Source organism: Hordeum vulgare, chromosome 4H (assembly GCF_904849725.1).
Source record: "Hordeum vulgare subsp. vulgare chromosome 4H, MorexV3_pseudomolecules_assembly, whole genome shotgun sequence".
Lineage (NCBI taxonomy): Eukaryota > Viridiplantae > Streptophyta > Magnoliopsida > Poales > Poaceae > Hordeum > Hordeum vulgare.
The window spans coordinates 297,454,008-297,526,096 of NC_058521.1; the positions used below are offsets into that span (position 1 = coordinate 297,454,008).

At 46.2% G+C, this 72,089-nt stretch overlaps 1 protein-coding gene across 3 annotated transcripts; it reads right to left on the minus strand.

Moving 5' to 3' along the window:
- Positions 1–9,718: 9,718 nt before the first annotated feature.
- Positions 9,719–51,770, minus strand: LOC123448529 (O-fucosyltransferase 1-like). Of its 3 annotated transcripts, XR_006631812.1 has the most exons (10): positions 51,619–51,770; positions 51,405–51,540; positions 50,475–50,556; positions 50,297–50,373; positions 49,912–50,000; positions 25,496–25,619; positions 25,139–25,422; positions 18,439–18,568; positions 10,983–11,730; positions 9,719–10,084 (listed from the first exon to the last, which is right to left on the minus strand). XR_006631812.1 is itself a non-coding variant. In XM_045125459.1 (9 exons), the coding sequence occupies exons 1-9, from the start codon at positions 51,624–51,626 to the stop codon at positions 11,110–11,112; spliced, it is 1,551 nt and encodes a 516-aa protein (XP_044981394.1). In that variant the 5' UTR covers positions 51,627–51,770; the 3' UTR covers positions 10,802–11,109. The 3 variants fall into 3 exon arrangements, 2 of the variants coding, with proteins under 2 accessions (XP_044981394.1, XP_044981395.1); XM_045125459.1 differs by lacking the exon at positions 9,719–10,084 and having other exon boundaries at positions 10,802–11,730; XM_045125460.1 differs by lacking the exons at positions 9,719–10,084; positions 51,619–51,770 and adding an exon at positions 51,026–51,096 and having other exon boundaries at positions 10,802–11,730; positions 51,405–51,475.
- Positions 51,771–72,089: the final 20,319 nt, after the last annotated feature.

A 72,089-nucleotide genomic window follows, 5' to 3' on the forward strand; every position in this document is an offset into this window, starting at 1 on the left:
ATTACACTCCCCTTGACACCAGGAACATTTCCCCAGCCTTCCCGAGCGAATCTGTGCTCCTAGCCACCAGTTCAAGACCAACACGAAACCCTTCTACCACGGTCACCTCGTCGCCGATAACCCAGACCACCTCCGGTGACGTCCCGACCACGAGCAGGTAGGCGGAAGCACGAGGGACCCGTTCCCATTCCTAGATTGGCCTGAGGACAACGGCAGCCACGCCAGCGTCCGTCTCCACCTCTCTGGCTGGAAGTAGGAGAAGGACCCGATAGGTGGAGCCCAACTGTCGGTGTCCTGGGGCAGCCAGCGCGCGCAGCCGCTGACGCTGACCCCAGGGTCCCGCAGGTCAGGTTTGAACCTGGCCCGCGCGCGCCTGGTGGCCAGGCCTGCTGGCTGGGCCGACTGGATCCAACCCCCTGGCCTTTTTTCCTTTTGTTTTAATCCAGTAACTTAAATGATTTTTATAAAAATATTTAACCAGTAGAAAAATATGATTCTTCCACCAGTAATTTTCTAAAAATGAGTAGTATTTTATTCTGTATTGTTTGACATTTATCAAAAACAGAAACTATTTTGATATACTAAAATGATATTAAAAAGCACTTGTTGCTTCTCTTTGCTTTTAAATAAATATGCTTAGCTAATAAAAACTATAGGAAACATTTTCCAAAATAATAAACTGAATTTATTCAAACTTTGCAACATTTTTTTAAAAGCACTTTGTGATCTGTTTTTAGTGAGAGCTATTATTTATTTACTCCTTTCTCGACGGTAGAGTTACCGAGTGACGGAGGACCCGGAGCGGAAGACCTCGAAGACCCCGGATACCTAGCTGACCAAGGCAAGCAGCCTTTGACCATGACTTAAGCATATGAAATGATGCATGCTAGAATAGCAAGTACTTTTCGTTGCATGTGATCACGATGTCGGTTCATCCTTGTGGTGATGGTACCGAAGGCTTCTTCGAAGCACTTGCATGGAAGTGATGTTATTCATATGGCTCCTCGGAGCACAAGCATGATGAGCTTGACCCTACCATCTACGAGGATCATGCTACTGTCATGCTGACTAGTAGAATTATTGAATCATTGCATTGAGCTTGACCCTACCCCGTGAGGGTCAAGTTATTACCATGTTGACAAGTAAAGATAGAGCATTTATCATGAGCATAATGATGAGTTAAATAAAGAGTTTATGAAAACCCCGTCGGGTGCCACTAATGCCCGAGGGTGATGATGAGTTGGTGATCACTTTTGGTGAAGTGATGCACCGGTGATTTTGTGTGAGTATGGTTTTGGAAATGGGATTAGATTTATGATGTGTCGACCGTCCCAATCTTACCAGTACGACCACGATACCCCTTTATGGGACGGGGCTTTGTTGATTACTCTGGTCGGTACTAGCAAAGAGCCACATTACTAGTGGCGGGAGTGATCGGTGTCACTCTCGTGATGGGGTCGTGCCAGGTAGGACGACTATGCCATTATTATGAGTTCCAGGCACACCGTTGGTCCCTGCATGGTTGATACAGTCCAGAGTCGGTGCTCATAAGACGTACAACATGTGGGCTGGGTACCAATCGAGTGGACCTCTTTGTCTAGTATCGTCAGGGGAAAGATGATGATCGGGTACTTACCTCGGGTATATGTGATATACCGCGAGTCGTGGATGACACGGAAGTTTCCCGTTTCTCGTGGGTCCAACGTACTACCTCTGCAGAGTGTAAACTATTCGAATAGCCGTGTCCACAGTCAAGGACAGTTCGGTGGTGCTGCTTAAACTACGTCCAGTGTTTCCGCATAAACCAAGTGTGTGTGTGTGTGGTGTTAAAAAGATGTTGTTATGATAATCACAATAATATGATCAAGTTCGGTGACTTGACATATAGGGTAAACCCGGATGGTTTAGCCCTCATTAATACATTGAGATTATGACAAGTTAGATGACTTGGCATATAGGGTGAACCCGAATGGTTCAGCCCTTAGCAAATATGTTGATATCTGTAACCTGTTCTTCAAGAGTAATTCTTTAACTTGTTGCATATACCTGATCATTCCACCAAATTGCACTCCACTAAAGATGCATGTTACTGTTATTTTTCACTATAAATGTTCATATCATGGGCTGTTTGCGAGTACATTCAAAGTACTCATTGGCTTGCCACTGGTTATATTATTGACCAGACATGGAAGGACCGGAGTTTGGCAATGAGTACGCCGTCGGAGACGAACCTGCGATCTAGGACGCTTCCAAGTCAGAATGCATGTCGGTGTAGGCTTGGTGGCATGGGCACCGCTTAGCCCTTACGAGTTTCCGCTACTCGATGTATCTGTTTAATTTGGCCTTAGGCCTCGCTCTTGAACCCGACCTTCTGGTCGTTTGATGTAATAATTTCGGTACTTGGATGTAAGACTCTATTATTCAGTATCTGTGTTCAGTGAACATTGATCTTTGGGGTCACTGGGCACGGCGAACTCGACTTGCTAGTCGGGGTCCCCACAATTTTGCAAGCATAGAACTTATCGGAGGTTTCATACCTCTCGATCTTGGCATTCTTATCAAAGTTAAACTTCAACTCCTGGAACATCTCATATGCTCCATGACGTTCAAAACGTCTTTGAAGTCCCGGTTCTAAGCCATACAAAATTGCACATTGAACTACTGAGTAGTCATCCAGATGTGACTGCACGCGTTCATAATGACTTGGGTTGCCGGTTGGGGTGGCATGTCACCTAACGGTGGATCAAGGACATGCTGCTTTTGGGAAACCGTGAGCATAAACCTCAGATTATGAGCCCAGTCAACAAAGTTACTTCCATCATCTTTCAGCTTAGCTTTCTCTAGAAACGCATTAAAATTCAAGGGTGCTACTGCGCGAGCCATTGATCTACAACATAAAATTTGCAAAGATTACTTAGACTATGTTCAAGATAAATGAGTTTAGTTAATCATATTACTAATAAACTCCCACTCAAATTGACATCCCTGTAGTCATTCGAGTGTCACATGATCCAAATTCACTAACTCAAGTCCGATCATCATGTGAGTTGAGTTAGCTTCAATGGTGAACATCTCTATGTTGATCATATCTACTATAGGACTCATGTTCGACCTTTCGGTCTCTTGTGTTCCGAGACCATGTGTGTACATGCTAGGCTCGTCAAGTTTAACCCGAGTTTTCCGTGTGTGCAACTGTTTTTGCACCCGTTGTATGTGAACAAGAGTCTATCACAGCCGATCATCACATGGTGTCTCGAAACGACTAACTTCCGCAATGGTGCACACTCGGGGAGAACACAATTTTATCTTGAAATTTTAGTGAGGGATCACCTTATAATGCTACCGACTCCTAAGCAAAATAAGGTGCGTAAAAGGATTAACATCACATGCAAATCATAAGTGACATGATATGGCCATGAACTTGTGCTTTTGATCTCCATCATCAAAGCACCGGCATGATCTCCATCGTCTCCGGCGCCACACCATGATCTCCACATCATCATGATCTTCGTCATTGTGCTGCCATCGAGGTTGTCGCGCTAACTATGCTATTGCTACTAAAGCTACTGAACTAGCGATAAAGCAAAGCATCACCAAGTGCAAAATAATTAAAATCAACCCTATGGATCCTACCGGTTGTCGTCGTAGCATCGACATGCAAGTCGATATTTTACTATTACAACATGATCATCTCATACATCAAATATATCATATCATGCCTTTGGCCATATCATATCACATCATACCCTGCAAAAACAAGTTAGACGTCCTTTAATTTGTTGTTCAATGTTTTACGTGGCTGCTATGGGTATCTAGCATGATCACATCTTACTTACGCAAAACCACGACGGTGATATACAAGTTGCTATTTAACCTTCTCCAAGGACCGCCTCTGTCAAATACGATTCAACTAAAGTAGGAGAAACAAACACCCGCCAGCCATATTTATGCAACAAGTTTCATGTTAGTCGATGGAACCGGTCTCTCGTAAGCGTGCGAGTAATGTTGGTCTCGGCCGCTTCATCCAACAATACCGCCGAATCAAGAAAAGACTAAGGAGGGAAGCGATCTGGATATCAACGCCCACAAACTCCTTTGTGTTGTACTCGAGATGTCATCTACGCTTAGACCTAGCTCTGATACCACTGTTGGGGAACGTTGCATGGGAAACAAAAAAAATTCATGCCCACACATAAGATCTATCCATGGTGATGACCATCTACGAGAAGAGTGATCAGACCCACATACCCTTGTAGATCGCTAAGCGGGGAGCGTTAAGAAACGCGGTTGATGTAGTCGAACGTCTTTGTGATCCAAATCGCAAGCCATCTCGCGATCAAATCACGATCTAGTGTCGAACGGAAGGCACCTCTGCGTTCAGCACACGTGCAGCTCGATGAATATCTCTGCCTTCTTGATCCAACAAGAGAGACGTAGAGGTAGCTCAATTTTCTGGCACCACGATGGCGTGACGGTGATGATGGTGGAGCTACTACGAGGTGTCACGAAGTAGTGGAGGGAGAGGGGATGCGCCGTGGCTTGAGGTCTCTACCTTCCACTGTATATAGGAGGGAGGGAGGGGTGGCGCCCTAAGGAAAACCCTAGGGGGTCGGCCGGCGCACCAAGGAGGAGGGAGGAGTCCTCCTCCAATTCGGTTTGGTGGAGGAGTCCTCCTCCTAGTAGGTTTGCCCCCACCTCCTCTCTCTTTCCACTTCGGTCGAAATAGGCCCACTTGGGCTGGCCGCCCAGCCCACCAAGGGCTGGTGCACCACCCTTGGTCCTATTTGGTCCCTCTCCGGGTGGGTGGACCCTCCTGGTGCAACCCCGGAACACATTCGTCACTCCCGGTACTTTACCGGTAATGCCCGAAATCCTTCCGGAATCCAAATGCACTCTTCCTATATATCAATCTTCGTCTCTAGACCATTCCGGAAGTCCTCGTGATGTCCGAGATCTCATCCGGGAATCCGAACAACATTCAGTTACCAACATACATTATTCAACTATACCGAAACGTCACTGAACCTTAAATGTGCAGACCCTGCCGGTTCGAGAACTATGTAGACATGACCGAGACACTCTCCGGTCAATAACCAATAGCGGGACCTGGATGTCCATATTGGTTCCTACATATTCTATGAAGATCTTTTATCAGCTGAACCTCTATGTCAAGGATTCAGTTAATCTCGTATAACAATCCCTTTGTCCTTCGGTATGTTACTTGCCCGAGATTCGATCGTCGATATCTCTATACCTATTTAAATCTCGTTACCGGAAAGTGTCTTTACTCGTTTCATAATACAAAATCCCATGGCTGAGTATTTAGTCAGATTGCTTGCAAGGCTCGTTGTGATGTTGTATTACCGAGTGGGCCCCGAGATACATCTCCCTCATACGGAGTGACAAATCTCAGTCTTGATCCATGCTAACTCAACAGACACCTTCGGAGATACCTGTAGATCACCTTTATAGTCACCTAATTACATTGCGACGTTTGATACACACAAGGTATTCTTCGGTGTCAATGAGTTACATTATCTCATGGTCATTGGAACATATACTTGACATGGAGAAAAACAGTAGTAATAAAACGACACGATCACATGCTACGTTCATAGTTTGGGTCATGTCCATCACATCATTCTCCTAATGATGTGGTCCCGTTATCAAGTGACAACACTTGTCTATGGCTAGGAAACCTTAACCATCTTTGAACAACGAGCCACTCAACTAGAGGCTTACTAGGGATAGTGTGTTGTCTATGTATCCACACATGTATGTGAGTTTCCATTCCATGGATAATAAACTATTATCTTGAACAAGGAAATATAATAATAACTATTTTATTATTGCCTCTAGGGCATATTTCCGACACCTCTGCACGTGTTGCCCTAGGTGTCCTTGCCGTCTGACCCCTCGGGGCTGGTCATGTCAACCAACTCCGATGTCGGGCCAGCCGAGCGGAATACTGCCTCCCAGGCCTAGGCCGCTTCCTCGTCGGCTACATAGTTGGCTGGACTGCTTCGCCGCCATGGGCACTACACTCCTCCTTCTCCTGGCACTTCTCCTCCTCCTCGCGCTTGATCTACATGAGGCGCTCGCCCTCAACGCGCTTGGCCGGCAGCTTGCGCTGCCTCCAGTGCTCGAGGTACGCCACCTCCTCCACCAGTGTCGCATTGAGCCACGCGGGTGGGAGGGAAGCTCGCCCATTCGCACAGCCCTACGGTCCACTTGTAGCTCTCCACTACGGGCTCCGTCAACGTTGGCTCGTACTTGGGAGCGGGGAGCCTCGACGGCGACGACGAAAGCACGTAGTCCTCGGCCATAGAGAGGGCGAGGGCCTCCTCTAGCCTCGCCTGGTACTCTGCCTCCTCCTCATCCCCTTGCATCGCTCCTCCTCGATGGAGGTAAGCAGGATCATGCTCCTCCTCTGGCTTGACGACGAGGGCGGGGGTGGTGTGGTGGTGTTGGACACTGCGACGGAGTTGCGCCTCGTGCTGGAGGCCAAACCGGAGCTCCTAATTGGGAGAGTCTGACACGTACGCAGGAAGCGAGCGCTCCTTTGAGGTGAGGAGGTCCTCGCACCTTCGCACCTCCTCCACGTGAGCCCACCTTGACCACGACACCGCCGGCACCGGAATGTGTTGTGGATCGAGGTACCAATCGTGCAGCAGCATCACATCTAGGTACAGTAGCGTCACATGTGGGTACATCAGCGGATGTGTGTACTGTCACCGCGCCTGGTGCACCGGGATGTGCAGGCGCTCCCTCACGGGGCGTGTAGGTACCGACAGAGGAGAAGGGGTGTGGGATGAGCTGGCGTCAAAGGTGGGCTTTCCCTTGCCGTTGAAGAAACCCATGACGTTAGGGTTTGCTGTCGTCGGCAAGGGAGCGCATGGGATAGATGTGGACACCCCCCCCCACACACACACACACATGGATTAAAAAAGAATGGCGTTCCGTAGCTTCCACACACTAAAGAGTAGGCCCGCATTAGGTGGCAACAATTAATATGACTATGCTGACGTAACCCAACATAAATTTGAGCATCAAATGCATCGGGGCGGACGATTGGCGGATGCTTTTTGGTATTGGGGCGGCGCGTTCGGCCGATATTTTTGTCCGCTTCGATCAAAAAGGATATGCGCACACAAAATTGGTCGGCTGGTTGGAGATGCTCTTATGACCTCAATCAAAGATACTTGTGGAACATTTGAGTGTGAAAGGATTAATAGCACAACCCGTTTGACATAACTGTGGAACATTTGATAGTGTGAAAGTATTAACTGGATTAATAGCACAGATCGTTGGATTCCAAATTTCTACTCCCTGTGTCTCATAATAGTTTTATAGTATAAAAACATTTTGTACACAATATATTACGAGACAAAGGAGGTACATTCCAAACAACAAGATTACATTATATTTGTGCAACAAATATGCACAATCATTTTCAAGATAGGGGAAGTGAAAAAATATATGGAGATATTTGTGAAATATTTGATCGCCGATTGCTCGTGTGTGTCTTCATTTGTTGCGTGAGTCACGAGGAGTATAGCAAATAAAGGTGATTGGAAGATTTATATTATTATTTTTTTGAAAAATATAAAATGTAAATACTCTATAATCTATTATTACTATTTTGAAATTGGATTTATTAATTCTCATCTAGATGATAATTAACAAAGTCTAATTTAACTCTCACACATCATTAAAATAAAAACATGTACGAATCTTCATGAATATCAAGTGAAATATGAGTTAGATGTGATTTGGTTAAGTCCCATCTAGATAAATGCTAGACACATCTTTTTGGAAATGGCGAGACTAGGCTATGTGCTGCATCCACAATATAAAGAGTTTCGTCGTCAAATGGGTCGTGCCTAATTGGTCGTGCCTTTGTTTAGGGAAACAAAAACTTTATTCATTAGAGATGATTAAAACATCGTTTAAGAGTAACGTTGCAACTTTAACTCGTGGTTCTTCAAACCAGTGAGAAGCCCGAGAAGATCTAGCTAATCTAGCGAGTTCATGAGCTACTTTATTTGCTTCTCTATTACAGTGTTTAAATCTGGTAGCTATAAAATCACAAGCATAATGAAAACAGTCATAAAAAATTGTCGCCGCCGCACCCGCAGATCGTCCTCCATCCTTCATTGCCTCGATAACCTCCATATTGTCTGAGTTGATAATGAGACGATTACAACCCATTTTTGCGCCAGAGTTATGCCAAATCTGAGCGCCATTGCTTCAGTCATCAATACATCCGCACAATGGTCAATCTTGTTATTCCCCCTGCAATGAAACTTCCTTTACCATCTCGAAGGACCGCCCCCATCGTACCTCGTAACAGATCATGATCCAAAGAAGCATCGACGTTAAGTTTTACAAAACACCTAGGGTTATGAGACCATCCCTCCTTTCTCATTGAGGCCTTTGGGGATGATGCATTGACAAAATTTGTTGTTAGAACCAATATTCCCATAGAGATCATATGAGCATTCTAAGTTTTCTCCTTCTGCACTAGTTTTTGCCTTTTCCACCATAAATACCATGCAGAAATGGCAACCATTTCACGGACGTTATGGCGTCCCATAATCCTCAAGTCTTGGTCTGGTAAAAGCAGTAGATACTCCAATACCGCCTCACGAGCCCGATCAATCTCACAAGCTTTCTCGATAATATCATCCATCCCTAATCTCTTTCCAAACTTCCTGTGCTTTAGAGCACAGAAAAAGCAAATGCTTAGTATCTTCAAGACCCTCAGAGCACGTAGGGCAAATTGGTGAAACTTTCATATGCCTATCTGCAAGCGTTACACGACAAGGAAGAGTGTCATGTAGCGTACGCCAGATAAAAAAATTAACCTTTGTCGGGCAAGATAACTTCCAAATCTTTTCCCAAATAGGATTTACCGCTGAACGACCCATCCCATTAGCATGTCTTATTTTACATCCATACTGATGGTTCCATTCTACCAAGTATGCAGACTTACTGAGAACATACCATTCTTCGTATGACTCCACGCAATTAAGTCTGGCATGTCATTTTGTGCCAATGGAATAGAGAGAATTCGTTGAGCATCAATGGGCTACATTGTTTGTGTAATAAGGTCTTCATCCCAGCTATTCGTAATAGTATCGATTAGATCAACCACTTTAGAGAGTAGAAGTCTACCCTTTGGTGTAATAATTTTTCTATTAGCACAATTCGGAATCCAAGAGTCATCCCAAATTCTTATGCTCTGTCCATTCCCCACACGTCATGTATAACCATTTTTTTGGGTGAACATTTTTTAGGGTGTTCACCCAGCTATAATACTCTGCCACGTGAAGGAAGAACCTTTTCTTAACTTAGTATTCAGGAGGTTACCGTCAGGGTAATATTTGGCCCTAAGGATAGTAGCACACAAAGAATCAGGGCTATCAAAGAGTCGCCACGCCTGTTTCGCGAGCATTGCTAAATTAAAACAGTGAATATCACGAAAGCCCATTCCTCCTTCATTTTTTGGAACACACATCTTCCGCCGGGCCATCCAATGCATCCTTCATCCAATGCATCCTTCTCTGGTTCTCCTCGCCTTCCCACTAGAAATGCGCTATCGCGTCAATAATTCCTTTACAATTTTTTTAGGAATTTTAAAGACCGACATTGCATAGGTGGGTATGGCTTGGACAACAGCCTTGAGCAGGACCTCCTTTCCTCCAACAGAAAAAGGTTTTTCCTTCCAACCACTAATTTTTTAACTATCCTCTCAACCAGAAATTGAAAACATTCTGGTTTGTCTAATCCCACATGTGCTGACAATCCTAGATATTTATCATTTAGGGCCTCAGTCAAAATATTCAGAGTAATACAAACTTGTTCTCTGATTTCCACCTTCGTATTAGGACTGTAGAAGATGCTAGATATTTCTGCGCTAACCAATTGTCCCAAAGCCGCACAGTATCTAATTTGTCGTGCCTAATTGGCCCGAGGTACATATCTCTATTTCAACTTAAAATTCTTCCTTCATTGGCACCCTCCCTCCTCCTTGCTCCAGTTCATTTGGACGAAGCCAACTCCCCTTTCCTGGATCTCACACCTGTCACCGAGCAAATGACATTTTTCCAATTACAATACACGGGCAAATTTGCTAGTTACACCAAAAATCATATAGTTTTCGTTCAAAAATAATTATCATAGAAATGGATGTATCTAAATGTATTTTAATGTTAAATACATCTATTTATCTACATTTATAAATATACCTAATTCCTCTAAATGTACGGCGCTACACCAAAACTTGAAAATCTGAACATGTAGTAAGTGGAAACATCTACAAATGCTCAAGAAACGTATGGTTGAGGCATTACCCCACCAGACATAATGTCTAAGAGCATCTCCAACAGCGGCACAAAAGTTTCACACACAATAAAAAATTCAACGCAACACTATAACACTTTTATTGAACGGGAAACAACATTGTTTTCTCAGATAAACAAACTTTTATTGGACGGGAAACAACATTGTTTTCTCAGATAAACAAAAACGCGCATTCAAAAAAACACACGGTGTAAATTATGAAGCACACACGATTCGACGTCCTAAATTTGCTGGTTTTTAGTACATGCCCAAAAAATTTAATGCGGGCAGTGTTTTGTAGCCTCTGTTGGAGCTGTCCGACGCATAAAAAAACGAATTTTTAGCGCGCGAAACTGTTTTTGGGCCGTTAGAGATGCTCTAAAGAAGATGGTTCGGGCATCATCCCACAAACGTAGCTTGCAATCTTTCACCACTGGCCAGAGGGTTGGAGGTGTGCTTTTATTAGTAATGTAAAGTTGGATTCTTACTCCGTTATGTTTCTCCAACAAAACACCAAGCTAGTATCATCACATAAACGAGAAAGCCCCCCCAAACCAACCAACCAACCAAAAAGAAAACTAGATGTTCATATGGATGGATGTACACTGCATGTGTAAATTTCTATGATGAAATACTACCTCCATTCCAGTTTATTAGGCCTGAGTGCATCCCTCAATAGTCAACCCATTCGAAAATGCAATAACCCGCTACGTGATAGATGATTCAGTGTCAGTCCTCTGAGACAATAACAGTTTGGTTCCTCAATTAAATCACAGTCTCTTCGGTTTCGCTGGTTGAATCTATCTGACTAGTGGCTTTCACTTCTATACTCCCTTCACTCCGAAACTGATTCTCCAGAACCTCATGTATATTGTCTGGTGGGCATTTGTCTGCACGATTCCTAGGGTTTGCCTGGCAAAAGCACTCTGGCCATGAGTTTGTATAGAAAGATTCAGGATGAATGCGCTTGTGGGGGGCACCATATCTCTTCATCATGACATGCCTCACTCGCTCCTCAAAACCAGCTGTTGAGCCTACCTCCCTGTCCATGAATATGGGAGCAAGGGCCTTCCTGTTTGGCGTGATGGTGGTACGGAAACCATAGTATAGGCGGTGACCAATGAGGTTGTTTGCAAAGTTGCTTGGGCCATCATACGTGGGCATAAAAATGTCTGATAGGAGACAGACCATGTAATCAACTGCAGAACCTGCCAGCCCACGGGTATTTTCTTCCAGCTTTCCAGGTCCAGCGGAGCTATGGTTTTCTACGCGCGGAAACATAGTCTTGAAGGGCCTCATAAAGCGTTTCCCACCAAAGAGCTCTCCAGAAGCAAGGTAGATGTGTGTTGTATTATCAAAACCCAGTGCACAAAGAATAAGTCCTACCTGCACAACAATATTAATGCTTATTTGAATTAGCCATGTGAACTTTTCTTCAACCAAGAAGTTCAGCTATGAAATGTACATATTTTTATGTATGTCCACAGTTTTGAAATGTTTACCAAGCACATACTGTTTTCCTGCATATGCTTCAAACTTTCCTTCCTATAATTAATCTTAGTCCATCAAAATGTCCCATTTACAACATGATAGTATATGGCGTGCATGCAACAGATAGACTAGAACAGTCAAAATAGTGTTGTAGATCAGAATATATGGATCTTGCTTCCAGAGGAAGCATGAACTCCACAATGATTAAGGTGGAGGTACAGAATAGCAATTGTGCACCACGCTTTCTGTCAAGCCAGCTATATATTGGCCTAAAAAAAGGTCCACTTTTAAACCCTAACCAGACTCAAAGAATGAAAACTGTCTACTTCACAACATCGGGTGGCTTTACAAGTGGGTTTTGGCTGATATGGATAGTGCATGTCTGCCATGTCATGTCATCAAACAAACCACTTAACGTTGACGGGATGGGTAAGGCTTGTGCTATCACAGTAAGCTCTCACTTCACCCATGCCATATTTCACCATCTATCTATATTTTTCCCTGTTTGATGATGTGGAAAACAAATGGCATCGACAGTTCGACACCAGTCAAGTCTTGATATCACAACAGTAGGTTTCGAAAAGAAATACTTGGGCCCTCCGGTACATCAAGGACAAGTTTAGCAAAGGATGTTTGGATAGGAGTGAGAAGTACCTCTCTGGTGGTACTAAGGAAGTTCTTATCAAATCCGTTGTGCAAACAATCCCAACTTACGCAAGAGTATTTTCATGTTTCCGGCAGGGCTGTGTGATCTTGCAAATTACCCCGAAATTCTGGTGGGTTGAGGAGATAGATAGAAGGTACGTTGGATGCTTGGGACAAATTTGTTTGACCAAAGCTTGAAGGTGGAATGGAATTTAGGGACCTGAGACTGTTTAATCAAGCTCTTCTTGCGAGACAAGCCTGACGCCTTATCGCATACCCTGAAAGTTTGTGTGCTCGGCTACTCAAAGCGAAATACTACCCTTCAGGTGATCTCGTTGATTCTTCTTTTAGTCAGAATGCTTTGGCTTGCTGGCAAGGGATCGTTCATGATTTGGAGCTGCTAAAGCAAGGTGTCATTTAGCGTGTGCACACATGAGAAAAGATCCGTATAGGGAGAGATTACAGGATTCGGAGAAGGAACCTAAAGGTCTCTAGTCTGAGGGGCCGCTCCAGACTGTCTGAGTTAGATATCTTATACATGTAGCCAATAATGGCAATGAACACAGCGAGCAAGAGAGTTGTGTGCTGCGAACTTGCAGCTTTTCTGCCGTCGTTCTTCTCCTTTTATTCAACTGAAAACGATTGTGGCCTGTGCCCATGATGCCCTAAACAAGCCCTAAACAAGCCGTGATATCCCACATCCCAGGCGATTGGGTTACAAGTGCATGTCGTGCAAAGACTAATTTAGCTGAAAACTAGCTACGGCTAGCCTAGAACTAACAAGCTGAAAATAGCTGAAGAAATAACAAGATTAGTCAACAAACTCCCCCTAATCTACTTATTCAGAGCTCCATATGCTTGCTCCTATCGTGGAAGACAGGACACTTACTTAGTGCAATGGCTGGCTTGTTGTCGATGTAGAGCTCGCGGACACTGTCCTGGCGCCCGAGCAGCTCACATATCAGATACCCTGCCATGCCACGCCCACCACGGCAACGTACTCCACCTCTCCACCTCGCGAGACGAGAGCACAACTATTTTCTGATTTGCCAATTTCAAGGACATAGGGCACCTTCCGAGGAAGAAGATAGTGCCACTTGTGCTCTTCCGATTGTCGACGTCGCCCGGTAGATCGAAGTCATTGTAACTGACGAGCCTTGTGTCGTGCTGCTGCCACGAATAGCTGATGCCGACGTGTGTCCGCAATGTGGCGCATCAATTGTTTCACCGCCATTCAGTGCTTGCACGCCGGCGTCTCCATGAAGCGGCTGATGTAGCCAATGGTGTAGGCTATGCAAGGCCTTGTGTGGGTGAGGTAGTGCAGACTGTCGACCATGCTGCGGCAATAGGTCGCGTCCACGGGGTCGCCAACACCGCCTTTCTGAGCTTTAGACGCGACTGCATGGGCAGTGCCGGAGTTGCAATCTCCCATGCCGGCTATCTCCAGCAGCTTGCCAGCGTAGTAGCTCAGCACGACCAGGTCGCTCATATTGAACAGCGCCATCATCTCCCAATTGAAGCCATCGATCGCCGCCAGTGATGATAAAGTCATCGACGTATACTTCGACGAGAAGACCCTCGCTGAAGCGATGGGCGTTTACACCACATGCTCTGACGGGCACTTGTTGAAGCCGAACGTGGCAAGGCTGCTATGAAGCTCCGGATTCCAGGCATGGGCGTTTACACCACATGCTTTGACGGGCACTTGTTGAAGCCGAACGCAGCGAGGCCGTTGTCAAGCTCCGCATTCCAGGCATGTGATGGTTAACGGAGACTGTAGAGAGCTTTGTGCAGGCTGAGCACCTTGCTCTCGGCACCATCGTGCACGAATCCGGGAGGCTAAACCAAGTACACCTCATCAAGGTCGCTCTTGAGGAACGTGGACATGATGTCATGGTGGTGCACGTCCCAGGCCTCCTAGGCGGCGACAACGAGCAGTACATGCATGGAGTCGAGGCAAGCAACCGGTGCAAACACCTCCTTGAAGTCAATGTCGGCGCGCTGCACGTAGCCCTTTGCGACAAGCCGAGCCTTGTGCTTGATCACCTCGTCGACGGTGTTCTTTTTCTGCTTGAACACCCACTTCAGACCAATGGGTCGATGACCTGCGAGCAGATCATAGAGGGACAAAGTCCTGTTAGATTCAGTGGACGCCATCTCGTCCATCATCTTGGCCCGCCAAGCAGCATAGGGCTGGGCCTCAAGAAAATTCATCGGATCGTCGTCTAACATGCAGACACTCTGCCTCTCCTGGGTTAGTCGCACCCTCACCCTGATCAAGCAGATCGGTGACGTGGCGACACCAGTGCAAGGCTTCAGGGGCGTTGGCGTCGTCGAGCATCGCCAGGCCATACGACGACGCAAACTCCACTTCCTACGTGTCGACAGCCTCTAGGGTTTCGGCTGCCATGGAGCTGCTATCTACTAGGATTAGAGAGGAGGCAGCCCTTTGGGTTCGGGCTGGGGCTGTCGACCTTGGGGTGGTCCTGCCGCTAACCTGGGATGTTCACTAGCCTGGTGTTTTTTCTTTCGTTGGGCCTCCTGCTCGGAGTCATGTACAGCTTAAACTTTCCTCCCTTTCAATGAAATGAAACGCAGAGTCTTTGCGTTTTCTCGAAAAATAGATGGTCCTACATGCACAATGAGGTCGATGGAAGCAGAAAGCGCTGCCATGGCAGCATTTCCGCCTAACGCTGTCGGTGCCCCTGCATGCACAATGAGGTCGATGGTGGAGGTGCCACCAGGGCGGTCTGCTCATATTCTCGTCAAACACCACATCATTAGAGACGTGTAGACGGCGGCTGGTGGGATCGTACACCCGATAAGCTTTGAAGCGCTACCCATACCCGGCGAACACCACGGGAATGCTTCGGTCGCCTAGCTTCTTGAGATTGGTCGCGTTGTCTTGACATGCATGACGCAACCAAAGACGTGCAGCTGTTCGACCTCGGGCTTCTTGTTGTGCTAGGCCTCATAGGGCATCATCACCTCGACACTCCAAGTGTGCGCACGGTTAAAGATGTACATGGTGGTCATTGCCTTCCCCAGATGTAGTCCGGCATGTCCTTCGCCTTCATGTTGCACGCCATCCCGACAATTGTCTGGTTCCGGAGTTTAACAACGTGGTTCTACTGTGGCAAGTATGGCGTTGGTTCCTCTTAGAATAACCTGAGGCGTTTAGTTGATCTACCAAGGACCAAGCAATCACACAAGGCAAGAGACCGAGATTTGTTAACAAGGTTCACGGAACATCGGCTACATCCCCGAGGCCTGACTATGAGCGCTCCTGCACATAATACCGCTACAATACCGCACACCAGCCACCCCGGCGCCAACTCCCCTGCATGCATGTGCTATTATGTTGTGGCATAGTTACATCGTGTGTCTGTCCCCACATTATATATGAGGCATGGGCTACAAGTGTCCTACCACATCTCCATACCTTATCTACACGGTTTGAATCCAAGTCCAACTATAACCTACCTTGTACAAGTATTTGACACAATTCCAACAAGATTCACCTTGGCGAATATTCTCCACCGCCTTGAATTCATCCATGAGTCGAATCTCCATGTACATTTGATTTGACATTACAACATGTCTTGGTCGAGTCTCTGGGTAGCTAGCCCACACCACCTCAATCCCCACTGAAGAGAAACACTAATCATCACCAACAAATGTTGAGTATCACGTTTCCATCAGACCAGTGGGCCCTAGTCTGAAGCACGTGTGTCTCGTTTTACCCGCTTAAATAGGCTTTGATTCTCCAGATCCTTACAACGTAGCCCCTCCATCAACACCGAATGAAGTCTTCCATCACACTCGAGCTCCACCTTCAACATGACTCCATGTAGCTGGCCATGCTACCCCGCGCCCTGTCGACTTGAAGTTCTCATCCATACGTTGTCTTGAATCAACCCCATGTCATAATCTTGTTGAAGCCGCACAAGCCATTAGGCTTGCACCACGTGTTTCCACGCCCCATAAGTCGGTCACCATCAGCATCACGCTCATATGTCATCGTCGCTAAAAGCGCCCCTGTTTTCTATACTGATCGACTCACGTCGATCCATCAGACTGTATAATCTGACCCAGCTGAAATTATCCAACTGCAACCATACTCCACCCTGCGTCGTGTCAACCATGGTCCGGGTCGAGTCTCCCAGGAAGCCGCACAAGCCCTCTGTGTATGCATGATCCCGCATTCCAGCCACGGCGTGCTCCATACTCCTTCGAGCCTTATACGCATGTCGACATCCTCGGTTCATGTTTGAATGCGAGCTAAACAACACCCCTGGTGCTATGCCGCCATCTCCTTGGCATACGAAGCAAAAAAATAGAAGTAGTCCAAGCAATTTCATTACTATATCAGCTCCACACTTGTAGCACCCCGTGACTTCCTCACTAGTTTTCTTATTCTCTTCTTTTCCACGCTCGAGATACACATGCTAGTAGCCAGTGAATCCCATGTTCCAACACGCTGCAACCTTCAAGGACCGATTTTTATTTCTCAACCAAATCTCGTACCGTGCAACTTGTCGTGGCAGCACCACACCCTACCTAGGTTTTGACCTTCATAGCAGCTCTTACCTAGGCCTCCGTCAGCAGCTGCTTCCGCCGTCCAACAGCGCACTAGCCAGCCCCTCTTGAGGCCAACCCGCCTCACTCGAGCCTCCGATAGTTGTACGCTAGGTCTTCTATTGCTTCCCACGCGTCGAATCCATCTGGCTGAGATCACCCACGACCAGGGCCTCTGTTGTTGCACGTCTTTGCATTCCAATTGCTACATCGTGCCCATACCTCGTAGACACATTGCACACAGTCTCAAACTCATTGCCTCTGAACCCGATCTGATATTCGCTCCTGCTGCCACACGAATCATACGAAATTGGGACCCTTCCTCTAGATCAACAATCTGCGACCTCCTTAACATTGCTCATGATACCACGTGTTAGAATAATTGGAGGCACATAGATATCTACCGAGGACCAAGCAATCAGACGAGGCACGGCGCCGAGATATCTTAATGAGCTACACCGAACATCGGCTACATCCCCGTGGCGTGACTGTGAGCGCTCCTCCCACCGCTACAAGACCACATACTGGCAACCCGAACGCAATCACATGTCGTTGGCTCCCCCTGTGTGCCTGTGCTATTATGTTCGCATAGGTTGTATCATGTGTCTACCCCCACATTATATAAGAGGCCTAGGATGGCGAGTGTCCTACTCAAATACATCTCCAACAATTATTCGACACAATTCCTCGTGTGTATAACAGGACTGCCCATGAGCTTGCTCAATATGGGTGGTGTGTCGTGTGGGCATGTTCTGCAAGGCTCGGTCCCTACCTGTGTGCCCAAGGCGGCGCTGCACGATTGTATACCAAATTTTTCTTCCTAAGTAATACACACCTTTTCAAAATAAAATAAAATAATCATAAAACCACCTAAGGTTGTATAGAGGACAATTCATACAGTTCCAGTTTCCAACTCAGAATGTAGTTGAGGGCTGAAAGCTGAAATGGACTTTTAAAAAACAACATTCAAGGTTCAAAATAATAATTAGTGAAGTAAACAAACTGCAATATTTGGTTGTAGCCAGAAAGTGGCACTCTGGCAGGTATGGTATGTGCACTAAATAGCAATAATATTTGGTTGTGGCTTTGGATATACTAGTCGGGTAGTGTCGAAATCACTATATTTACTCATGGTTCTGGATAGACTTCTGGTCCAGAACAATCGTTATGCTATGGAGGATAAAATTTTACTCGGTTGGCCTTCAAGTTGGTATTCCAGTTTACAAGTACTCCCTCCGTTCCAAAATAAGTGTCGCGGTTTTAGTTCAACCGCGACACTTATTTTGGAATGGAGGGAGTAACTCCTAATTTCAGAACATAGTTGAATATTTGAGTACCACTACAGAAATATCCAGAGCAATGTATCTAAAAGGATAGTACCTCTTCTGGAGTTAAAGGGCACTTTCCAATGAGCCGTCTTTCCCTATAGACAAGTTCTTTTTCTGCAAAATTTTCCTTGCGGTACTTGATCAGAATTTTCTGTTCCTGAGGTGTAAATATATCAATGCACCTGAATTTTTCATGTAAAAAATAAGCCATGACCAGCAATGTAAGATGAAGATATGCAAAATAACCACTGCATTTATCAAGTCTTTGTTATCAGCGATGTAGCATCAAGGTTTTGGATTCCGAATGCTAAAAAATCTCACGGGGCACCAAGATTTCCTGATACCGCGGTAAACTGAAAATACCTGGCCGTTACCGGAGGCCTTTTTTAATGAATTTTGAATTCGAACAAAATTAATTCAAAAATCAGGCAAAAATTATTCAAGTTTGAAAATTCTGGGTTTTTCACTTGGTAAGGCGATTTCTCGTGGGGTACCTAGATTAGTAGTTAACCGGTTTTTTCTCCCGGTAACCATATCCATGTGTAGCATAGCTTTTCTCTAGTAAAAAAAACAAGTTGATCATCTGTCAAACTACAAAAATGAACCAAACAATATAAATGTATTCCGAAGTTCTAGTACAAGAGGACACAAATGACCGTGATACAGAATATCAATAATGTGAGTTTATCATTTCCTATATTATACTACCTCCGTCCAGAAATACTTGTCGGAGGAATGGATGTATCTAGACGTATTTTACTTCTAGATACATCTATTTTTATCTATTTCTGCGACAAGTAATTTCGGAAGGAGGGAGTACTTCTACAGGTTTGAGTTCGTGGCGGATTCACCCACCCTTCCCTACTCTCACATGTGGGATTTTTTTTGCCGAAAAAAGGCAGAAATAAACTCAAAGTTCAAAAAAGCGCTAGGCGTTAATTATGCGTTCGGCCACCTACTTGCGCTTTTCTAGCTTAGGCACGATTAGGCGCAATTAGGCGTTTTCTACACAATTGTACGGAGAGTGCTACAAGCAGCAGGCAAGCAGCATACCAACAAAATATATAGCTAGCAGACCAAGTGACCAACACAGGCAGCAGCTTCCAACTAGCAGACCAATACCACACATTAGTAGCAGTACAAGTGCACAGATAGGAGCAGCAGCTTGCTGGAGCACACAGCAGTAGCAACAGGCAAGCATCGACAGCACCGGAGCAACTAACATCAGCAACTCGCAAGCAACTCCACTCTGTTAGGAATATGCAACTTGTATTCCCATGAGGCCATAGGCCGGTATATATACATGTACAGGTGATGGACTATATGCAGGAAACCCCTTATGTATTGGGATAAATACAAAAGGGTACATGGCTATATTATATATACTCTAACACCCCCCTCAAACTCATGGTGGATGAACAACACTGAGTTTGGAGAGATAGAAGCCATGCTGCGCTCTAGTCTGGGCCTTCGTCAGAAAATCCGCCAACTGTAACTCAGAAGGCACATACTGAAGAGCAATAACCTGATCCTGCACACCAGCGTGCACATAGAAAGCATCAACACCAATATGCTTGGTGAGCTCATGCTTTACAGGATCGCGCGCAATACTAATAGCACCTATACTGTCAGATAAGAACAGAGTCGGTGTAGTGACAGAAACACCAAAATCCTGAAGTAACCACCGTAACCAAGTCACCTCTGCCGTCAAATGAGCCATCGCTCGCAACTCAGCCTCTGCACTCGAACGGGAAACTGCAAGTTGTTTCTTCGTCTTTCAGGCAATGAGAAAACCACCAAGAAAAACACAGTAAGCAGAAAGTGAACGGCGATCGGAAGGATCACTAGCCCACCTAGCATCCGAATAGGCCTGAAGCTGTAAAGAACTGGAGCGAGGAAAGAATAGACGGTGAGAGATCGTGGCCCGAAGATATCGGAGAACACGAAGGAGATGACTATAGTGAACCGAGGTGGGAGCAGAGACGAACTGACTCAGAATATGAACCGGATAAGAGATATCCGGACGAGTGACAGCGAGATAGACAAGACTGCCAACAAGATGACGATAACGCGTCGGGTCAGGCAAGGGATCATCATCAGTATCACGGAGGTGAACATTGAGCTCCATGGGAGTCTCAACAATGCGCTCGTCAGTAAGAGCAGCACGAGCAAGAAGATCCTGGATATACTTTTCCTGGGATATAAAAAAGCCATCAGAGGTAGAAGAGACTTCAATCCCAAGAAAGTAGCGAAGAGGTCCAAGATCAGACATAAGAAACCACTCGCTAAGACGGGCCTTTACAAAGGCAATATACTCGGGGTCATCCCCAGTGATGATCATGTCATTAACATAGAGAAGAAGAAGAGTCCGACCACGAGGAGAAAGGTGAATAAACAGTGCTGGATCATGAGCACTTGCTGAAAAACCAGCGGTAGTCACCACAGAGGCAAAACGCTTAAACTAGGCACGGGGGGCTTACTTAAGGCCATAGAGAGATCGGCGAAGACGACATACCATGCCATCAGGAACAGAATACCCAGGTGGTGGCTGCATGTACACCTCCTCACGCAGCTCACCATTAAGAAATGCATTCTTAACATCAAGCTGAGATATAGACCAGTGGCGGGCAGAGGCCACGGCAAGAAGTGTACGAACAGTGGTCATATGGGCCACTAAAGCAAAAGTCTCGTCGTAATCACGACCATGCTCCTTCTGAAAACCACGAGCCACAAGATGAGCTTTATAACGCTCAAGAGAACCATCAAAGCGAGTCTTAACCTTGTAGACCCACTTACAAGTGATGGGACGGACTCCGGGAGGAAGGGAAACAAGATCCCACGTGCCAGTGCGTTCAAGAGCAGCAATCTCCTCTGCCATCGCAAACTGCCATTCAGGATGAACAACAGTCTGAAGATAAGAAGTCACCTCAAGAACAGCAGCACCAGTGATGGGAAATCCAAAGCGATCAACAGGCGGACGAGGACGAGAACGCAAGCCATAAGTAGGCTGAGACGAGGATGACGACACATCCATAGAGACATCCACATGACGTGAACGACGAGTGTAACACTAAGGAAAAGATGAAACAATGGAAGGAGGAATCGCCAAGGTAGAATCGGGGGGTGGCGACGAAGAAGTCACTGGAGATGAAGGTGTAGAATCCGGTGACATGTTAGGCGAGGAAACCGTGGAAGATGGTGGCGGCAAATCGACAAGAGATGGAGAAGCAGAGGGAGCGGAACAAATAGGCAAAGGCTCGATGGGGGTGATGGGTGAGTCAGGAAAAGTGAGGAAAGAGATATCCTCCACTGAAAAGGTCGAGGAAGATGGGCGTGGGTAGAAAGGACGAGACTCATCAAAAGTCACGTCTCGAGAGATACGCATCCGACGACCGATAGGATCCCAACAACGATAGCCCTTATGCTCATCATTGTAGCCTAAGAAGACACACTCAACAGACTGAGCGGTCAGTTTGGTGCGTTCGCGAGGGGCAAGAAGAACATGGCAAACACAACCAAACAAGCGAAGCATCGAATAATCGGGAGAACGTTCAAAAAGACGCTCGAAAGGAATACCACCCTGGAGAGCAGCGGAAGGTTGTAGATTGATGAGATAGGTGGAGGTGGAGACGGCTTCAGCCCAAAAATGAGGCAGGAGAGAGGCAGCAATCATCAATGCACGAGCCGTCTCAAGAAGATAACGATGCTTCCGCTCAGCCACGCCATTCTGAGCATGAGCACCAGGACAAGAGAATTGAGGGAGAGTCCCTTGCTCAGCAAGAACACCACGCAACATCTTAGAGATATACTCGCCATCGGAGTCGGCACGAAACACACGAATGGGTGAAGAGAACTGAGTGTGAACCATGGCAGCAAAACGCTTATAAATAGATAACACCTCACTACGAGAAGTCATGAAATAAAGCCATGTGTAACGAGAGAAGTCATCTATGAAAATAATATAGTATTTATGACCCCCTTTCGAAGCGAAGGGAGTCGGACCCCATACATCAGAATGGACTAAATCAAAAGGACGCTTAGACACTGACTCACTATGTGAATATGATAACTGAATCTGCTTGCCAAGACGACAACCCTGACACTCTAAAGAGACATCTCTTGGGACAGACCCCAGAAGACCTCGACGAACTGAAGACGACAAACGAGAACCACACAGATGACCAAGTCGATGATGCCACTGCTGGAAGGAACCAGTAGCAGAGGCGACTGAAGCGGAGGAACTGGCGGAGTACTTACGATGAAACTCCAAATTGGCATGTACAGCCTGGCGACATGAGCAAGTACGACAACCAGCACTGGGGAGAGAATCAAGCTGGCGCCAGATAGCAGAACTCTGTGCATAGAAGTCATCAACAGTAGAGTCACCCTGCTGAAGAGCATGCTCTTGACGGACCACAGAGAGGTATAAGGCATCACCAGAGGGCTCATAGCACTGACGAGGGCGGGTCCACATCTCAAATACAGTAGGAAGGCCCAGAAACTCAGAAGCAAACTGAGGCAGAACACTAGCAGTGAGAACAGCGGCAACACGAGCATCGTCATCAAGCCACTGGGGACAGAGCACCATGATACACCTGAAGAGCCTCCTCATAAGCCAAAATCTTCTCATCATAAGCACGGATAGCAGCCTCATCAGCAACCTTAGCTGCATCCTTTGAAGCCTGAGTAGCATCCGCAGGAAGAGCCGGAGGGATCGGCGGAGTGGGAGCCACAGGAGGAACCGGACGTGGCGGACAGCAGACCTCGCCAGAAAGAACACCCCAAAGACGGATGCCACGCATGTGGATGCGCATGAAGCCAACGAACTCGGTGTAGTTAGTACCATCAAAGATCACCGAACAACGAGGGACAGCAACATAGCCCGATGCAGTAGACTTTTTTTTTACAGAGATCGGTCAAGATCGGGACTAGAGGATCCAATCCAGTCGAGATCGGGACGGGATGCTGGAGGATCCAATCCGGTCGAGATCGGGACGGGATGCAGGAGGATCCAATCCGCCTCGCCCTACCGCGTGCTCAGTCCAGATCAGGACGCGCAGGGCTCCCTCTTCTGTCCCGGGGCCTCCTAGCTTCGTCACGGCAGGCGGAGGCGAGCCACGCGACGGAGTGCGGCGGCCGGATCGAGGGCGGCTGGCGGCGGCAGAAGCGGCAGGACTGGCGCAGCAGATCGAGGATGACGGGAGACCAAGCGAAGCAGCAGGACCGGAGCAGCTCGAGGAGGACGGGAGACCGAGCGGCTTCGAGCGGGGCAGCAGCTTTAATCGGGGCGGGAGGAGGAGATCGAGGACGAGCTCGATCAGGAACAGGAGATCGAGGACGAGTTCGATCGGGAGAGGAGAGACAGATCAATTGCACGAGTTGCAGCGTGCAGAAAATTGACCTAGCTGTAATACCATGTTAGGAATATGCAACTTGTATTCCCATGAGGCCATAGGCCGGTATATATACATGTACAGGTGATGGACTATATGCAGGAAACCCCTTATATATTGGGATAAATACAAAAGGGTACATGGCTATATTATATATACTCTAACACACTCCACCCGTCTACCTCGCACCAGTAATGAGAAACAGAGGAGGGGGAGAGGCAGAGAGCTCACAAGGAGGTGGCAGGAGCACATCAAAGGCGAGGGGAGGAGTAGTGCTTGGGTCGCGAGCTGGACAAGCTCCGAGTACGGCAGCCGACGACGCGGGGCGGAGGAGATCCGAGTCCAGCAGCCAGCGGCGCCATGAGAAGCTTCAGCTCCAGCAGCCGACGTCGGGAGGAGAAGCTTCAACTCCGACAGCCGGTGGCGTGAGGAGAATCTTCAGCTCCGACAGGCGACGGCACGAAGAGAATCTTCAGCTCCGACAGGCGGCGGCATGAGGAGAGCCTTCGGCTCGGGCAGGCGGCAACGGCGCGAGGAGAGCCTTCAGCTCCAGCAGCCAGCGACCCGAGGAGAGCAACCTAAACCTAATAGTTGGTATGTCCCATGAGTAGATCCCGCTCCTTTTATTGTCTTCGACGCTGCCCCTGCTTCTAGTTCCGCGCGAAATCAGCGCGCCTAATCGCAGCTTTTTGGGCATACGTGCAAAATGTGCTCTGCCTAGGCGTGCATCATGCCTTTTCGAGCGCACATGGCCTAGGCAAGGCATTAGGCCAGCGCCCCATGCATAGGCACGCATAAGCGCATGATTAAGCGCGCCTTTTTGGACTTTGCGTAAACTATTGAGGCAGCAGCAGAGTCAAACTCGGCACCTTATCAAGAGGGTTAGAGCTTCTTACCATCTAACCTATACACAAAGGGTATAACAAAGAAATCAAACAGTATTTATTAAACTAGCGCACAATCCAGGTGCTGTGTTTTAAATTTTATTTTCAGAGGATCGTTATACAACCCAAATCAGGATGTAGCCTAAGTTAGATGGTATAAACTATTTAACTGTTTTTCAGATTTGCAAGCACATATTGGTTTATTATGGCAGGCACTTTGCTAGTTTGGTTAGTGACATCATTTCAAAAAAATTGATGAAAAATTGAGTAATGTTATGATATCTAAGGCTCTACAATGCTCTTGTTAGCTTTTCTGTAGCCTACAATGAACTGAAATAAAGAATACATGGATGCGCTTCTCCGTTTCTGGATGCATAGCAAAGAATATATGATGACAAGTGAATAACAAACTGACTATTATAAGCATGAATGACTGAATCATGTAATCACACAGTGTGGTTAGTCAATGTTCTACCCAGCAAAAGCAAGCATATCCATCTCAAACCGAAGATGAATCGACATGAAATGGCCTTCTGAGCGGAGCTTATTCACTATCTCACTGCTTGTTTTCATGATGTTTGGCTTGAATCGTAACGCATGATAATTCACCCGGCACCGAAGTCTCTGGATCTCTGGATCATTTATATCTTCTGCCAAGCGATGTGAAAATGGAGTTAAATAGATAGCCCCATAACTCTTCATCTTCTCTAAAGCAACTGTCATATACCAAGTTACCGGTGCATCTCGAGGTGGCCGGATCTGTTAGCAACACATATTAGTCTCTCTCGAGTTATTCACTCATATAACTGAAACTAGTGAGCTTTTCTTTCACCTGGTAGGCTTTCAGCTTCTTAGTTTTTCCGTTTGTAATGATATCTGGAACGCTCATAGCAATATGGACATCATATTTTAATGTCTTGATGAAGTGGGGAACATCATATATACCTATGAAACCACTGGTTGCATGTACAAATAGAAACCATAAGTAAAAAACACCAACCAGGAACCATCATGCCAAGATCATTCAGAACAAACCAAAAATGCTGACAAAAAGGCAGGTTCAAATATATAGAACAGAAAAGCTGAAATTAAATGCTCTTACGAGGAATGAAGCGCACTACATGCAAATCATTGGTGGAGCCAATTACGAGGAATGAAGCTGGAACTCAAAAATCAAACAAACAGTACTTAATTTTGAGAATATGCAAAAGTGTATCTTTTGCTTAAGAAATGGAAATAATCTGTTTGCAGATGAATGGCTAATTCAGTTTTACAGGATTTTCAAATCAGAGGAATAGAAAAGGTGAAGGATTAAGATGCCCTACCCAGGGCTTCATCCTTTCAGGTCTCTGAAAAGCCAGTTGACATGTGTGATCCAATCAAGGAGGCAGTACTGCTGCCTGGGTTCCTCTGGATCCTACTCATCAGGATTTACCGTGCTCTCCAATCCTTAGGAATTTTCAATGAGGTCTTACCAAATACTAAGAATCCTAAGGAATCAGGTCAATATGGACGGACACAATCCTAAGGAATCAAGTACCTCTATTCCTATGAATCGAATGCTAGACATATGAAGAAATCCCATAGGAATCCTCCAAAATTTCCTCCAAACCGAATGAGCCCGAAAAGAGAAACAACGATAAAAGAAATTGCCTGGCATCAGATTGCAGCACAAAGAGGAACTTATGTCATAGAAACAACTTAATTCTATCATTATTGCATAGCTACAGGTAGAATGTCTAAGCAATGAAAAGTAAATGTAAATGCCACATATAGAGCTATTCAAGACTGACGAGTCGAAGCAAGGTTGAGACTCATAGACTAATCGGGATTACTCCTAGACTACTCCTGCAACCTCCGCACATGGTGATTGTCGCTCTACGCCGACTCCTCCATCGACTTTCATTGGTGAACGTCGCTCTTCCCCGACACCTCTCGCGATTTTCACCGGCTGTTCTGGTGCATATGACTCCATCGACTACGCCTCGCACAGACGTCTTCCCTTGGCGCTTGGTGCTTGTCTACATATGGCCTCATCTCCTCCACCGGCCTTGCGAGAACTACTGGCCATGCTACACCGCCACATCTAGCGGCTTCGACAGGTGGTGGTGGCCACTCCTCTCCCGGTGCTACTGCGTCTACTTCAGCTATGTACTTCACTGAGTTGCGCGATTTCGCGCCCTCTCGATTGCCTTCGGTTCTCTCTTATTGGGTGCATCTACGTCAACCTCTTCAGTTGAGCTCCTGACCGAGCAGGAGATTCTGTGACTTCAATGCCTGCTAGCTCCATCTTCCGGTTCTCCATCGACAGGTTCTGCTAGTTTTGCTACTGACTCTTCTGACATTGTGAGACCACCTTCTACACAAGCAGGTACATCTCTATGGATTCTTGATACTAGAGAATCTTTTCATATGACTCATGATTCATCTACTTTATCCTCTACTAGACCTCTCGATTCTCCTGTTCATGTTCTTACTGCTGATGGTACCTCTCTGCCGGTTACTGGTCGAGGCATTCTTAGCACTTCATCTTTTCATGTTCCTGGTGTTGCTCATATTCCCCGACTTACCATGCAACTCATTTCTGGTGGCCAGATTGTTGACTCTGGTTGTCGTGTCATTCTAGACGTCGACTCTTGTTCCGTTCTGAACCGTCATACTGGTGCTCTCCTTGGTGCTGGTCCTCGGCGTCGTGACTCTCACGGCCTCTAGAGCTTGACTGGCTTCACCTCCCTCCACTGCCACTGTCCCGAGCCTCTCCCCTAGTGTCGCCTTGTCTACCAGCTCTTTTCAGCAGTGGCATCGCCTTCGTCACTTGTGTGGCTCTCGTCTCTCATCCTTAGTTCGACGTGGTCTTCTTGGACCTGTCTCCGACGGTGTGTCTTTAGACTCCCAGGGTTGTCGGCTTGGTAAACAGGACCAGTTACCTTATCCTGAGCGACACTGTGTCTCAGCGTCCTTTTGACCTTGTTCACTCTGATGTCTGGGGCCCGGCTCCCTTTGCCTCGAAAGGGGGTCATCGCTACTATATTATCTTTATTGATGATTTCTCTCGCCACACCTGGATATATTTATGTCTTCTCATAGTGAGGTATTACCTATCTATAAGCGTTTTGCTGCCATGGTTCACACTAAGTTTTCTACACCTATTCATGTGTTCCGTGCAGACTCTGTTGGAGAGTATATCTCCAAGATATTGTGTGGAGTTCTTGCTGAGCAAGGTACTCTTGCTCAGTTATCTTGTCCTGGTGCTCATGCTCGGAACGGTGTGGCTGAGCGCAAGCATCATCACCTTCTTGAGACGGCTCGTGCGCTGATGATTGCCACCTCGCCGCACTTTTTGGTTGAGGGCATCTCCACTTCCACCTACCTCATCAACCTTCAGTCGTACACTGCTATGCAGGGTCGCATTCCTTTGGAGCGTCTCTTTGATCGATCCCCTGATTACTCGGAGCTGTGTTTGTTTGATTGTGTTTGCTATGTTCTTGCCCCTCGTGAACTCACCAAACTGGTCGCTCAGTCTGTTAAGTGTGTCTTCTTAGGCTATAGTGATGAGCATAAGGGTTGTCGTTGTTGGGATCCTGTCGGTCGTCAGATGCGTATTTTTGGGGATGTGACTTTTGATGAGTCTCATCCCTTCTACCCACGTCCATCTTCCTCGAGCTTTTCAGTTGAGGATACATCTTTCGTGACATTTCCTGACACACCTATCACACTAGTTGAGCCCTTGTATATCCATCATGTTGCCCCTGTTTCTTCGACTATTGCAGATCTGACGCCACCATCTCCTATGGTTTCCTAACCTCGCTCATGACAGGATTCTGCACCTTCATCCCCGGTGTCTTCTCCGTCACCTTCACCTGTTCTGGAGATCCCCCCTCGTATTCTTTCATCTTTTCCTCGACATTATACCCGTCGTCCACATGATGTGGGTACATCTACTGATGTGCCATGTTCCTCGTCCCAGCCTAGTTATGGCTTTCGTCCTCGTCCGCTTTCGCCTGTTGAACACCTTGGTTTTCCAAGCGCTGGTGCTGCTGTTCTTCATCCGACTTCTTATCGTCAAGCTGTAGTTCGTCCAGAATGGGGGTTTGCGATGGCAGGGGAGCTTCCTGCTCTTGAGCACACCGGCACATGGGATATTGTTTTCTTCCTCCCGGTGTTCGTCCCATCACTTGTAAGTGGGTGTACAAGGTTAAGACTCGCTCTAATGGTTCTCTTGAGCGCTACAAAGCTTGTTTTGTGGCTCGTGGTTTTCATCAGGAGCATGGTCGTGATTACGATGAGACTTTTGCTCATGTAGCCTGTATGACCATTGTCCGCACACTTCTTGCCGTGGCCTCTGTTCGCCACTGGTCTATGTCTCAGCTTCATGTTAAGAATACCTTTCTTGATGGTGAGCTACATGAGGAGGTTTACATGCAGCCACCACCTTGGTATTTTGTTCCTGATAGCATGGTTTGTCGTCTTCGTCGCGCTTTCTATGGCCTTACGCAAGCCCCACGCGCTTGGTTTGAGTGTTTTGCCTCTGTGGTGACTGTCGCTGGTTTTCCAGCGAATGCTCGTGATCCAACGATGTTTGTCCACCTTTCTGCTCGTGGCCGGGCTCTTCTTCTTCTATACGTTGATGACATGATTATCACTGGCGACGACCCTGAGTATATTGCCTTCGTGAAGACCGCCTTAGTGAGCAGTTCCTTATGTCTGATCTTGGCCCCCCTCTTCGCTACTTCCTTGATATCAAGGTCTCTTCTACCACTGATGACTTTTTTATTTCCCAAGAAAAGTATATCCAAGATCTTCTTTCTCGTGTTGCTCTTACTAATGGGCACATTGTTGAGACTCCCATGGAGCTTAATGTTCATTTCCGTGATACTGATGGTGACCCCTTGCCTGATCCAACGCGTTATTGTCATCTTGTTTGGAGTCTTGTCTATGTAGCTGGAGATATCTCTTATCTAGTCCATATTTTGAGTCAGTTTGTCTCTGCTCCCACTTTGGTTCACTAGTCACCTCCTCCATGTTATCCGATATCTTCGTGGCAAGGTCTCTCACCGTATGTTCTTTCCTCGCTCCAGTTCATTACAACTTTAGGCCTACTCGGATGCTACGTGGGCCAGTGATCCCTCGGATCGCCGTTCACTTTCTGCTTACTATGTTTTTCTTGGTGGTTCTCTCATTGCCTGGAAGACGAAGAAATAGTCTGCAGTTTTCCGTTCGAGTGCAGAGGCCGAGTTGCAAGCTATGGCTCTTTTGACGGCGGAGGTGACATGGTTACGGTGGTTACTTCTGGATTTTGGTGTTTCTGTCACTACACGTCTACACCTACTCTGCTATTGGCATTGTGCATGACCCTGTGAAGCATGAGCTCATCAAGCATATTGGTGTTGATGATTTCTATGTGTGCGCTCGTGTGTAGGGTCAGGTTATTGCCCTTCAGTATGTGCATTCCGACTTACCATTGGCGGACTTCTTTATGAAGGCTCAGACTAGAGCGCAACATGGCTTCTATCTCTCCAAACTCAGTGTTGTTGATCCGCCATGAGTTTGAGGGGGTGTTAGAGTACTATATATAGCCATGTAGCATTTTGTATTTACCCCGTTATATAAGGGTTTTTTTGCTTATTTCTTGCACCTGGACATGTATATATATTGGTCTATGGCCCCATGGGAATACAAGTTGCATATTTCCTAATAGATCCAAGGTTTTACCTTCACAAGGGAGCGAGTGGATCAAACAAGTCCCACACAACCTCCCGGCAAGCAGGTCACGTGGCACTCGAGGGCTACTAACGAGGATACAACATACGAGCATGCCTGCCAAGCAGAGAGCTCGACACATCCCTTGATCGGGCGTGGAGGTAGCCACTCGAGCCTAGCAATCAGTCAGGGATCATGCCTACTTGGGAGGCACGAAAATGGTGAGCTACCAACGCACGACATGGTCCGACGGAACAAAGGGGCACAACCCACAGATAATCCAGCCGAAGCCAGCAATCGTACCACGGTTTGCAATATTGTCATGTCCGAGAGAAGAGATGCGGTCTCCTTCTGATACTCAAGGACATCACCCTTCATGGATAGGAGGTCTTGGTATTCGGCATCATCCATGCTTGGGTTTGCTCTTCCCATCATCAGATCTGAATGATCCAAGAAGGAATTTCACGTTGAGATTTGCTCAACAACGTGCCCCAGCGATCAAATCCCACCACCGCCACCGAGACGCCGACAAGCTGGTCTACAGAATGGATCTTGCAAGGAATTTGACAACAAGGAAAAAAATCTCCAACAACCACTTTGGTTGCTTCCATACTACACCAGAATGGATTCGTCGTGGCCTAACCGCGGCCAAACAAAGTTCAACACCGCCGTTGCGAAAGGGGAGGGGAGGGTGGGATTTTACGGGAGATCTCAACGACGCTTGCTCCACAACTCGATTGGCCTCTGAGGAATTCTTGCTCTGAATACCAATTTGTCAGACCATCTGTCACCGATGGATTTCAACAGATATTCATACGCATGTATGATGTATCTCACAGTTTTAGCTACAAGACCGGATGAAGCTGGCCATCTATTGATTTGTGTATGGATATAGTGTAATATGTCTTGCCGCAAAGGCAAAATTAGGGAACCTAGAATGATAAACCCTAGCCACAACCCAACTGGTTATATAGGTAGAGGGGTCAGGAATAATACACGGTAAAAGTAACTACGTTGTCACACTAATTATCAAGCATGGGGCAATCTAGGCCATCAAAGGAACATAGAAAGTGAAGGCTATTTGATATAGCAAAACGATAACTGAATAATCGACACCTATGTTTCAATATGTGACACCGTAGTCTGATACTCTGAATAACTAACATTAGGACCATATGACAAGCACAACATAGAAGGTTTCAATATGTTTCATCTATGTCTTCAACAAATTGAATTTATCTTCGAATTTTGTGGTTGTCATCGAACTTGAACATTTGACATTTGAATATGTCATATGAGACACTATGGAGTTTTGTCCTCTAGAGCATCTTGCCTATAGCTATATTTTCGATTTTTATCTAGGCAAATGTGATCGGACCCTTACACCTCATCTATGCTTATCTCTCCTAACACTGTTCAATTCCAGTCGTATGCATTCTAATTGACACGTGTTCATTGTCTTTGCAACAACCATGCCTGCCGAAGACAAATCCAACCAAGAGGTTAAAACGTTTTTCACACTTATCTTTCTACCATCCAAAACGCCAAAATTCCCACGCCTAGCGCAAGTTGCCTGCCGAAGACAAATCCAACCAAGAGGTTAAAACGTTTTTCACACTTATCTTTCTACCATACAAAACGCCAAAATTCCCAGGCCTAGCGCAACAGATCGGAGGTAGTGGGTTGGCAGACGCGTTGCATGCTTACCACATGCCCCACTAAGCCGAAGAGTCCAGGGCAAATCTGTACAAATATCGGGTGTTCTGTTCACCCCATCCTTATAAATACAAACCCCCAACACAATTATTACTCTTACCTCTCCATCTCCCCCTCCAAGCTCCAAACCCTAGCGCCATCGCTGGATTCCATCGTCGTCGGAGAAGAAGCACTTCGCTGTCGTGACTTCCTCATCGACGTACTCACGCCGTCGCGACCATCTCTGCCCACCGCCGCCGTAGCTGTCTGCCACCACCAAGCTAGGGTGTGGCAGATCGAACTACTCGGCTTCTTCGCCTCGTCGAACAATTCTTCTCGTTCTTCACCGTGGTAAATAAAATCACTGATTTTTACCACTTGTTTGATCTTACAAGTTACCATATATCTTCGAAAGCTATTTTTCCACAATCTTTTCGACAGCTCTCAACAAATCTATCTCTATTTGCTCAATGATTTTACTTGTGTTAAAACTATGGGTTGACTTCTCACTTGTGCAAATTTACGGACTTGCACAAATCTGAAACCACCTTGTCTTGAGCAAAAGTGAAAGTCTTCGGTGAATGAGGTCAATATCTTCAGACAATGTTTCATCTTCAAAATCTTCTAAGAATGCATATGACCTCGTCCATTCCCTCGCATCTCTAATTCTTTCAAAGGTACATGTCCGCGGCAAAATCACTTGGATCTCATAGTCGGAATTCGTTTGCAGACTACTTGCGGATACATCTGGATTCACCTGGAGCCTGCTCTCACCTGAATCCATTTGTGAAGTCTTTTTGACCAAATTGAAGACAATGGCCAGAGACAACACTCCCAAGAAAGGTGGAAGACAAAGACGTCTGAATACTGCAAAGGAACTTCCACCAGATCTCTATGAACGATACAAGTCTGATCCAGAAGAGACTTACCACCAGCGCAAGACCCAGATCCAATGGATCCGAAGATATTGGGTCGAAGAGTGGTTCAACTACCGCTTCGTCACAAAGGAATGTGCCAAGAAGAATGCTAAAAAGGCTCCATGGCTAGATATAATCTATAAAAATCTGCATCCAAATACAAAGGTTGAAGCTATTCAAATTGGCTTCTACTCATGCATGGTACGGCCTCCAATGCCTGAGCAACCAGATCCGTCAAGCATCCTTGGTCGCGTTGCGACAGAGGACACATCTGATGAGGAAGATCAGCCTCCAGTTGCACGTCAGAAGCCAATGGAGAAAGCAAAGGCTTCAAAGACTAAGGCTGCAAAGGCTTCAAGGCCAAGAGCTTCACCTGAAGCCTCCAGATCAAGACCAGCTGCAGCAGCTGAAACTGAGGAAGTCTCGCATCAATATGAGACTGAAGCGAAAACATCTCGCTGCCCGTGGACCGAAGCCATCCATCTTTTTGATGGATGCTGCCAATATGATTGAATTATCGGATGGTGACGCCCTGACAAGGCTGATTCAGCAAAAGGAGGAAGAGGTTGATTCAAAGATGTACATATTACCGTGGAATTAAGTTGATGAAGCCATACAATGAAGCTATGGAGAGAGTGATTGAGCATTGCTTAAGAAGATCGACAAGTGTGACCAAAAAACAGTATGGTTTCATGCCTAGGAGTCGATCCTGGAAGCCATTTTCTTGGTTCGACAACTTATGGAGATATAAGTGTTATGGTTGCTAGGGTTTGAGCGGGAGAGAGAGAGAGAGCTGCGAGGGCGCGAGAGAGCCGGCCATGGGGGTGCTTTCCCACGGCCGGGCAAGAGGGAAAAGGGTTTTCCTTCTTAATTCTTGCCTGCTTAGATTGATACATCTCTCCATATATAGAGAGGTTTACTTGACTCCCAAGTAAGGCTTACTTGACCCCTAAGCAAACCCTAAGACTAATGGGCCCAGGCCCATCACGTACTCTAACACTACACCCCACCTGGACATGCAGCTCGTCCTCGAGCTGCAACCTAACGACGATTCGACCCCACACAACCCTAACGCCTAAAAAACAAGCCTTTTACATCTCGGCCTATTGTATTGACCTGAAATAAGCTAACCCGAATGAGACTCCGACTCTTTGTTTTTGACTCCGAACGATGAGGCGAGAATCCTCCTTGCGCCGAACTTGTGCGTTTGCAGCCCCCTGGATCCCAAGGACACCATCGGGACCAAGGGAGCCCTCGCGGCGGCCGGCGGCGGAATGCAGTGGTGCTACGCGGTGCGCTCCTGTCGGTGACACCATGTCTTCTCCCCGCCGGCTGACTGTCGATGTCGCAGACTTGGAGGTCGTCGCCCGTGGGAAAAACAGCATGCCCGCCGCCCGTGGGGGAAGCCGCTTGCCCAAGATCCCCCACGCAGCGGACGAGATCGAGGTCCGTTGCACCGCGAAGCGCAACTTGGAGGAGTTGCAGCTGCAAATCAGGCATATCCCGCACATGCCGACGCGCTAGGAGGCCGCGCGCAGCAGCCTGTAGCCTCACCACCGCCGACACATGGTGGGTAGCGATCCAAGCCGGAAGCGGTGCCGGCGACAGCTGGAACTTGATCTGTTGGATGGGATTGTCCTGGGACGGCGGTGGCGCTGCTACGAACGAGGTCGTCGCAGTCCCGTCGTAGGGCATCCCATGCTGGAACGTGATGACCGGCGCCGTGGTCACAGTCGAGGGCTTCAGCGGCGGCCGTGCGGGGGTCGGCGCCGGTGCTGTGACCATGGAGGCCCCCCGTGGAATGGCGCACCGTCGGGACCGGCGAAGCGGGAGGGTCCGCCGTACTGTTGGGGTGGCGCCAGTGGCGACTGGATGTGCGGCGGCGCCTGGAGCGGCAGCGGCAGCTGCAGCAGCCTGGCGTCGAGTGGCGGCGACGACAGCAGCAGCATCAGCTGCCGCGGCCCGGCAATCGCGGCGAAGCCGGCCGGCCCGTAGGCGGCGACTGATGGCGCGGCCAGCGGCGGTCCGTAGGGACCGGCCAGGAAGAGGCAGATCCCTTGGACGGCGGTGGTGAGATCGCAGATTGCTCCGGCGATCTCCTCCGGGGTGAGGGCGACAGGAAGCGGCGACGACGGGGTGAACATGATCGAGCCTGAGAAATCTAATACCAGATGTTATGATTGCTAGGGTTTGAGCGGGAGAGAGAGAGAGTTGCGAGGGCGCGAGAGAGCCGGCCGTGGGGGTCCTTTCCCACGGCCGGGCAAGAGGGAAAAGGGTTTTCCTTCTTAATTCTTGCCTGCTTAGATTGATACATCTCCTCTCCATATATGGAGAGGTTTACTTGACTCCCAAGTAAGGCTTACTTGACCCCTAAGCAAACCCTAAGACTAACGGGGCCAGGCCCATCACGTACTCTAACAGTAAGGAACAAAAGGACCTGCATATGGTATTCATTGACTTGGAAAAGGCCTACGATAAGGAACTATGGAATGTCATGTGCTGGGCCTTGGAGAACCACAAAGTCCCAACAAAGTACGCTATCCTCATCAAGTACATGTACGATAATGTTGTGACAAGTGTTCGAACAGGTGATGACGACACTGATGACTTTCAGTTAAAATAGGACTGGACCAAGGGTCAACTTTGAGCCCTTATCCTTTTGCTTTGGTGATGGATGAGGTCACAAGGGATATACAAGGAGATATCCCATGGTGCATGCTCTTGCGGATGATGTGGTGCTAGTCGGCAATAGTCGAATGGGGGTTAACAGAAAGTTAGACATGTGGAGACGGACTTCAAAATCAAAAAAATTTAGGCTTGGTATAAAGCTGACTACATGAGGTGTAGTTTCAGTGCTACTAGGCACGAGGAGGAGAAAGTTGGCCTTGACAGGCAGGTAGTACCTCAGAAGGACACATTTCGATATTTCGGGTCAATGTTGCAAAAGGATGGTGATATCGATGAAGATGTGAGCCATCAAATAAAAGTTGGATGGGTGAAGTGCCGCCAAGCTTCTGGAGTTCTACGTGATAAAAGAGCCACAAAAGCTAAAAGGCAGGTTCTATAGGGTGGCAGTTCGACTTGCGATGGTTGACTGCCGTTGAATGTTGGCCAATTAAAAGGCTGCACATTCAACAGTTGGGTGTAGAAGAGGCGCATGTTAAGATGGATATATGGCCAAACAAGAATGGTTCGTGTCCGGAATGATGATATACTTAGAGTTGGGGCACCGTGTTTGGGATGGTTTGGGCATATATAGTGAGGCCTCCAGAAGCGCCAATGCATAGTGGGCGGTTAAGTCGTGTTGCTAATGTCAAGAAAGATCGGGGTATTCCGTAAAGAGAGATCCAATGTTCTAAATATCGGCCGATAGTTAAGGCAATCGGCCATTTAATCCTGAATCCGCATGTCACGAATGTTATAACCATATATCCATCCCGTTGGCTGGTCCAGCTGATTAATCAGTTGTGAAGCCGATTTATCCCTGTGGGCCGATTAACTGAATAGAGAGAAATTTGGGGTCCAAATTTTTGGCCCGTTCCCTCCTTTACCCCAAAACTAGGTGTTTTAGGTCAGGCTCGTTCCCTCCCTTCTTACCCTCCCCTCATGTAGTTACATTCGTTGGAGGAGGGGAGTAGCCGCACATTCTCCGAGCATGCATAAATTTGTAGGCACATTTCAAAGGGCACCACTAGGCGTCGGTCGGCCGGCCCAAATTTGGGTCGGTCGCCGCGCAGCCGTTTGATGCGAGTGAGCAGGGCCGTTTGATCCCTGTTGCGCGTCATTCTCCTGGCTTTAGACCGTGAAAGAAAAAATCCCCTCCACTCTCAGATGTTGCACATATCTCACCATCTTGCCAGATCCCAACTTCGGCGACGGCAAAACAGCCAGTGGCCGCAACAACCAGCCGCATCTCGTCAATCTCAATCTCTCGTGTTGTTCCCGTCGTCGGCCTGCACACCGGCGTCGCGCAGTCTCTCAACCGGTCAACCGCGACCGTACATGCATCAAATCCGGTTGTAGCAATTCCCCGCCCCCGATGTGCTCGCCGCCACCTCCTGCCCATCGGAGCACCGGCGCGGGACATCGAAGCTTCCTGCATCGCTGGTTGCAGAAACAGCTCAAGCCAGTTACAGCATTTATCAATGCACCATACGCCCCCGCTGCGCACCACCGTGGCCGTTGCAGCTCCAGAGGACATCGGTTGCAGCAACAGCTCAAGCCAGTTACAGCATTTATCAATGCACCGTACGCCCCCGCTGCGCACAGCTTCCAGTATTTTCGCCACGTCCCTGCCCCCGTCACAGCAAAACCACATACCTGTTGTAGCTTCCGAAAACGCTGGTTCCAACAAATCACAGAGCTGGTTCCAGCATTTCTGCCACGCCACCGCACCTCGTCGCAGCACCGCCGCAAACAGTCGTAGCTCGGAGGACATTGGTTCCAACAATTCGCGGAGCTGGTTCCAGCAAAAAAACAGTACTTCTCCAGCATTTGGTCACGTTGTGATTTGCTTCCAGCATTGATGATACATGGTTCCAGCAAATCACGCCGCTGGTTCTGGCAAAACGCGTTGCCAGTTGTAGCATCAACAGTCGCATGACTGTTTGCAAGCACCAACGGCGTGCCCTAGCACACGGTCAGTTGTAGCCCGCATGTGCTCGTGCTCCTAGCACCACAGTGATCCGTTGCAACATCCTCACGCCGTCGTGGTCGTTTTTGGCCGATGGCGGTGAACAATGTTGCATCGTCGGTGAATACACCCCTGAGCAAAGCTTCAAGGAAAGAGGTTGCAAATGCATCTAGTGCCACCCCTTGTTTGTACCCCTTGTTGGTTTTTGTCACACCATAACACAGATAGAAGTTCCTGGAGATTCAGTTTAACCGTCCAAGACGACCCCCAAAAATGTTCGAAGACATTGATGATGGACGAAGCCATTGGTGGTTGATACGTCTCCAACGTATCTATTATTTTTGCTTGTTCCATGCTATGATATTATTATTCTTGGATAATTTTATTATCATTTTATACCTTTTTATATCATTTTTGGGGACTAACCTATTAACTTAGTGCCAAGTGTCAGTTCATGTTTTCTACCCAGTTTTTGTTTCGCAGGAAATCAATATCAGATAAGATCAAATCGTTCCGAAACTTTTTGAGGATTTTTTATTGAAGATAAGGATCACCAGGAACTTGGAGGCCAAGGAATACCTTGCCGAAGGGCCCCACACAACACCAGGGCGCGCCCTGATGTTGTGTGGGCCCCTCCACGCTCCATTTGCCCTAACTCCTCCACTATAAATTCAGCAATATTTCAAAACCCTCAAGGGAGTCCATGAAATACTTTTTCCGCCGCCGCAAACCTCTGTTCTCGAAGATCCCATCTAGAGGCCTTCTCCGGTACTCCGCTGGAGGGGGAACTCATCATGGAGGGGCTCTACATCAACCTTGCCGCCTCTCCGATGATGCGTGAGTAGTTCACCACAGACCTACGGGTCCGTAGGTAGTAGCTAGATGGCTCTCTCTCTCTCTTTGTATCTCAATACAATGGTCTCCATGATCTTCATGGAGATCGATTCGATGTAATGACTTTGTGCGGTGTGTTTGTTGGGATCCGATGAATTATGAGTTTATGATCAAATATATCCTTGTTTTATTTGAGTTCTTTGCTTTTCTCTTTTATGCATGATTTAGTATAGCCTTGTATTTCTTCTCTGAAGTTTTGGTTTGGTTTGGCCAACTAGATTAGATCTTGCAATGGGAAGAGGTGCTCGGTAATGGGTTCGATCTTCCGGTGTTCAGTCTTAGTGACAGAAGGGGAGTTGATACGCATGTGTTGTTGCCATTAAGGATAACAAGTTGGGATGAATTCTTATATGCTTTTGTCTTGACTACATCATGTAATCGTTCTTAATGCATTACTTCGTTCTTATGAACTTAATACACTAGATGCATGTTGGATAGCGGTCGATGTGTGAAGTAATAGTAGTAGATGCAGGTAGGAATCGGCCTACTTGATTTGGATGTGATGCCTATATCATGATCATTGCCTTGGATAGCGTCATAATTATTTGTTTTTCTATCAATTGCCCAACAGTAATTTGTTTACCCATTGTATGTTATTTTCTTGAGAGAGATGCCACTAGTGAATCCTACGGCCCCGGGGTCTACTTTTATTATAAGATCTATCTCGTTTGCTTGTACAAAAATACCAAAAAATACTTGCTGCACTTTTTTGTCTTTTATTTATTTATCAATCTATCAATCTATCATATATCATTTAATCTCGTTTCTTGACCGCCGAGAGATTGACAACCTCTCGTCTGCGTTGGGTGCAAAGGTTTGCGTTGTGTGTGCAGGTGCCGGTGTTGCTTGGTTCTCCTACTGGATTGATAACCTTGGTTTCTTAACTGTGAGAAATACTTACTCTACTGTGCTGCATCATCCTCTCCTCTTTGGGGATAAAATCCAACGCAGTTTACAAGTAGCAGTAGTGCGCGAAGATAATCGCTTGAAGACAATGAACGCGAAGATGAAGTCTTTTGTTGTTTGGTTTCTTCTTTCCTGAGTCGTAAGAACCATCGTACTGTTAAGTGGGGTCGATGTGATCGAAGTCAGATGCTGACGAAATGCTCAACCAACAACTACCTATGTCTTCGAGCGAAGACAATGAGAGGAAATCTCTTCTAGAGTTGGTTGAGTCAGCATTGATTGCGGCCCAAGTAATGTTGTCGTGTGTCTTTGAAATCTGACTGTTGGAACACGTGTCGGTTGGCCATTGGCCCAAGGTCATTACGGTCTCACGTAGGGTTTCTTGTTGCCTATAAATAGCCCACCCCCTCCACCATGAGTTAATGGCTGCTCAGAGTTAGATACGACTGTTGTTGTTTTGGAGCAACCCACCTCGAAGACATTGAGAGAGAGAGAACTATCCTGCGAGGATAAACCCAAACACCTAAAGCTAGAGTGTTTGAGCATTACCGAAGTCAATCTGTTCTGGGAGAACTGAAGACTTGTTACACTTGAAGACTGTGATCTTTCAGACGGATAGGCGTCGTGGTCTAGTGCATCCAAGAGACATTGTCGTTTGCCGGGTGACCATGGTCTGAATAATCCAAGAGTCATTGTGGATTGACGGGTGACCAAGTTTGTACGGGTTTCGGAAGTCTCCCCTGAATACTTACTTGAGCGATTGAGCGTTGTCTGAGAGACTTCGACTCAAGGGGGTCAAGGTGAAGACGAGGTCTAAGCCTCCCCAACCAGACGTACAGTTGTCACAGCAACTGGAGCTGGTCCAACAATTCATGTGTCTTTGTCAAGCTATTGGTTCTATCTTTCACTCTCTTATTTACTGTAATGTGAAGTCATTGATTGATCATCTCATCCCGAAGACGTTCTCTGAAGACATTCCCAACTGTTGTTTACCTTCGCACTACCTAAATTTATAGCTGATATATCTTAGTGCGTATGATGGCTATGCTTTATATGTTTGAATGTCTTTGCAGTATTGCATGCTTTGCTTAGATCCTTGGTAGTTATCCCTACAATATCATGTATCGCTTTCGCTTAACTTTAAATACATTTACTGTTTCGAAGCTTGTCATAAAAATCGCCTATTCACCCCTGCTCTAGTCGATAACTAGCACTTTCAATTGGTATCAGAGCAAGCTACTCCCTTGTTCTGTGTTTCGGTTTAACCACCTGGAGTTTTAGCTATGTCGACTGCAGGGATAATCAAGGTTTCCACTACATGCCCTGTCTTCGATGGCACTGATTACCCATACTGGAAGAACAAGATGCGCATGCATCTCAAAGCCATTGACAACGACCTCTGGTATGTCCTCATGGCTGGTGTTCCCAAGATTGGCGAAGGTGTCACTACTGCTGATGTGAAGAGATTTGGTTAACTGGACTCCACCGCCAAGAACATCATTTGTGGTCACCTGACCAAAGGACAGTGCGTCCGTGTGAGTGCTCTTGAGACTGCAAAGCAAATCTGAGGATGGCTATCCAAAGTCAATGAAGGTGTCTCATCACAAAGAGACTCGTGTGTAGATGTGCTCCGCAACCTGTTCAACCGCTTCAAAAGGCTTGACAACGAAAATGTACAACTCACGTTTGATCGTCTCACTGATATCTCAAATGAGTTGAATGCACTTGGCGCCACTGATATCACCAAACATGAAGTTGTGAAGAAGCTCTATTGAGATCTCTTGACAGTTCCTCTAACATTGTTGCCCTCATGATCCAAGAACGCCCTAACTTCAAGGAATTGGATCCTGCTGATATACTTGAGAGGCTCGACACTCACGAATTCCAGCAAGCTGAGAAAAGGGAAATCTATGGTTCCAGCTATGGTCGTTCTCGTGCTGAAGGCAAAGACTATGTCTTCATCTGAAGGTGAATCTGAATGCAGTTCTGATGGTGCCGAAGACTTTGGCAAAGAACTCGCTCTGCTTGTCCGGAAGTTTCACAAGTTTGCCAAGTCAAAACGCTTTCGAAAGTCTTCAAGGCGTGACTCCAAGAAATCTGGTGAAATGTCTTCGCATGATAGCAAGCAGTCATGTCACAAGTGCAAGAAAGTAGGTCACTTCATCGTTGATTGTCCTTGATGGGAGAAGGAATCTAAGAAGAAGAGCAAGAACTATGATTTCGATGATGAGAAGAAGTTGTTGGTTTTGCTATGGCTTCTGCAACTGTCACCTCATCTGTCTTCGACTCTGAAGATAATGATCACCTCATCAACACTGAAACCAGTGATGACGAAAATGCTCCAGCCTACTGCTTCATGGAAAAAGGCTTAAGGTATCCTCAAATTCTTCACGCTATGACTCTGATAGCGAAGCTGAATCTGATGATGACTTGAAACGTAGCTATTCTAAACTTGTCAAAATTGCTACTAAGCAACATAATGCTATGGAAAAAATGCAACTAACTCCAGAGAAAAGCGATGACCTGTTGCGTAGCAGATGAGTTTGGACGAAGATATGGCAAAAGATATGCGTGATCTTCGTTCCATGGTTTGAAGATCTCCAAAATCTTCATGACTCTCTCAACTGATCATGGGAAGCTTTCACTTGAATATCTTCAAAGAAAACTTGATCTTGAGAAGTTGAAAGAGGATTATGAGGATCTTCAGAAGGAAAAACGACTCACTCCTTGTTGAACCAATCAGTACCGCTCAGGATGAATTTGATGCTCCATGCTTAAAATACCTTCCTCGTGAAGCTAATGATTCCACCGCTGAATGTTCAAATGCTTCTGAAAATGCAATATCTTCAACTGTATTTGTGGTATCTAACCCCTCATCTGAGGAAACCACTGCTATCATTGATGACAATGACAGGTTGAAGACATTATTTGAGACAGGTATGTACAAAAGTCTGCAGGGACATCAGATCTTGTGTGTTGTCCTCAAGAAGACAATCCTGAACAAAAACCCTAGGAAAGAGGGCGTTGGTTTCGAATGAAACATCAATGCTGATGGATCATACGGGAAGCCTAAGCAATACCCCAAAACTACATGGGTTGCTGCAAAGGGCCCCTCAGTTGATCCATCCAAATTATCTGGCTTTAACTGTGCTAATCCTATCATCATTGATGAATCCTTTGATTCCAACTATAAACAGTTCAAATGTCAAAATGGTGAAGTGTTTGCTAGGTTCATTGGCACTAACTGTAGGAATGGTTCACCCATGAAGAGGATCTGGGTTTCGTGTCATCTTGAGAAGCTTCATGTGAATGTCACGACGACATCTCTCAAGAAGAAGACATTCCCCAGATCAATGTCCTCGAGAAGACAAAGGTCTTCATATTATCGCACTAACAACTATGTTTTGCACGTAAGGACTCAAAAGACTCATGAATATGAACACTATGGCATGAACCATTATGTTCACCCATCTAAGAACTTTTCTGGATATTCATGTGAGTATTATTACCCTCTTGTGAAACTTGCTATTAGGGCAACATTGCCTAAATTCTATGATGCTAATTTACGTCTTATTGCTTCTAAGCCACCCCTCAGGATGTGGGTGGTTAAGAAGGACTAATATCTGTTAGGAAAGCAACTTATCTGTATTGAAGGCCCAAGGGGCATATATATATTACACATCACTTGAGGTGCAAGGAAAGTAAACATAGACTAATAAGGACTCCTAGACTAATACTAATAGACTAATAAGGACTCCTAGACTAATACTAATACTTCCTAACACCCCCCCTCAAATGCAAAGCGTATGCAATAGCATTGCATTTGAAGAAGTGTAATACTAAAAAAACAATGATAATCCAAATCCGCGTCTTGAGAGTGTCGTCGTAGCATGAAGAGTCTTCAAAACTTGTCGAGTCGCCGAAGGAGAGAACGAAGAGATGGCACATCAGAGGTAGACACCGCATCACTTGAAGATACAAGATAAGATAAGTATCAAGAGAAGATGGGTTGTCAAAAGAAGATTGCACATCAAGAGGAAGACACCGAAGAGATGGCACATCAGAGGAAGACACCGCATCACTTGAAGATACAACATAAGTACCAAGAGAAGATGGGTTGTCAAAAGAAGATGGCACATCAAGAGAATAAAGCATTGTGCAGAAAATCATAGTCCACGACAACCGTCGGCGAAAGAAGCTCGGCGGATAAGGCACGATGGACGTAGATCGACAATGCTAAAGAAGTCCAGAAAATCCTATAGAAAACAACAAGGGCAAATAGGCCACAAAAGTTGTATAGAAAGGATCAGGACAGGAGAAAAAAAAGGCTAGCGGACTAAGGTATGGTGGACTCGCATGGCATGAGAAAACACAAAATATCAGCGGATTTGGTGGACGCAGCGGAAAAAATAAACTAAAAAGCACACAATATGATGGAGTCATGTGCACCAGTACAACCGATGAAAGTCGCGAGAGGTGTCGAGAAAGAGCGACAATCATCATATGTGAAGCTCACAAGAGGAGAAGCAGTAAAGATACCACCACAACCTGCGGAAGACGCCGAAAGAGACGGCGATACAAACGAACGAGCATCAAGCGTCGAGGAACAACCCGGATGTGAGACAGGAGCAGCAGGAGCCACCAGGCAGCAAGGGACATGCAGACCCGAGAGGAACATTTTTTTTTTAACACTATCAACCGATGATGAACCACCAGAAATAGTACAGCACCACGTCACGTGTGTGCACAGCAGCCGTTGCAGGCCAGCACCAAGGCTAACCAAAGCAGTTTATGCCCAGGTCAACGGACGATGCAGCCCCGAACGGATCTCAATGGCCATGCATTGACAGATGGTCAGGCATAGATCGCAGCGGCAGCTGACGAACGGCGGCCGGACGGTGCCGGACGCGGACAGCGGACGGACGGCGGCCAGACTGTGGCGGAGTCGGACAGCGGGGCCGGAGGATGCGCGCGTCAGCAGCGCAGAAGTCCGTCCCAATCCAAGCAGCGGCGTCCTGCAGCAGCTTGATGGGGAAACAGCCGGAGGACCGGCTCGATCTGGAGCAACACACCGCCGGCTGGGGGCACGAGATCCAGCGGGATGAGGCGGCGGCGGCTGGAGGCGGAGAAGAGCCCAGGACGAGCCGTCCCTGCTCAGATCGAGCAGCAGAACGAGGCAGCGTGGAACGCGCGAGATTGGATCGGGAGGGCGAGTTGCGGCGCCCGAAAAAAATAACCTAAGCTCTGATACCATGTTAGGAAAGCAACTTATCTGTATTGAAGGCCCAAGGGGCATATATATATTACACATCACTTGAGGTGCAAGGAAAGTAAACATAGACTAATAAGGACTCCTAGACTAATACTAATAGACTAATAAGGACTCCTAGACTAATACTAATACTTCCTAACAATATCTTCATGCAGCATTGGGTCTCTAGAGAGGATAAAGCCTAACTCGAATATTATCTCTAAAGACCCGAAAACATTCTTGTCTGGACGCAAGAAAACTAATGAAAATGGTGTTACCATTTATATCGTCCAGTGTTACTATTAATATCATTGCAATATCTTCATCAATGCATGATATTGTTGCATGCCTTGGTGAACAAAGACTAATTCTCAATGCAGGAAGACAAATCCAGTCCAAGCGAATGGATCACGGATAGTGGGTGCGCTAGTCACATGACTGGTGATCAAAGCCTATTGGAGTCAACTCTTCGACCTCCAACCAAAGATCACATCGTCTTTGCCGACAAAAGACGCAGCAAAGTGTTGGGACTAGGTAGAGTTGCTAACTCAAGGGATAGACACATGGAAATGTGATGCTTGCCGAATCCCTTGGTTACAACTTAATGTCTGTCTCAATGCTTTGTGATCTTGACATGTTTGTCATTTTTGACAAATTTCGATGCATTGTACTAATGGCCTCTGACAAAACCCGTCTTCGAAGGTTTTCAAAGAGGTGATCTATACATGGTAGACTTCTCTGCAGGACCATAGGTCGCCACATATTTTCTAGCAAAGGCTTCAGAATGCTGGCTATGGCATGGAAGGCTAGGACATGGTGGTATGAGGAACTTGCATACACTCGCCAAGAAGAATCACATCATTGGTGTCGAGGGTGTCAAGTTCAAGAAGGACTATCTGTGTGGTGCCTGCGAAGCCGGGAAGATGACTAGGGCCAAACATCCCTCAAAGACTATCATGACGACATCCAGTCCCTTCGAGCTGCTCCATGAACTTATTCGGCCCTACTCACTATTCCACTTTCTCTACCACTACAAATCTATATGGCTTCGTATTTGTTGATGATTACTCTAGATATACCTGGGTGCACATCTTACTTTATAAGAGTGAAGTGCAGGGTGTCTTCAGGCGCTTTGCAAACAGGTGCATGACCAACTACAACATTAAGATCAAGCATTATCAGGAGTGACAACGGCACAGAGTTCAAGAACACCGGTCTAGATACCTTTCTTGACTCCCTTGGTATCACTCACGAGTTCTCTGCTCCATACACACCACAGCAGAACGGCGTTGTGGAGCGCAAGAACGGGACACTTATTGAGATGGCTCGCACCATGCTTGATGAACACAAGACGCCAAGAAAATCCTGGCCTGAAGCCATTGACACTGCATGCCACATCATCAACAGAGTATATCTTCATAAATTCCTCAAGAGAACTTCTACGAGCTACTTGCTGGTAAGAAACCCAATGTAAGGTATTTCAAAGTCTTTGGTGCAAGATGTTGGATTAGAGATCTACACCACACGTCAAAATTTGCATCGAAAGCACATGAGGGTTTCATGCTTGGTTATGGAACGGATTCGCGCACCTACAAAGTCTACAAATTTTCCACAATAAAATTGTTAAAACTGTAGATGTGCGGTTCAATGAAACTAGTGGCTCGCAAAGAGAGCACCTGCCTCCTATGCTAGATGAACTTCCATCTGCTGAAGCTATTAGGCTGATGGGCATTGGTGAGATCATACCTGAGGAGCCAGTTGTCGAGGAAGTCATCAATCCTCCATCAACCCATCACGGAGACAATGATGCTCCTGAAGATAATGCTGCTAACAAAGACAATGCTCTGCAGCAGACCAAAGTCTTCGACATGCTCATCCTCGTGCGGCAAATGAAGTTCAAATCGAGAAGATGCTCCACAACATTAATGCACCAGGTCCTCTCACTCGCTCAAGAGATAACCAATTGGCTAACTTTTGTGGGCATTTTGCTTTTGTGTCAATCTCAGAGCCCACCAAAGTGGACTAAACCTTCATGCAATCGGAATGGATTCAGGACATGCAAGAAGAGCTTCATCAATTCAAGCTCAACAACGTATGGGACGCAAGCACAATGTCATCGGCACAAAGTGGATCTACCGCAACAAGCAAGATGAATCTGGCCAAGTGGTCAGAAACAAGGCTCAGCTTGTCGCTCAAGGCTACACAAAGGTTGAGGGTATTGATTTCGATAAACCTTTGCACATGTGGCTAGACTTGAAGCCATACGCATATTGCTTGCTTATGCTAACCATCATGATATATGCTTATACCGAATGATTGTCAAAAATGCATTCCTCGGTGGTAAGATTAAGGAAGAAATATATGTTAATCAACCACCAGAGTTTGAAGATCCAAAACACCCCGACATGGTCTACAGGCTCAACAAGGCATTGTGTGGCCTCAAACAAGCACCAAGGGCCTGGTATGACACACTCAAGGAATTTCTCAACAAGAAAGGCTTCAAACCTAAGTGGTTTTGGTGACTGATGACAATGCATGTGCGGACTAATCATGTGCATTGAGCATTTCAGATAATTTATGACTAGGCACAAGACGGTTCGGTGCCCCTCGGAGTCTTTCAAAGACGGTTGCTTTCTACGTTTCTCTTTGGTGGATTTGAGTCGTGGGAAAGCCGTACTATTAAGAGGGGGTCCGCTTCGGAAAGGTTTGGGTGGAATCAACACGTACACAATTCTATTACACCACCTTTCCCTTGCTTCTATGGAGCTCCAGCTTGTTTCTCCCTGCCTGTGCAAAAGGACCTCTCTGGGCGGTAGTAGTTTTTTACTACCGCTCTCTGGGCGGTAGTAGTTTTTTACTACCGCTTCGTCGAACTTTTTGCGCATCCACAGCCTCAGCGGTGGTAGGCACGGTAGTATTTTTTTACTACCGTGCGGTAGTACCGCTCCTAGCAACGGTAGTAGCGCTCCTAGCAGCGGTAGTACCGCTCTGCTCGGGCTATGAGTGCGGGGTAACAGTTGGATTCTTGAGAGCAAGGATACGAATGACACTTGGATCAAGCGCAAGTTTCTCAAGGCCATCATGCCATTCAACAAAGCCATGTCCTCCGTCATTCGTCAAAGGCCGGATTTTCACACCTTGACCTCAAGCGAAGTGTTGGATGAGTTCATTGCCATGAATATCATGAACAAGAGAGCCAACAATGCTCTTGCTCGTGTCCGGTCGAAGATAGCCTCACCCAACCTTGCCTTGAGAGACAAGGTCATTTCTGATGAAGAAGAAGATGGCTGCCCGAAGACACAAAGTATGCTTACCACGAGCACATGGCTCTTGCATCAACGCAATTTTGGGGCCACAAGAGAAACTCAAGGCCCAACTTCTCCAAGAACTCAAGTGGGTCCAAGAACAAGCAACGAGTAAGGACATGCTACAATTGCGGCAATGTGAGTCACTTTGTGGCAGATTGTCCTTGTGAGAAGAGGGTAGACAACGGGGGCAAGCTCATTTGCAAAGACAAAGCCAAGTCTTTCCCAAACAAGAACATCTTCACCAATAAGACTCCTCCAAGGGGTTTGGTGGCCCATGAAGAGTACACCTCCGATGATGACGAAGATGATACAGGCCGTGAGGGGATGGCAACGGCTACCATGGCCATTGCCACTTCCTCCCCCAAGGTATCTCTCTTCGACGCCACCAACGAGAACCGCATCGCCAAGTGCCTCATGGCCAAAGGTATCAATAAGGTAACCCCCAACATCAAGACCACTATCAGTATGTAAGGGCTAGGTATATGTAGTGTATATATATGAGTATGTATATAAGGAGAAACGAAACTCACAATATAAAACGTGTTTGCTGAGGAATCAACCGAGATACATAGGGGCTAGCCCACTTCACTATTCTCTCCCTCGCAACCATGAGATGGCCCATAGGCCCATGTCGTTTCAGGTGGCCCATGTCGTTTCAGGCTGCAGAGTATGCACGCATCAACCATTACCTTCGCCATGAGATAAACACATCGATCTACAACAGGAGATGAACTGGCGGCTTCCTTCCGAGATCCGTCTTCCCCAACATGTCAAAAAAAAAGACATCCATCTTCCCCAAGGTCGCAAGCCGTCAGGCCGAGGCGACAGCTGCCCAGTTCTGTTTGCCATCGACAGAGCATCGTCGGATTGCACGCGCGCACGGCAACACTAGCAGGCAGGTGGCGATGCGGCGCATCCATTCAGATGACAGCGGCATTCATCCCTCGTAATTCTCATCTTGACAGTTTGCAGCAAACCAGCACGCATCGGTCTTCAATTTCAAAGCCACAACTCACAGGTTCAACGATACAAGGCCTAATTGCTAATTAGATGGGTTCATATATCAAATTTACGATTCTTAGTTGAACTAGTTTAATGATTATTAGTTAATTCTCCCGTTGTGTTGCTAATTAACAATTCTTAGTTGAAGCAGATTTAGGTATCAGTGCAGCCTGCAAGCGTCTCTACTTGTCTTCTCCTACTGTCCAGCAAGTTGCAGCCTACGCGAGCCTCATTGAAGTAAGTTGATTTCATTAGTTGTCTTTCTGTTTAATACTTACCGTGAAACTAGATACTTGTTTCCAGTCAGTTATGAATTGTTTGGACATGAAATTTTGCAATTTGCCACGTGAATTTGTAATGTGAGAATATTTATAATATGTGAATTTGTTCGAGTAAGCACTATTTATAAAAGTTAGTAGTCCAAAACTTGAGCAATTTTTATTTGTTAGTTCTAAAACATGAGGAGGAAGAATACTGGTATATCAATGTTGAGAAATTAGTGTTTCTATATGTTGAACAGTTTTGAGTTATGATCAATTTTGTGAGCACATTATATTATGCTATATTTTTTATGTAGTGCCCATTTGTATAAATTGATGCTTCGGCTATACATGCCAAAACAAGCGGTACGCTTTTGGAAAATTGATTTTGAAATTTTGAATACACTCCTGAAATCCTGGGCCAGCCCCTGACTGGATGGAAATATTTGGGTCAATCATTCTCACATTAATGTCACATAATCAGGCACAAAAAGAAGATGATGAAACTCTATAATAATCAACTAAAACCAACTATACAATATGAACACAATGAAAATATGATTGTTTTGAAACTTATTAAGTATTCTGCAAAAAATCAACACTTTTCACAAAGTATACAAGGTTTTTATCTAAATGCATACATTTGTACTGCATGAGATGCCATTTCGGATAAAAGTGATACCTCTCGTCACGCCAGAAAGAGTTTGTATCTAATTCTGGCAGTACTAGTGTAGCATTCATTATTCGTGCAGCAACAACAGCATTACATATCTACAAAAACAGGACAATGGCAATCTTAATTTTGTTACCATCAATCATATAATCAGGGTAACTCCAGCGGTTTAGTGCTGGTGGTTTTGTCCCATAGTTCGTCTCCGAGAATGGTGTTGAACAGTGGGTTTCCCACTAGTGCGTTGAACCCGTTTTCTTGTTTTCACCTTTATTTTTATTTTTTTACTTTCTGTTATGGAAGTTATGGAATATGTGGAACTGGGTTCAAAAAATAGCAAGTATTGTAATCAAACATGCTTCTTTAGAGATAAAGGGAGAGCTCATTCATTAATCACCGCGGTACGTTGTTGGTTCAAGCCACCATTGCATCGGACACGCAAGTACCCATTAGTCTCAGACTCAGGTGGCGGGGCTGCAGGTACATAAATTATTAACTTCAGCATATCCACTTTTACCATCATTTGTTAAGAATATGACCATCAACTTCCAGAGAGGTTACAGAGACAAACATACGAGGCCAATATGATCGTGGTGCAGAAGAAGCTCTCCAGCCATTTGAATTTGCAGTTCTCCATAACTTATTTACATCAACATCCTTCAATAATAGCATCGATGTTAAGAAATCGTTTCATTGAGAATTCAAATGCACAATGCACATATTGTCATTGTAATAGTCCACGTGCAATTAGTTAAAATCAGTTTATCAGCCAAATAACTAAAATAATGCATTTCAAAGGGCATATTGCCACTACACACAATTTATTTCTAATACTATCGTTTATCATTGGAATAGAATATTTCAAAACCCAAAGTCATCCAGTTCACCACTAGGAAATACATCTTCATGAGTCATCAAAGTGTCTCCTTGATCTCCACAGAGATGGTAGTAATTCTTTCTAACCAATTTAAATGCATTTGCATTGTCTCCGGTTATATCATCGAAAACCACAATAAACTAATAGCACCAACCATATAGATCAACTACACAAAATAATGAAAGTTCTGATAAACGCATTATCCCCCTCCACCGGTCCCTCCAATCGTAACAAGGATCGGTCACATACTTTTCTTTTGCAGCGGCTTGGTGTTCTTCGACCGCAAGCCTCAGAGAAATGGCCCACTACCATCTCTTGGTCTTTCCCCCAAGCAATAAATAAATATATTAAAATAGTATCATCACCATTTCCTCGCTGATAAACAACGCGAAAAATAACTTGACCAAATACCCTCTTGAAAAGAAGATGGGGAGAAATTATGTATAATCATCTAACTAATGCAGCACTTGCATACCCAGTTGGCCCGCAAAAAGCACAAGCATAACGTGTACTTCTTCCATTGCCATTATCAATAGCCAAGCAGGTCAAACAATACAGCTTTTCTTTAGACACATCAAACAATACAGCTAAGCTACACCGGTAAGCAAGCACGGGCCAGAGAACGCACCTGGGCCTTGTAGGAGGCAAGGGTGAGGTCGGTGGAGGAGGACCAGAGGCAGATAGTGCAAGTGACGAGCGCCACCACGGCTACCAACAGCCGCGCCGGCGCGCGGCGGCGGCGGAGGGACGCCTCGCCAGGACCCCTACCGGAGAGATCACCGAAAAAATCAGCAAAAAATTTGAAGCTATAAGGGGATATGGCGAGCGAAAGTGGTGCTCACCTGCGCATTGGGATCGCGGCTTTAGGTTTCGGGAACAGATTGGAGCAGGGGGCGCTAAGATCTGCGAATCGAGGGGGAGTCGAGCGTGTGTCCTGCGCGCGCGGGTAGGTGAAACGTGGGATGTGAGGTTGAGCAACCCCAACTATACCTGGGCATCTCCGGCCCGGCCCCAAATTCCAGGGCCTTGGGCTTGCTTGTGGGTCGGGCCTGAGCCTGAGTTTATAGGGTTTATAGCCAACCGGTAGGTTCGGGCCGGGCTTGGACTTAACATATTGGGATTTTAAGAAAGAGGCTCGGATCAAACCTGACGTGCTTTTCAACACATGGGTTGTTCTTGGGCTTCAACATAGGCCTGATGGTAGGGCTTGGGCCTCAGTTTTCTGCCATGTGCTTTTTAGGATCTGGCCCAAGCCCGGTCCGGCCCGGCCCATGGTTAGATATAATCCCAACGCGTAAAACCAAACAAACACGTGTATTGTCTTTTTTGTCCATTTTGCCTCGTCACTCTCTTCTAGAATAAGCTCGGTGGGGGCATCTTATTTAGCTTATTCTATAAGACACCAAAAGAACTTGCCCTAAGAGCATCTCCACCTGTTCGGCCCGCGGCAAAAAAATCGTCTTGGAGGACTCGGGTTCAGAGTCGCCCCCCCCCCCCCCCTTCCCTTCACCTGAAAGGGTTTTAAAAAATAAATCGTCTCACATTCGGCCAAAACCTAGTCAAATTCAAACGAAATTCATAATTTCATTAAAAATGTAAAAAAATGAAATAAAAACATAATTAAACATTAAATAGCTAAAACTAGACTAGCGCCTGTTGCCCGCTGCTGTCGTTCGACGCCGTCGCCTTCTACATGTCGAGGAGCTTGTAGAAGTTGGTGTAGTAGTCGTCGTCGTTGTCACCCGCTCCGTCGTCGTCCCTGTTGCACCCATGCCTTGGGTCGCCGATGCGAACAGGGTTCGAAGGCGCCGGCGCCTCCCTCGTCGCTCTCGTCAAGGATGACGACGACGCCCTCCTAGCGGTCGTGGCGACGGCGGCGATCTCCTCCGGGGCGCGGCGCTGGCGCTCCATTTCCTCCAAGACCCCGGCACCTGCATGTACGACGGCGTTGGGTAGTCCGCCTCGTAGAGGAGTCGGGCCTCGTCCTTGCGGAGGTGTCGGCAGCCGCTCCATCGCTGGGGTAGCGTTCGGCCATCGTGTGTGTGGAGGAGAGGGAGAGAAGGCGTCGGTGGCGAAGAAGAAGAGGAGAGAGCGTCAGCGGGGAGAGGTGTGTGGCCACCGACGGGAGGCGCCTTATATAGTTGCGGAGCGGCGGCATGTGAATGCGTGGCGGGAACCAACGGGACGTGCGTCGCCGCCCCTTCACTGCGCCGCCTGTGAATCAATGGAAGGCTGACCGACGACGCAGCCTTCGCATTTATTCCCGCAGGAAACGAGGCGATGAGGACGACGCTCGCGCGGCCAATCGCTGACTCAGCAGGCCCATTGTTTTTTCATGCCAAAAATGTTTCCGCCGGCGACCCCTAGCGCGTTGGGTTCGGCCTGGGACCGTCGGGTCCAATTTCGGCACAAGCCGATGAAAAAGGGGCTCCTCGGGGCACGAATGGGTCGTTTTTTCCCCCGCGAGCGGAAAAAATGGGGGGCTGTTGGGGATGCGGCTGGAAATGCTCTAACATACGGATACATTTTCCTTCTCGGTCTGCGTTCTTTTTATTATATATAAACTAGCAAAAGAGCCCGTGCGTTGCAATGGAAGAGAAAATAACACACGCTCTCAACGCAATATATTTTCACATGGTATCACATTTGTGTTGCCGATGATGGCTTTAGTGCTCACACAATGAAAACGCGTTTGAATATACATTCACTCGGAATAAGATGAGAAATATGTTGTTTCTCCCCACGAGGTTTTCCAAAGGTGTGCATGTGTTGTTAACGATGTTTTCTTTCCTCTCAATTTGGTTTTAATTTAATGGATGTTTATTGCAATTCGTATCGTCACCGGAAAGAGAGAAAAACAGGACCGTACACTACAGATTAAGTTTACACCAAAAATAATATTTAAGAAGTATTTAACAGCTAAAAATAACATTCTATTTAGATTCTACACATTTTTTAATCAAATTTCATATATAACATGTTAAAATCGGAGTTACGGTTTAAAAGATATGGATAATTTTGTTTTAGATAAAATGTGGATTGATTAACTGAAAAGTTAGGTTTTTTTTGTTAAAATACGGAGGGCGGGTTGATTACCTAAAACATAGGGGGGTTTCGGAAAAATGCAAAAAAACGATTCGTTTTCTGACTTAAATCCGGACTGCGGGTTGATTACGTGAAACATGAGGGGGTTTTCTGAAACATGCAAAAAACGATTCGTTTTTTACTCAAAAACGGACTACGGTTGAATATTGGAAAAAGCGAGGGGGTGTTTTTGCAAAATGACCGCGTCGGACGACAGAAGCGCTGTGCGCTTTATTATTAGGGAGAGATATTTATGATTGGCATTGAAACAACATTCTTCATCGCATCAATAACATTTCGATACATGGTTTTATCAATTCTTGAGAACAAGATCAAAGAAAACAAGAATTACAATTAAACATTTTTAAAGATAACCAACTTTCATAATTGCTCCCACTAGTTGGATTAATATCCGCACACCACGGTCCTTCTCCGTCAATCCATCGGCCGCCGCTAGCCGCTCCGGGCTCCACCCCTCCGGTCGCCGCTCCGGGCTCCGCATCCGTTGGCCGCTTCAGGCTCCGCCCCTCCGGCCTCCGCCACTGATTGCTCCCCGGACCCTAGTCCACCTGTTACTGGCGCGTGCGAGGATGCCACTGCCTCCACCACGAGTCCACCTTCGCGGCAAAGCTGCTCCATCAAGATATTTTTTTCATTTTTTTCCCTTTTTTTATTTAAGAAATTTGAAGATTTGTTATAAATGCCACTATATATGATTGCTATAAGGAGTCGAAGCCATTCATCGATTGTTTATGTGATGGATTTGATGCCACATTGCCACTGCCATTAATTTCTACTTTGTTTATTTGATCTGTGATGCAGATGAATAAGAAGGATGTTAGCTGTTTGAATTATGGGACAAATCTTCAAAGGCAAGGTGTCGACGCACTAAAGTTTGGGCCTTTAGTGCCCCTTACTTGTGCATACGCAGTTGCAACCACACCCGCGACAAGGCTTGCTGGGAGACTGCGGAAGACTACCACGAAGACATCCAAGCCCAGAAGACTAAAGATAGAAGACAGAGCCCCGGGCAAGATCCTTGCCGGGGGAAGCTAGCGAAGCCCCGGCAAGACCCTTGCCGGGGGACCTAGCAAAGCCCAGTATGACCCGCTCCTGGCAAGGTCCCAGTTCACCTCTGCGCCAGCACAACGGCGAGCTGCCCCTCTCCACTTGATACGTGTCGATCCGACAGGATACGTGTCGAGCAATATCTCAGGGTGAACAGTGCCGAGGGGACGCGTCCGTGTTTTGTGTGTGGAACACCTAACGAAGCATTTATTGTGTTTGTCATTAGACGCCGATAGCATTGTACTTAGTCGTACTCGTTGTGGGTGCACTGTTTCACTGTGCACCCCATGGGTGTCATGTGTTGCCACTGTTGGTGACCCCTTTGACCTATAGAAGGAGGCCTAGGGCATGCACCTAGGCACGGAGTCATTCCGCAGCTAGCCACCCCCAAACTAGCATAGCTCCCCATACACAACCTCTAGGGTTTTAGAGCCTCAGTGCGCAGCAGTTGTGCATGGCATAACGCTCGTGTGGCTCAAACTCTATAGCACATCAAATATACACACAAAGCGGGAGTAGGGTATTACGCTTCCGAGCGGCCCGAACCTCGATAAATCTTGTTGGAAATATGCCCTAGAGGCAATGATAAAATAGTTATTATTATATTCATGTCTCAAGATAATCGTTTATTAACCATGCTATAATTGTATTGAATGAAAATATAGATACATGTGTGGATACATAGACAAAACAATGTCCCTATGTGGCCTCTAGTTGGCTAGTCGGTTGATCAAGGATAGTCAAGGTTTTCTTACTATGTGCAAGCGTTGTCACTTGATAACTGGATCACATCATTAGGAGAATCATGTGATGGACTAGACCCAAACTATGAACGTAGCATGTGATCGTGTCATTTTGTTGCTATTGTTTTCTGCGTGTCAAGTATTTATTCCTATGACCATGAGATCATATAACTCACTGGCACCGGAGGAATACCTTGTGTGTATCAAACGTCGCAACGTAATTGGGTGACTATAAAGGTGCTCTACACGTATTTCCGAAGGTGTCAGTTGAGTTAGTATGGATCAAGACTGGGATTTGTCACTCCGTGTGACGAAGAGGCATCTCAGGGCCCACTCGGTAATACAACATCACAAACAAGCCTTGCAAGCAATGTGACTAAGTGTAAGTCACGGGATCTTGTATTACGGAACGAATAAAGAGACTTGCCGGTAACGAGATTGAAATAGGTATGCGGATACCGACGACCGAATCTCGGGCAAGTAACATACAGAAGGACAAAGGGAATGGCATACGGGATTATATGAATCCTTGGCACTAAGGTTCAACCGATAAGATCTTCGGAGAATATGTAGGATCCAATATGGGCATCCAGGTCCCGCTATTGGATATTGAGCGAGGAGTGTCTCGGGTCATGTCTACATAGTTCTCGAACCCGCAGGGTCTGCACACTTAATGTTCGATGATGTTTTAGTATAGTTGAGTTATATGTGTGGTTACCGAATGTTGTTCGGAGTTTCGGATGAGATCACAGTCATCACGAGGGTTTACGAAATGGTCTGGAAACGAAGATTGATATATAGGATGGTTTCATTTGGTCACCGGAAAGTTTCAGGCATTTCCGGCAATGTACTCGGAGTGACGAAAGGGTTCCGGGTATTAACCGGGAGGGGCCCACCCACCCGGGAGTGAGCCCAGTGACCCTAGGGTGGCGCACCAGCCCTTAGTGGGCTGGTGAGGCCATCCCAATAGGGCCATGGCGCCATAAGTGGAAAAACACCAAAGGAAAGAAAAAAAGGAAAGAGGGAAGTGGGAAGGGAGAGGAGGACTCCTCCTTCCCCAAACCGAATTGGAGAAGGAGTCCTCCTCTCCACTTTGGTCGGTGCACCAAGGGGGCCCTTGAGCCCCAAGGCTAGCCCCTCCCCTCTTCCTATATATACTGGTGGTTTTAGGGGTTTTGAGACACAACTTCGCCACGTGCAACTCCAACCTATACCACGTAGTTTTACCTCTATATCGGAATTCTTCACAGCTCGGGCGGAGCCGTGCAGGAGTAAATCATCACCACCACCGGAGCACCGTCATGCCGCCGGAGAACTCATCTACTTCTCCGTCTCTCTTGCTGGATCAAGAATGCCGAGATCGTCATCGAGTTGTACATGTGTTGAACGCGGAGGTGTCGTCCGTTTGGCGCTAGATCGGAACGGATCGTGGGACGGATCATGGGACGACGGTGATTTGAATCACGAAGTTGTACCACTACATAAACCGCGTTTCTTAACACTTCCCGCTTAGCAATCTACAAGGGTACGTAGATCTAATCTCCTCTCGTAGATGGACATCACCACGATAGGTCTTCGTGTGCGTAGATTTTTTTTTGTTTCCCATGCAACGTTCTCCAACAAATCTCCCCCGCGTCGGACTGTTAGCTCTGCTCTTGGCGCTGCCCTCTCCCCCCGTCGAACCAAAAGGGATCCTCTCGGTCCCATAGGTGTCTTGTGCATTCATTGCCCCGACACAAGGAAATTAACTCCTACATCCACACCAAGTCCCCTTCCGTTGAGGTTGAGAGCAATCACAAAGCTACACTTGCAATGCTTGCGAGAGGATGAAGGGTGGAATGATTTTCTTCAGAATGTCACTTCTTTTTGTGTAAAGCACAAGATCAAGGTTGTTGACATGGAGGCTCCTTACTATCCTGCTGGGAGACCAAAAAGAGGGTTCTTTAGTGGCACAAGGAATTACCATCGATTCAAGGTTGAAACGTTTGTGGGTTTCATTCATAGGCAACTTCAAGAGCTGGATGCAGGATTTGATGAGGTAAACACTAAACTACTTATTTGCATGCCAGCATTCAGTCCACGTGATTCATTTGTTGCTTATGATCAAGAGAAGTTGGTCAGGCTTGCTAGAAAGTCTTATGCTAAGGATTTCACAAACGATTAATTGTCAAGACTTCCATGGCAGTTAAGCATGTATATTTCTCATGTGCGTATGGATAAAAGGTTCAACCATTTGACGAATTTGTGTGAGCTTTCACTTCTGATGGTTGAGTCGAGAAATAATGAACGGTGTGATACTGTTTACAAACTTCTTAAATTAGTGCTCATTCTTCCGGTGGCCACTGCTAGTGTTGAGAGGGTATTTTCCTCAATGAAATATGTGAAGAATCTGCTAAGAAACAAAATGGGTGATGAATATTTGAACAATTGCTTGGGTCCATTTGTTGAGAGAGAATTCTTCAAGCAAGTGAAAGATGATGATGTCATCAATCTCTTTCAAAAAGGGGATCTTAAAGTCATATTGTAATTTACTTGGCTATTTGTAATCTTCCTTAATTGTTAGTGATATTGCCACAATGATTTTGCTACTTTTATCAATGCATGATCATTGAGTCGTTGATATTGCCATCTTATTGTACATTTGTTGTTATATTTTATTGCTTTGGCCAAAAAAATTGGCAAGAATACCCAAGAGAAAATTTCTGGCTCCACCACTGCTCTGGGCGAGCGCCGAGCCACGGCCGCGACCAACCATGTATTTACTAAAGAACCGACGACGCGATAGATCCGAGTGGCTAGAGGCTGAGTGAACACTGCAGATTGGTGACTGATGACCCACAAGTATAGGGGATCAATCATAGTCCTTTCGATAAGTAAGAGTGTCGAATCCAACGAGGAGCAGAAGGATCTGACAAGTGGTTATCAGCAAGGAAATATCTGCAACCACTGAAATTGTCGGTAACAAGTGATTGTGTGGTGAGATGATTCGTAGCAAGCAACAAGTAACAAAAGTAACAACGCTGCAGCAAAGTGGCCCAATCCCTTTTGTAGCAAGGGAAAAGCCTCGACAAAGTCTTATAGGAGGAAAAACGCTCCCGAGGACACACGGGAATTTCTATCATGCTAGTTTCATCATGTTCATACCATTCACGTACGCTACTTTGATAGTTTGATATGTGGGTGGACCAACGCTTGGGTACTGCCCTTACTTGGACAAGCATCCCACTTATGATTAACCCCTCTCGCAAGCATCTGCAACTACGGAAGAAGAATTAAGACAAAGTCTAACCATAGCATTGAACTAGTGGATCCAAATCAGCCCCTTACGAAGCAACGCATAAACTAGGGTTTAAGCTTCTGTCACTCTAGCAACCCATCATCTACTTACTACTTTCCAATGCCTTCCTATAGGCCCAAATAATGGTGAAGTATTATGTAGTCGACGTTCACATAACACCACTAGAGGAAAAACAACATACAACATATCAAATTACCGAACGAATACCAAATTCACATGACTATTATTAGCATGACTTATCCCATGTCCTCAGGAACAAAAGTAACTACTCACAAAGCATAATCATATTCATGACGAGAGAGGTAATGAGTAGCATAAAGGATCTGAACATAAACTCTTCCACCAAGTAATCCACTAGCATCAACTACAAAGAGTAATCAACACTACTAGCAACCTTACAAGTACCAATCGGAGTCGCGAGATGGAGATTGGTTACAAGTGATGAACTAGGGTTTGGAGATGAGATGGTGCTGATGAAGATGTTGATGATGACGAGTCCCCTCCGATGAGAGGAGTGTTGGTGATGACAATGACGACGATTTCCCCCTCCTGGAGAGAAGTTTCCCCGACAGGATCGTCGTGCCGGAGCTTTAGATTGGTTATGCTCAAGTTCTGCCTCGTGGCGGCGGTGAAACCACGAAAAAGCTCTCCTCTGATTTTTTTTTCCTGGACGAAACCCTCCATATAGCAAAAGAGTGGGGCCAGTGGGCCAGTGGGCTACCCACAAGCCCCCATGGCACGGCCTGGGGGGTGGTCGTGCACGCTTGTGGGCACCCCCTGGTGCCCCTCCGACACTTCTTCGACCCAGTATTTTTTATAAATTGGGAAAAAATCTCCATTGATTTTCACGACGTTTGGAGTTGCGCAGAATAGGTATCTCAACTTTGCTCCACTTTCAGGCCAGATTTCCAGTTGTCGGTATTCTCCCTCTTCATGTAAACCTTGCAAAATAAGAGAGAAAAGGCATAATAATAGTATCGTGAAGTGAAATAACAGCCAAAGAAGCGGTAAATATCAACATGAAAACATGATGCAAAATGGACGTGTCAACTCCCCCAAGCTTAGACCTCGCTTGTCCTCAAGCGAAAGCCTAGCTCAATAAATTTGTCCACGTGTTTAGGGAGAGAGGTGTCGACAAAACAAGATACGAACATGCATGCATCATGATCAAGATCAGAACAGCAATAGCAACATATAATCTCTCATGCTAAAGTGATAATTCCTTCACAAAGTAAAGCATGGATCAAGAACCTTACCGAGAAGTAACAACCGATAGCCTTTAGTCTTTGAAGCAATTGCAATTTATCACAACATCAGAAAGAGTCAAATAAGAGCTTGTAAAGCAAATCCATATACTCAATCATTCTTTCGTTCTCTACAATTGCTACAACTCACGTGGTACTTATGAGATCAAAGTTTCAGTTGGACACAGAGAAAGATAGGGGCTTATAGTTTTGCCTCCCAACTGCTTACCTCAAGGGTAATGTCAACAATAATAATTCATGAATACTTACCTCCAAGTTGACATATGAATATAGATCTTTCCCAAGCATGTGACGGTAGCCAAGACAAAGGCAAAATAAGGAATTGGTGAAGATCACCATGACTCTTTCAAGGGCAGAAAGTAAATGTACAAGATAGGCCCTTCGCAGAGGGAAGCAAAGGTTGTCATGCGCTTTTGAGGTTTGGATGCGTGTCCTCTTAGTGCGGAGGAACGTCACTTTATATTGCCCCCTGTGATAAAGAACTTTATTATGCAGTCTGTCGCTTTTATGTCTTCGTCATCACAGGTTTGTATAAAGCTTATTTTCCACACACTAATAGATCATACATATTAGAGAGCAATTTTTATTGCTTGCACCAATGACAACTTACTTGAGGGATCTTATTCAATCCATAGGTAGGTATGGTGGACACTCATGGCAAAACTGGTTTGAAGGTTTATGGATGCACGAGTAGTATCTCTACTTGGTGCGGGAGTTTTGGCTAATATGAGGTGGAAGCAATCGTCACATGCTAAGGGATCTCTAATTATATAACATTGTTCGGAACCAAGCAATCACAATTCATTATGTTGTATTTCTTGTCCAACATCTACTTCTAGGCATGCAATAGTTTAGTGAGTGTTCACAATCATAGATGGTGTCAGAGATGATATATTTATATGTGAACCTCTCCTTCTTTATCACTTACTATTAATTGCAACAATGACCAAGGTCTACGTTTGCCTACCCTCAACAAGTTTCAATCCTCATTCTTTTTATATGTGAAGCCATCACTTCCTGTAAGATCACTACATGATCTTTCATGCTTTTGTTCTATTCTCACTCTTTTGATCATGGCAAGAGGCAAAGCCCTTCAACTAAGACACTCTTTATTATATGGCTCACGAGCAAGAATACATCGGGGGTGACACAAAGCAAAACTCAAAACTAAAACACTAAGACTTTTAAACTACTAGAGAAAAGAGAAAACTGAAAAGGAAAACTAAAACAAAGGTAAAGGCAAAAGATGTGATGGTGATACGATACCGGGGAACTCCCCCAAGCTTGGCACAAGCCAAGGGGATTGCCCATACCAATGCTCAATTGTCTTCCTTTGGTGGTGATGGCGGAGTTGTTGCAACATGGATTTGATCCTTCGTCTTCCAAGGCATAGGTGCTCTATCATGGAAAGGTGAACGAGTCTCCGGAATCCTCAAATCTACAGCCAACCTTATTGATTTAAATCTATACTCATACTCACAATTTTGGTTCTGCAGGTCATAGATCTCGCCGTGAAGTTGATCAACCCTGTCATAGAGCCTCGAGAGGTGCTTCCCAATGTCATTGGCATCAATCCTGTGCTTGTTGGTGAACTCCGTGATCATCATGTGGTTGGCATTGAGTCCACGCTCCACCATCCCTTGGCACTTGAAGACTTGTTGCTCCATTGCTTCGAGCCTTGTCTCCACGCTTCAGGTCTTCTTAGGCCCCTCAACATCACGGATGTGCAACATCCCCTCACGCATCTCGATAGATTGAGGGTGTTGCAGCACTTCCGTGAGGTAGGGATTGATGATCTTCTCAAAGATCTTGTCCTTAGGAGCTTTTGGGGAAGTCATGGCGATCTAGATGTGCAACAGAAACAGGCTTGAAACGAAAAACAAAGGAAATATGCGTGATGCAGAGGTCAGACCAAACGGAAGTATATATAATGATTTTTTCTAGACCAGAAGGAGTCCCCTGCATGAAAACAGAGTCCGGGAGGCGCACGAGGTGGCCACAAGCCCTCACGGCGCGACCAGGGGGTGGGCTCGTGCCGTGCAGGCTTGTCGCCTCCTCGCGCACTTTTCGGACTACTTCCAATTTTTGTATTTTTTTCAAATATTCCAAAACAGAGAAAATTTCCTATTGGAAAAGTTTTGGACTCTGTTTTCTTACCGAATCACATACCTCTTTGTTTTCGGAGTGTGAAACAAGCTGATAAATGTCCCTTAGGTATTCTTCCGGAGTTATGGTATTGATGATATTGCTTTCAACATTTATGGGAGTACCTAAGATGTAATGCTTGATTCTCTGCCCATTTACCACTCTCGGACAATTACCTTCCGTGTTGTTGATCTTGATAGCACCAGAACGATATACTTCCTCAACAACATAGGGACCTTCCCATTTAGAGAGAAGCTTGCCTGCAAAGAATCTTAAACGAGAGTTATATAGCAAGACATAAGCACCTACATTGAACTCACGCTTTTGTATCCTCTTATCGTGCCACCTCTTAACCTTCTCTTTGAAGAGCCTGGCATTCTCATATGCCCGAGTTCTCCACTCATCAAGCTAGCTAATGTCAAATAACCTCTTCTCACCGGCAAGTTTGAAATCAAAGTTGAGCTCTTTGATTACCCAATAAGCTTTATGCTCTAGCTCAAGAGGTCAGTGACATGCTTTACCGTACACCATTTTGTACGGAGACATGCCCATGGGATTCTTATAGGCAGTTCTATAAGCCCACAGTGCATCATCGAGCTTCTTAGACCAATTATTTCTAGACCCGTTGACAGTCTTTTGCAGAATTAGTTTAATCTCTCTATTACTTAGCTCTACTTGACCATTGGACTGAGGGTGATAGGGAGACGCAATTCTATGGTTGACATCGTACTTAGCAAGCGTTTTACGGAAAGCACCATGAATGAAGTGTGAACCACCGTCGGTCATTATATATCTAGGGACTCCAAATCCGGGGAAGATAACTTCTTTCAACATCTTGATAGAGGTGTTGTGATCAACACTACTAGTGGGGATAGCTTCTACCCATTTAGTGACGTAATCAACAACAACTAAGATGTGAGTATACCAGTTGGATTTTGGAAAAGGTCCCATATAATCAAAGCCCCAAACATCAAATGGTTCAATGACAAGTGAATAGTTCATAGGCATTTCTTGACATTTGCTAATCACTACTGGAAATCAGTATTTTGCCATCAGCCTAGTCTTTGCCGTCTGCTAGCTGATGGCAAAGATTGTCTTTGCCGTCAGCTTCAGCAAAACAGACGACAAAGCACAGGCTGATGGCATACAGTCTTTTTGCCATCTGTCACCTCTTTGTCGTCTGCTAGCGGACAGCAAATAGTCCAGAGGCAGACGACAAAGATGTAGATAGGCCCACCTGACCGCGGGGTGGCTAGGTCAAATAGGAGTCAGACCTTTGTCGTCTGCTAGCGGACGACAAAGAGTCCGGAGGCAGACGACAAAGCGCTAACTCCGTTAACGGCTCCTTCCCCCCCCCACCCCGCCCCTCTCTCTCTATAACGGCTCATCCCCGCGCGCCCCTCGCTCTCTCTCCCCACCCCGCGCGCTCCTCTCTCTGTAACGGCCGCCAGGACCACCGTCGCGCCGCCGCCCCCGTCGCGTCGCCGCCCCTGTCGCGCCCCATTGCCGCCCCTGTCGCCCCCGCCGCCGCCCCCGTCGCGTCGCCGCCCCTGTCGCGCCCCATTGCCGCCCCTGTCGCCCCCGCCGCCGCCCCTCTCTCTCCCCCACCTCGCCCCCGCTGCCGCTGCCGCTGCCCCACCACCGTCGCGCCGCCGCACCTGGCGCCCCCGACGCCGCCCCGCCACCCCCGCCACCCCGGCCCCTCCACAGCCGTCCCTCTCGGTGAGCCCCCATACCCCCACCCCCACCCCCCACCCGCATTATTTTTTACTAGTTTTATTATTTTTTAGTAGTTTTAGTAGTTGTTATTGTTAGTAGTTTTAGTGGTAGATTTAGTTAGGTTAGTAGTTTTAGTTAGGTTAGTAGATTCAGTTAGGTTAGTAGTTTTAGTTAGGTTAGTAGATTTAGTTAGGAGGAGAAGAGGAGAAGAGGAGGAGGAGGAGGACAAGAAGAGGAGAAGAAGAAGAGGAGTAGGAGGAGAAGGAGGAGGAGAAGAAAAAGAAGAAGAAGAGGAGAAGAAAAAAATAAGAAGGAGAAGAAGAAGAAAAAGAAGAAGTAGAGAAGAAAAAAATAAGAAGGAGAAGAAGTAAAGAAGAAGAGAAGAAGAAGAGAAGAAGAAGAGAAGAAGAGAATAAGACAAAAATAAGAAGGAGAAGAAGAGAAAAAAGAAGAAGAAGTTGATTTTTTATTGTTTGGTATTTAGTGGTAGCTAGATTCTTTTTTAGTTACTTAGTGGTAGATTCTGTTTTTGTTATAGTGGTAGATTCTGTTTTTGTTATTTTTTTGTTGTTTAGTGCTATCTAGGTTTAGCGATAGGTTTAGTTAGCTTGGTTAGTTAGGTTAGTTAGTTAGTTAGCTTACTAGAAAGAATAGGAAGAAGAAGAGGAGGAGGAGGAGAAGAGGAGAAGAGGAGGAGGAGGAGGAGAAGAAGAAGAAGAAGAATAGGAGGAGGATAAGACAAAAAGAAGATCACATGTTTGGTATTTAGTTTTTTGGAATTAATTAGTAGTTTTAGTGGTAGATTCTGTTAGTTAATTAGTAGATTTAGTGGTAGATTCTGTTAGTTTATTCGCCCATCATTATTGCTTAGGTTCAAGACTACTTCAAAGAAGATCACATGTTCTTTTGTTGAAATCAAGTCTATCAAAATAATGTATCGTCTATATTTATTGGTACCGGAGCAAAACATGACAACTTAAATAATATTGCCATCCTCAAATGTAGAAAATATCGAAAAGTTTTATATAAACTGAAAAGTAGTATAGGTAACCTGGAAAGTCCTCTGGACCAAAAGGGCAACTTCTGGACCTGCGAACTTTGCGTGGTAGATGCATGTCCATGCAGCAGGGTAATTTCCCCAACAATGACATAATTAGTCCATTTAGCTCCAAAATACCATAATAAGCTCAAAATGGCATAAGAACCTTGGTTAGCTCATTAATATTATATACTTAGCTTGTTTTCCTCTAAAATGGGATAATTAGCCCATTTAGCTCAAAAAAGACATAATTAGGTAATTTAGCTCCAACAAGAGGAGAAGAGGAGAAGAAATAGGCAAAATGAAAAGAAAGAAGAAGAAGAAGAAGAAGAAGAGAAGAAGGAGAAGGAGGAGGAGGAGGAGGAGAAGGCCAATGACCTTCTATCCTTCTCCTCCTCCTCCTTCTCCTCCTCCTCCGCCTTCTTCTTGATTTCTTCTTCTTCTCCTCCTCCTCCTCTTTCTTATCCTCTTTCATATTATCCTTGCTTTAATTAACCCAACAATGACATAATTAGCCCATTTAGCTCCAAAATACCATAATAAGCTCAAAATGGCACAAAAACCTTGGTTAGCTCATGAATATTATATACTTAGCTTGTTTTCCTCTAAAATGACATAATTGGAATATTTGTGTTGATCGGGTGGATTTACATGTGATAGTTGTCTCGTCGCTGTGAGGTCTGCTGTGCGAAGACCTGCCCGTGCGTTGTACGAGCTCCGCCCCTGCATTCGTGGGTCAGTACAAATTTCATCTCCTCCCCGCCCCTTCATTTACTGTGGCTCGGTTTCCGGATGAAACTTTCTAGATTTAGGTAATTCAATTAATTTATCAGTATGCGTGACCAGTATGCGTCTCCCGTTCGAAAGGGCGACTTCTATAAATATGCATGTCTTTGCATATTTATAACCGCCATCCTTTCGAATTGTCCAACATTATCCATGGACAGCCCGAGTATGTGTAGATTGGGTTCGTTTTTCCCGTATGCTGTGCTCTCGATCCGATGCGGAATTTCGTCAGTGCCTCCCTGTTGTTCTCCGGATGCACATCCTCTTTGTTTATTGCGAGACGTGTATCAGGAGAACAGCGGGGAGGTGTTGCCGAAATTTTGCGTTGGATCCGGAGCAGAGCATGGGAAAACGAACCCAATCTACACATACTCGGGTGGGATTAGGACCTATCTTTACCTATTAGCGTGTAGGTTGCCTGGACGTAATAAAAATGGCGAACCTGATTAACCGATGAATATAAATGCTAAATTATATATAAATATATGTCTTCTGTCTTTAGTAGCTACGCAAGATGAGTGATCGTGCGTGGATGTATACCGGTCACCCTAGTCAGAAAGAGATGACGAAAGAATGGTTTTTAAAAACAAAGGAATTTGTGAAAGCCGCATTCGCAAATGGCCAGGAAAGAAACTATTGCCCCTGTCCTGGATGCGACAACTATAAAAAGACGACAAAGGCTGTAATGATTAAACACCTGCAGAGGAGGGGTTTTAAGCCTAATTATACGGTGTGGACATTTCATGGTGAGTCTATACAACGCACAAGAGCTGAGGTGGTCCGTCGTCGCACGGACGAGCATGGTACTGGGATCGAAGACATGGTGCAAGACTTTGATGATGCTCGGGATTCGGAAGATGAGATGGAGGAATCTGCAAAGGCCTTTTATGAAATGTTGGAGTCTTCAAAACGTCCTCTCCATGAGCACACTGAGCTCTGTCAGCTGGATGCAATTGCACAAGTAATGGCTCTGAAGGCTCAGTTCAACTTGGGAAGAGAATGCTACGACGCGATGATGACACTATTTGGACGTTTCCTACCCAAAGGCCATTTCATGCCTGCAAACCTGTACCAGTCGGACAAAATACTTCGTGTACTTAAGATGCCCTATGAGAAGATAGATGCATGTGAGAAAGGATGTGTCTTATTTAGGAAGGAGTATGCACACTTGGACTATTGTCCCAATTGCGAGTCTTGCAGGTATCTTCTGGTAGACAACGGTATGGGTGAGAAGAGGCAGACCAAAATCGCAGTTAGTGTTCTTCGGTATATGCCAATTGTACCAAGACTTCAACGTCTTTTCATGGTCGAAGAGACAGCCAGACAGATGACATGGCACAAATTGGGCAAAAGAACCGAACTAGATGCGGATGGGAATAAGATGATGGTACACACATCGGATGGGGAAGCGTGGAAACATTTCGATGGATTGCATCAGGATAAAGTGGCAGATCCAAGGAATCCTCGAGTCTGCGACGCCACGGATGGTTTTAATCCCTTCGGCATGAAGGCAACCCAATACAGTTGTTGGCCTGTATTTGTCATTCCACTCAATCTCCCCCCCGGGCAGATTATGCAAAGAAAGAACATATTTCTGACGTTGATAATTCCAGGGCCCAATTATCCGGGGAAGAATATGAATGTGTACCTGCAACCGCTTAAGGATGAATTGGAAGAAGCTTGGGAAAATGGGGTCAAGACATACGATGCCGCTAGAAAAGAAAACTTCAAAGTGCATGTGTGGTACATGTACTCTATGCATGACTTGCGAGCGTATGCGCTATTCTCTGGATGGTGTGTGCATGGAAGGTTCCCGTGCCCCCAATGCAAGGCAGCTCTTCAGTTTCATTGGTTGCAGGAGGGTCGGAAGTATTCTTGCTTTGACTTGCATAGACAGTTCCTGGATCCTGACCATCAGTTCAGAAAAGACAAGAAGAACTTTACCAAAGGTAAAGTTGTCAAAAACTTGGCACCACCTGCGTTCACAGGCCAACAGATCCTGGATCAGTTAAACGCCCTCGAGCCTGATCCAGAGCGTCCAGGGTATTTCAAGGGGTATAATTCAAAACATGCCTGGACTCACAGGCCATGCTTCTGGGATGTGCCTTACTTCAAAGACCTCCTTCTTCCACACAATATCGACATGATGCACACTGAAAAGAATATCGGAGAGGCTATTTTTGGTACATTGTTCGGCATAGATGGGAAGACAAAGGATAATATTAAGGCTAGAGTCGATCAAGAGACACTATGTCATAAACCGTTACAAAACATGCGAGAAGGCAAAGGAAAGCAGAAGTGGTCGAAGCCAAAGGCCTGGTTCAATCTTGGAAGGCCAGCTATGAGGGAAATTATCTTGTGGGTCAAAATGCACTTGATGTTCCCTGATGGGTATGCAGCGAATCTAAAGAGGGGAGCGAGTCTTGAAAAATTAAAAATCTTTGGTCTCAAGAGTCATGATTGGCACATATGGCTAGAGCGGGTAATGCCGGTGATGTTACGTGGTTTTATTCCTGAGGATGAATGGCTAGTACTGGCGGAGCTGAGCTATTTCTTCCGTGTTCTTTGTGCAAAAGAATTGTCGCCTGTCATGGTAGAAGACATGGAGGAGTTTGCACCGGAGTTGTTGTGCAAGTTAGAGAAGATCTTTCCACCGGGCTTCTTTAATCCAATGCAGCATTTGATTTTACATCTATCGACCGAGGCAAGATTGGGTGGGCCCACGCAAGATCGTTGGTGCTATGCAACTGAGAGGATGCAGAAGACCCTTTGAGCTAAATGTAAAAATAAGCGTATAATTGAAGCATCGATGGCTGAGGCATTCATTACTGAGGAGATGGCAAACATTGTGACAGCACACTACGAAGCCAAAAATCATCATTTGCATAATACGAAGCCTCGGCACAATGATGGAGACCCTAAAAAAGGTGGGTCCAACCTCAGCCTATTCAAAGGGAAGCTCGCACCAGCCGGTGCTTCGAAACCAATAACGTTGGATATCGAAGAATGGCGGAACATTTCGTTGTATATCTTCAACAACCTAACAGAAGTGCGGCCATACATCGAGTGAGTTCTCGGCACATTTTCCCGTAACTTCTAATTCATTTGAACTGCTCTTATTCCCGGATATTTCAAACAGCCGTTACGTCGTCAAATTCTCGGATGGAGCGGTGATCGAAAATGATTCCGTCGAAGAGTATGAGCTTCTGTCAAAGACAGGAGGCGGCTATCCCAGTTTCATCTCTTGGTTCAACAAACGGTAATTATCAATAATGGACCATTTCATTCTTGGTCTAACTTGCGGCTAATGCAACAACCGTTTCGTATTAAACTTGTAGGCTAATTCAGAGTCTATGGACGCCGAATTGAGACAAGTCGCTAATGGTTTTGACTATAAGGTCCGTTCATTTGAGAAATACAACATCAACGGGTATCTCTTTCGTACCTTTGGCAAAGAGCTATCTATGCCCGACCAGAAATCTACAGATTGTGGTGTCTCTGCTATCGGCGAAGGTGTTATTGAGTATTATGGAAGAGTTGAAGCAATTTATGAACTTCAATTCTATGGTGAAAACCCACCAAACGTCGTAGTCTTGAAATGTTATTGGTTCCAGCCGAAAAAGACTAGAAGGACTCATGAACATATAGGACTAGTCGAAATCAATCCAAACACCCATTTAGATGTTCCCGATGTCTATATTACGGCTCAACAGGCGACCCAAGTTTTCTATCTACCGTGGGCATGCCAAACGGATAAGAATCTGGAAGGTTGGTATGTTGTTTATGAAGTGCCGCCACATGTCAGACCACCTCTCCCAAATGAACAGGATTATGAACCTCACATTAACCCAGACACATATGATGGAGAATTCTTCCAAGAAGCACGTCTTTCCAAGAAACGTTTCAAGAACCGCCGTGCTTCATCCAAGAACATGGAAGTAGACAGCGACAATGAATCCGACTCCAGCCCTGAGCCGGAACCAGAAGACCTGGAACTCGTAGAGGTTACTGATGCGGATGACCTGTCAATGCTTCAACAATTAAAGGAAGGCCTTTCACAACTTCACGCCATTGAACCCGATGAGCACGTCATTCATGAAGACATGCGTGATAGTGATGATGATGATACATTTATTGATGATGATTATTAGTTTGTAAGATTCACAACTTAAATTATATATTTTTTAATCTTTATTATTCATGTACATATTATTATTCATGTCAGTCATTCAATTTTTTTATGTTGTACTAATTTCTTTTAATCTTTATCATGGCAAGTGTTGAAAGATGGTGGGCGCGTGTCCAGAGCGCTCGACGGGTTCTTCCCAGGTGCCCCGCACGAGGGGTGGTACTTCCCTTCCACCCCTATCTCTCCGTAGAGCCTTGGCAGACAGTCTTTCGACACCAGCCGGGGGTTCTTCTTCGTCGGCGGCATTGCCCACTGGGAGAGGTGCTGGTCGGGTAGGGAGGAAGGGGAAGGGTATAGGGAGAGGTGGTGGCCGCGGAAGATCCAGGAGGACTGTTGAGCCGTCCTCGCCACCACCACCAGCTCATTCACCCGAGCATAGGACTAGTATGGTCGACCCGTTTGCGGAGGAGGCTACGGGGACTCCGGTCCAGGAGCCTGGTGTTCACGGGCATTCGTCCCATGAGACTCAGGTCCAGGAGCAGCCTCGGGTCGAGGTGCATTCGGCCCAGGAGCAGCCGGAGGAGACTACGGTTCCGGAGGCTTCACCCGACGTGGAGAGGCCCGGATGGGAGCCTTGGCCGGATCGTACCGAGTTGCCGGATTGGACCAAGGGTCCGGGTGGCTCAGGGGGCGGGGATGGCGGGGATGAGCTTACGGATAGTGAGGGTGATGTGCAGGTGGACGGGGCCACCGTGTACAAGCGTGGTAGTACACATCTCCCGGTCGCCCTGCTACCCGCGAGCAGAGGCCGGTGATTAAACCTGAAGGAGATAGGTAAGTACATTTACCCTTTTTTTAGCTTTTGCCTTCAAGTTTGTTCAAATATCTAATGCACTGACCTTATCATACTGCAGGGGATGGGTACACCCTCTTGGAGTCCGCAGGCCGAACTCCGTCCTTGGTGTGCTTTGCCGGACAAATTTCCCGGGGTTTGTCACGTTGCCTGGTGAGGGTCAGGTTCCTACACTAGGATTTACCTGGGAGCACTACCAGGCTGCGCAGGCCCTGCTGGAGGAGATTATAGATGGTGTCTTGTGCCACACGAGGGCCGAGATGGTGATCAGGAGCTTTTGGGTAAATTATCCTTTTACAGAATCTAAAATTAACAATATACCTAATTATTGTACTAATCGGTGTTTTCACGTTTGATTGCAGACCTTCTATAGGTGTGAGGATGGATATGAGGAGGAGGCGGCCAGGGTTCTCGAGGTCGAGTGTAGGCGGTTACTACAGAACTTGCGCCACGAGACTCGGCCGCAGGCTATTCGAGATTACTACGCCACGCGTGGTATTAAGAAGGAGAAGAAGGATTTCCGCGGAAAGTTTCTGAAGAAGGAGCAATACATGAAGGTAATTACCTATTCTTAAGTCCTTCTACGTAGTTTTCTTGATTTCATTCATAGGCGTAGCGCTGAAAATTCTTTCTAATAACTTACAGGTGCCCCCGAGATGGTGTGCGGATAAGATGGATTGTTGGGAGGCGTTGGTTGATGAGTGGTGCACAGGCAGCTGGCGAGCCGTCCACGAGAATGCGAAGGATCGGCATAGCCAAATGGTTTGTGTGCCACACCATCAAGGCAGCGCCAACTTACTTCAGTTTGGACGAAACTGGGTATGTGATTTGCTTCATGATTCATGCAATTCATTCTTGATGCTAATATTTTGTTCCTCTCTTTTAGGCGCATCACAATAAGACTGAGATGCCACACTTGTACGACCTTTATGGCATGGCCCATACTGCCTCGTACAAGAAGGCGAAGGCATTCTCTGAGTCTGACCTGGATGATCCCAGTAACTTCACCAACATATCATCCCACCAGAAGCTCGTGGCATACAGGGACGCGGGGAAGGCTACGAAAGGGGATGAATTTAACCCTAGCCAGGAACCTTTGGATCCAGAGCTGGTGATGATATTTGGTGGCGGGAGGCCCCATGGCTCGATAGCCATTGGAGATGGGATAATACGTTGTCCACTCA

What these genes read in the sequence shown, in the direction of transcription:
- LOC123448529 (XM_045125459.1), bottom strand. An exon ending in TGAACCAACAACGTACCGCG is followed by an intron (nt 50,001 to 50,296) that starts GTGATTAATGAA and finishes CTGTTTTTGTAG; the next exon opens with ATATGTAATGCTGTTGTTGC. An exon ending in GATATGCTTGCTTTTGCTGG is followed by an intron (nt 18,569 to 25,138) that starts GTAGAACATTGA and finishes TGAAAAATTCAG; the next exon opens with GTGCATTGATATATTTACAC.